The sequence below is a fragment of the Suncus etruscus genome, chromosome 5 (assembly GCF_024139225.1).
Source record: "Suncus etruscus isolate mSunEtr1 chromosome 5, mSunEtr1.pri.cur, whole genome shotgun sequence".
In the NCBI taxonomy this organism is placed as follows: Eukaryota; Metazoa; Chordata; class Mammalia; order Eulipotyphla; family Soricidae; genus Suncus; species Suncus etruscus.
This window is the reverse complement of record NC_064852.1, coordinates 21,532,203-21,591,569: the sequence shown is the minus strand read 5'-3', so window position 1 is coordinate 21,591,569 and position 59,367 is coordinate 21,532,203. Positions and strand designations below refer to the sequence as shown.

The 59,367-nt window shown below is 48.2% G+C and overlaps 1 protein-coding gene across 2 annotated transcripts; it reads left to right on the top strand.

Annotated features, from left to right (window-relative positions):
* The first annotated feature begins 21,339 nt into the window (after positions 1–21,339).
* On the top strand, positions 21,340–54,840 carry UBE2F (ubiquitin conjugating enzyme E2 F (putative)). Of its 2 annotated transcripts, none has more exons than XR_007495892.1 (10): positions 21,340–21,418; positions 25,575–25,708; positions 30,082–30,111; positions 34,011–34,076; positions 48,969–49,036; positions 50,762–50,832; positions 51,316–51,373; positions 52,533–52,565; positions 53,383–53,552; positions 54,301–54,840. XR_007495892.1 is itself a non-coding variant. In XM_049773724.1 (10 exons), exons 2-10 carry the CDS (start codon positions 25,591–25,593, stop codon positions 54,349–54,351), a joined length of 558 nt encoding a protein of 185 aa, XP_049629681.1. In that variant the 5' UTR covers positions 21,340–21,418; positions 25,575–25,590; the 3' UTR covers positions 54,352–54,840. The 2 variants fall into 2 exon arrangements, 1 of the variants encoding a protein (XP_049629681.1); XM_049773724.1 differs by having other exon boundaries at positions 53,490–53,552.
* The last annotated feature ends 4,527 nt before the right edge of the window (positions 54,841–59,367 follow it).

Here is a 59,367-nt window from a genome sequence, read left to right as displayed (position 1 = left end):
AGTAATCACTCCTAGCAGTGTTAGGGTCCTGTATCTGGAAGATCACAATACAAAAGCACTAAGCTCTGTATTAAAATATTTTATTATGTACAAATCAAAAGTCTAACAAGCATTGAGTCCTAAAGCTGACTGGTCATGGCTGCCCCCTTTAGGAGGAGAGTGACCCGGACCATGGGTAAAGGGCTTCTTTTTATACTCTAAAACTGCAACCCTACAATTTCCTTATGCTCTTTGCAATTAATTATTGGTTAGATCCACCTGGAGAGTACATTGTTCATATTCTTGGGAACTGTCAGAGCACCAGTTCCCTCCTGCCTTTTTGATTGATTGGCACTTTTTTCAGGATGTGGTTGGAAGCTCCAACACTTGGTTTGGACGTAACTGCTAGGTCATTTTACCCTGTCTACTTGCACAAAGAGGGAAGGGTTTCAGGACATGCTTGGGGGTGACTGAGAGATCAGTCAGTGTGTATAAAATGGCTGATATCTTAAGATGGAAGAACTTATGCTAAGTCTTAATTCAGGGTTGCCTGACAGCAGTGCTTGGGGGGGACCATAATAGGATGTCTGGGATTGAACCCAGGTTAGCCACGTGCAAAACAAATGCCTTCCTTCTCCACTAAACTATCACTCTAACTCCCGTCCAGAAGCTTTTTTAGGAAATTACCATGTAGGCCTGTGCTAAGTGACCATTGGGAGCATCCCAGACTAGGTCATGTGAAAGAGTACCCCAGCTCCCAAAGATGCCATATTCTGAGGCTGGAATCTGAGCAGAGAGGGCATTTGCCTTGCATGTGGCCAACCCAGGTTCAATTTCTGGCATCCCATATGGTTCTCCCAGCAATACCAGGAGTGATTCCTGAGCACAGCTTCAGAAGTAATTCCTGAGCATCACCAGGCATGGCTCTAAAACAAAACCCAAAAAAAAATATCAACACACCCTCAAAATAAAAACCCTCAAAGATGCCACATTCTTACTCGGTCTTGGATACTCTTATCACCAATTCGCTAGAAAAGTTTTGAGCATTCTCCAACCTCCCAAACAACCCTGTAAATCATCTCCCACTGAAAAAAATTTCAGAGGGTGGGAAAAGCTGCATCTCAATATATGCTGAAACTACTGTTTCCTCCCACAAAATTGCTTCTAACTATGAAAGTAAAATTTTTAAATGGAGGAAATTCTACAAAATATGTGGTCAGACTTTCTCAAAACTGTCAAAAATTATTAAGTTTGAAGTGGGGGTGGGGGTTCGAGGGTGCTCAGTGCTGGGACATGTGCTCAGCAAGGAAGGCCCAGAGTTGGATCTCAGCCACTGGTGTCTCCTAAGTAGTGAATTAAAATACTATAAATAGGGGCCAGAGCAGTGGTGCAGCAGTAAGGTGTTTGGCTTGCACGAGCTGACCTAAGACGGACCTCGGTTTGATCCCCGGTGTCCCATATGGTCCCCCAAGCCAGGAGTGATTTCTAAGTGCAGAGAATAACCACTGAGTGTCACTGGTTATGGCCAAAAAATAAATAAAATAAAATATTATAAATAAATGAGAGCAAGGCAAGTCTGAAGGGCATCCAGGCAAGCAGGGTCATGGTGCCTCAGCCCTGTTTGGTATATGTGGTATATGTAGTCAGGGGCCCAAAGATTCCAAAGACCTGCATCTCATTATGACTGACTCAAGAGAGCCATGAGGAATGGATCTAACTGTGCTTTAGTGTCAGAATCTCTGAGGGGCATTGGTGGGTCTTGGCTGAAGCAGGATTAGTGCCACACTCCACCCTCTTTCTGTTCAACTTCTGTTTGCTTGGGGTCACTTGGGTTTGGCTGGGCTTAGTTTATGTTGGTTTGGTTTGGTTTGGTTTGGTTTACTTTTGTTTGTTTTGGCTAGGTTTCATTTGGTTTAACTTGGATTGTTCTAGTTTGACTTAATCCTGTTTGGTTTGCTTTTATTCTATGTAGTTTAATTTGCTTTATTTTGGCTTGTTCCATTTGGTTTGGTACTGTTTGGTTTGGTTTGGTTTGGTTTATTTTGATTTGATATGGTTGGTTGGTTTGTTTTGGTTTGATCTGGTTGATTTTGTTTGGTTTCATTTGATTCATCCTACATTGCTTGAGGGTGGCTCCCAGCTGGCGTTGCTTGGGGATCACTCCCAGCAGTGCCCAGGGAACTAAGTGGTGTCAGTATAGAACCCAGATCTCCTGTGTACACAACCTGCTCTCAACTCATTAGCATCTCTCCAGTCCATGTGACCCACATGATGGTGGGAGAGAAGAGGGAGCTCCAGAGCCCCCAAATTCATGGCTAATGGGTGGCAAATAACTGTAATACAAAGACTGCTCTGGCATCCTTGGGGGCAGAGGAGAGCTATGCTCCCAGTGAAGTGCTCCCAGTCTGCCAGCACCTGATATCTGTGTATGGGGGTCTGTTTACAAGGGTTTATGTATGGGGCCTTTTTGGTGTGTGTATGTATTACAGTCTATATATAGGATCTGTGTTTGGGGTCAGTATTTGGAGGCTTGTGTTTTGGGGATCTACTTTGTCACAGTGCACTGGTTCCAGACACACCCAAGGCTTGGCTTCAACAATTGCTGCTTTTTTTTTTTTTTTTTTTTTTTTTGGTTTTTGGATTATACCCGGCTTTGCACAGGCAGGAGTTACTCCTGGCTCTATGCTCAGAAATCGCTCCCAGTGGGCTCAGGATGCCAGGATTCAAACCACCAACATTCTGCATGAAAGGCAAATGCCTTACCTCCATGCTATCTCTCTGGCCCCAACAATTGCTGCTTTTGAGTAAGAAAAAGGACTCTATAACCACTGCCTGCCACACAGCATATTTCTGTAAAAGTGGTTTATTCCAAAACTCAGGGTTTCTGGGGAATTGTGTGAAAGATTTGCAGACAAGCATAGAAGCTAAAGAAGTTAAAGCATTATTGTACAATTCAGGCCGGCGAGGTGGCGCTAGAGGTAAGGTGTCTGCCTTACAAGCCCTAGCCAAGGAAGGACTGAGGTTCGATCCCCCGGCGTCCCATATGGGACACCCCCCAAGCCAGGGGCAATTTCTGAGCACTTAGCCAGGAGTAACTCCTGAGCATGAAATGGGTGTGGCCAGAAAAACAAAAAAAATAATTATTGTACAATTCAAGTGGACGGTCTGGGTCCTTCCCTATGGCCATGCCTCTCTTTTTCTTTTTGTTTGTTTTAGTTTTTGGGTCACACACAGTGGAACTCAGCAGTTATTCCTGGCTCTGTGCTCAGAAATTACTCCTGGCAGGCACGGGGGACCATATGGGATGCCGGGATTTGAACCACCATTGGTCCTGGGTCAGCCACTTGCAAGGCAAATGCCCTACCACTGCACTATCTCTCCAGCCCCTGCCTCTCTATTTTTTTTTTTTTGGTTTTTTGGTTTTTTGGGCCACACCCAGCGGTGCTCAGGGGTTACTCCTGGCTGTCTGCTCAGAAATAGCTCCTGGCAGGCACGGGGGACCATATGGGACACCGGGATTCAAACCAACCACCTTTGGTCCTGGATCGGCTGCTTGCAAGGCAAACGCCACTGTGCTATCTCCCTGCCTCTCTTTTTATGCATGTGTCACATCACTGGTCATGCCCTTTGATGCCCATCCAGTTGTCCTGATCCTGTCCCTCATCATTGGATACCCCAGGGGACAGTGACCTGGTTCTTCTCTCGCCATCAGCTCTCCCCAGTGAACACTGACCTTGTTCCACACCTCTCAGAGACAGGGCAGGTGGTCAGGTGCTCACCTGGCAAATAGAGTAGCCCCTGAGCACCGCATCACAAGGTGAGACTCAAGCCCATCCCACACCCTCCCCACTAAAAATAAAAGGGACCAAGTTGTCAGAGTTCAAAAAAAAAACAGAAATTATTTTCTTTGACTCTGGTGCCAGGGATAGAATTCACAACTTCAGAAAGCCTGTCTAGAGTACAAATAGGGATGGGTTGGGGAGGAGGGAGTTTGGAACATTGGTGATGAGAATGTTGCACTGGTGAAAGAGGTTGTTTTTTAGATGACTGAAATCCAACTACAATCATATTTGTAATCAAGATGTTTAAATAAAGATATTAATAAAAGCAAGAAGAAAAAAAGGGAAAAAAAGAATTCACAACTTCACACATGCAAAGCTGCTGCTTTGTCAGTGAGCAAGCACATCCCTGACTTAGAAATCTTTGGTTTTAACCATCTGAAAATACAAACAATTCAAACAAAAAAGAGACTTAGAAATCACATTCATCCCTAGCAGTGTGTTCAATCCCCAAAAACCCTCACTCTCTTACAGTTTTAAGTGTCAGTTTTTCCATAAGTCCTGCAGTTTTATCTTTGGTTCCATGACAAATCTATACTCTGGAGTATTCGCCTAAGTATTTTTCTTTCCCACAGCTTTCTCTGAACACAGGCTTCAGAACAATTCTATAAATGGCAAAAGGTTTTCTACTGCACACAATTGAAGCTCTTATTATAACACAGTTGGCAAGGAAATTTGCTCAATTTTGTGACACAGTTTCCTAAGAAATCCAGAACATACCACTTAGGTCCAGCATTTCTTCTTGGGAGACAAATGCTTCTCATAAAGTTTCAACATACCACATTGGCTTTATTCTCTTTCCTTTGATTTCTTTTTTTCCCAAAGAATGATGATTTCTGGGGATTTATTTTGTCTCATGGGAATTAAGAGGTTTAAAATGCTGACACAGATGACAAGCAAAGATTTCAAAACACTAATTAAACTCAACGCTCTTAAAACCAAGACTAGATTTATTTAAAGACTTTAAGACAAAATTGGTAAGGGCGTATATAGTCATTTTAATGATATATTCTTCTTTATTTGGCAGACTAAATAATTCACAGCCTAAAAAAAAAGATGACCCTAGTCTTATAATATTTTGCCCTTTTAGCAAAGAAAAGTTAAAATCAGATATTTCTCAAATATATTGAAGATATTACAACAATCTTAAACCCTTATGACAGTTAATTAATTAATAGACAACAAATAAAGTTTCTTTTCTTAAAATTCCTCTTGCGTGGGGCTGGAAAGAGTTGGTAGGGCACTTGCCTTAAATGTCATCAACCCAGGGGGCCGGAGAGATAGCATGGAGGTAAGGCGTTTGCCTCTCATGCAGGAGGTCATCGGTTCGAATCCCGGCGTCCCATATATGGTCCTCCCGTGCCTGCCAGGAGCAATTTCTGAGCCTGGAGCCAGGAATAACCCCTGAGCACTGCCGGGTGTGACCCAAAAACCACAAAAAAAAAAAAAAAAAAAATGTCATCAACCCAGATTCAATCCCTCACACCCCATAGAGTCTCCAAGCACCACCACAGTGATCTCTGAACACAGAGCCAGGATTAAGCCCTCAGCACCGCCAGGAGTGATTTCTGAGTGCAGAGCCAGTAGTAACCCCTGAGCACCATCAGGTGTGACCTAAGAAAATAAAAAAGAAAGAAAAAAATATTCACGTTCTAGACTATAATTTATCTTTAATTCGTTTACAACCAATTTCAGCAAACTTCATTCCAGAGTCACCGAGCTGAACTATATACTTTTTCTTCTTTACTTTATGTGACTCTCTCACTATCTTTTTCTGCTCTTTCATATTTCCTAAATGAAGCAATTTTGCTTCTAAAAAATCACAACCCAAAAAATCACACCAGGGACCAGAGAGATAGCCCAATGGGTAAGGCACTTGACTTGCACATGATTGACCCAGGTTTGATCCCTGGCATCCCAAATGGTCCACTAATCACTATCGGGAGTATAAAGCCAGAAGTAAGCCCTGAGTATTGGGTGTGACCCAATCCCTCCCCCCACTCCTCAAAAAAAAGTAAAAATAATAACCAACTTCACTTTAAGGTAGCATTAAAAAACTCCACTCTGGGCCGGGCGGTGGCGCTAGAGGTAAGGTGCCTTCCTTGCCTGCGCTAGCCTAGGACGGACCGCGGTTCGATCCCCCGGCAACCCATATGGTCCCCCAAGTCAGGAGTGACTTCTGAGCGCATAGCCAGGAGTAACCCCTGAGCGTCACCGGGTGTGGCCCAAAAACCAAAAAAAAAAAAAAAAAAACTCCACTCTGGGGCCAGAGAGATAGCATGGAGGTAAGGTGTTTACCTTGCATGCAGAAGGACGGTGGTTCGAATCCCGGCATCCCATAATGGTTCCCTGAGCCTGCCGGGAGCGATTTCTGAGCATAGAGCCAGGAGTAACCCCTGAGCACTGCCAGGTGTGACCCAAAATAAAACAAAGAAAGAAAGAGGAAGGAAGGAAGGAAGGAAGGAAGGAAGGAAGGAAGGAAGGAAGGAAGGAAGGAAGGAAGGAAGGAAGGAAGGAAGGAAGGGAGGGAGGGAGGGAGGGAGGGAGGGAGGGAGGGAGGGAGGGAGGGAGGGAGGGAGGGAGGGAGGAAGAGAAAACTCCATCCATTATCTTTATGACTTAAAATACACATCTTTATAAATGTAATCTCCTAGTTTTAAAAGTAAATATAGAAGCCAGAGCAATAGTATAATGGTAGGGGTTTGCCTTGCCAACCCAAATCTCTGTCTCCCTGTCTCTGCATTCCTGAGTGCAGAGTCAGGAGTAAGCCCTGAAACTGTCCCTCCCCAAAAAGTAAATATATATTTCTGAAATTATGGATTTTGGACCACACCCAGCAGTGATTGTACCCAGGCCAGTCACATGCAAGCCAAACACCTTCCCCACTGTATTATATCTCCAGCCCTGAAATCATACCTTCATTTGTAAAACAAAACAACAACAACAACAACAACAACAACACAAAGTCTGGCAGAACGATAGCACTGCAAGTAGAGAATAGAGCATTTGCATTGCAGTGGCTCATCAGGGTTCAACCCCTACCATCCCATAAAGTCTCCCAAATCCCCCAAGCCTCCTGCCAGGAGTAATTTCTAAACACAGGATTAATCCCTGAGAGCTGCTGAGTGTGGCCCCAAAATAAAAACAAAACAAATTAACAGAATTTGACCATAACCTGTAAGATGAATCCTACAACTCTGAGTCATTTTTTTTTATTTTTATTGATTGATTGATTGATTGGATTTTGGGGGGTAGTATTTTTTTAGAAGCAAAATTGTTTCATTTAGGAAATATGAAAGAGCAGAGGGCTCGGAGAGATAGCACAGCGGTGTTTGCCTTGCAAACAGCCGATCCAGGACCAAAGGTGGTTGGTTCGAATCCCGGTGTCCCATATGGTCCCCCGTGCCTGCCAGGAGCTATTTCTTTTTTTTTTTTTTTTTTTTTTTGTGGTTTTTGGGTCACACCCGGCAGTGCTCAGGGATTATTCCTGGCTCCAGGCTCAGAAATTGTTCCTGGCAGGCACGGGGGACCATATGGGACACCGGGATTCGAACCGATGACCTCCTGCATGAAAGGCAAACGCCTTACCTCCCATTCTATCTCTCCGGCCCCCAGGAGCTATTTCTGAGCAGACAGCCAGGAGTAACCCCTGAGCAACGCCGGGTGTGGCCCAAAAACCAAAAAAAAAAAAAAAAAAAAGAGCAGAAAGAGATAGTGAGAAAGTCACATAAAGTAAAGAAGAAAAGTATATAGTTCAGCTCTCTGGAATGAAGTTTGCTGAAATTGGTTGTGAAATGAATTAAATATAAATTATAGTCTAGAATGTGAATATTCTTTTCCTTTCTTTTTTATTTTCTTAGGCCACACCTGGTGGTTTTTGGGCCACACCCAGCCGTGCTCAGGGGTTACTACTGGCTCTATCCAACTGGGTCCCTCCGTTTGCATGCAAGACAAATGCCCTACTGCTGTGCTATTTCTCCAGCCCCTGTGAGTCATTTATTTGATAAAAGATCAGCCCAGTTCTGGTCCACAAGAGATCTTAAAAAATCTTAATCCGGGGCCCGGAGAGATAGCACAGCGGCGTTTGCCTTGCAAACGGCCGATCCAGGACCAAAGGTGATTGGTTCGAATCCTGGTGTCCCATATGGTCCCCCGTGCCTGCCAGGAGCTATTTCTGAGCAGACAGCCAGGAGTAACCCCTGAGCAATGCCGGGTGTGACCCAAAAACCAAAAAAAAAAAAAAAAATCTTAATCCGGGCCCGGAGAGATAGCACAGCGGCGTTTGCCTTGCAAGCAGCTGACCCAGGACCAAAGGTGGTTGGTTTGGATCCCAGTGTCCTATATGGTCCCCCGTGCCTGCCAGGAGCTATTTCTGAGCAGACAGCCAGGAGTAACCTCTGAGCACCGCCGGGTGTGTCCCAAAAACCAAAAAAAAAAAAAAATCTTAATCCAATTTCATGTTTTTCCCCTCATGAATGTCACTAAAGATTGAACCCATCTCGGGGCTGGAGCAATAATAGCACAGCAGATAGGGGCATTTACCTTCCCCTCTATCCCAAGTGTCCCACATGCTCAGACCCCTGCTCCTGCCAGGGTCTGAGCGTAGAACCAGGAGTAATCCCTGAGTGCTGCCAGGTGTGACCCAGAAACAAACAAACAAACAAACAAAGAAGATTAACCCATCTCACTGTTTAATCAATTTATATCTTTTTCTTCAGTTCTGTGGCTTTGAGCATAGACTATTTTTTGAAATTCAAGAATTCCTAGTGATCTTCACCTATTGACATTTTTGCAGGTTTTTATGTTTTAAGACTTCTTCCTTAAAGCAACATAAAAAGAGTCTAGATGACGCAAAATATTTTTTAAAAAGAAGAAAAAAATTCTTTATTGGGCCTGGGCGATAGATAGCACAATGGGGAGGGCATCTGCCTTGCACAAAACTGACCCAGGACCCCATATGGTCCCCCAATCAACTACAGGAATTATCCCTAAGCACAGCCAGGTGTGGCCTAAAAACAAAATAATTATTTAGACCCTCAGATTCGCAGACAAACATAAACTTTTATTTTATCAAAGACAACACTAATGAAATACATAACTGAAATGCCCAGATGACCTTTCTTAAAGGCACTGGAGCCAGGAGGTACCTGGAGAAGTCACAGATTTTTCTGGCTCCTCCAAATTGATAGCTACTTCCCAGGCTCTGCTTTGCTCGAATCTTCAGCAATGATTCATCCTGTTGGTCTCTGCATTTCCTTGGATCAGAATGTCCCTTTCTCAGTGGACTTCTTTTCCTGGTAAAAAAAATAAACAAACAAAAACCCTAACTAAAACAGACACAGAGAGGCCACACCCAGGGAGACAAATCAATCAATCCACAGATCCAGTGGATAGTCCACACTCTGGTTAATAATCCCAGATTACAGGACTGAGGAGTCCTAGGAGAAAGGGTAGATGGTTCTCAGATGTGCCCTTCTAAGGCACATTCCCCATTTACAGATACAGAAACGGCCACACACCTGATCTATCTCTCTACCCATAGCTCTGTCAGGAGCCATGTGAGAGGCAGCTGGACCAGGACCGGGAAAGAGAAGGGAGAGTCCTTATGGAAGCAGGACCTGGACTGCTGACAGGCTTATCTGAAAGGTCCTTGATCCAAAGTCAAGTAATGGCAGCAGAACTCTGCTCCTGGCTGGCCATACTGTGACTGCAAAGTCCAGCAAATTCCCTACCTGCTATCTTATGTCTCTTCCCCCTTTACAAAACTACAAAAATAAAAACCTTGACCGACAATATCAAGATGAGGGGAGAAGATGATGGGAGGAGGTGATTCAACCAGACCCCAGACTGAATCCCTAGCTGGGCAGAAGGGAAGGGGGCAGGTTAGTAGTACCCCTGATTCTCCAATAGCCTATAGCAAGTGTGAAGTCACCAGAAGTGTGATGATGGATAAAGAGGAACCATTGGGACACTCTGGGATCCCCTTAACCAAATGCCCCTCAGATAGGGCTGAAATAGAAGAAGCCAGATCATCCAGGGATCAGCCTAACAGTGCCTGCATAGGGCAGAACTATTCTCCTTTCACTTCTCACTTGCAATTTTCTATTGAAATTCGGCTAGAAGTCACATTTATAGGTTTAAAACTTCCTCACTAAAGTGACTCAGGCTTTTAGTAAAGTATGGTGCTGGCCAGAAGTCACAGATAGCTGTGGTGACCTCAGTGTGCCTCAGCCCCCTGAACTTGCTGATCGAGGAAGTGACTGAGATGCACAGGGCAAGTTTCCAGATGACTATGCATTTGAGTAGGTGGGAAGACATGCAGAGGAAGCTCTTGGGACATTAAAAGGGAAGCATCCCCCACACCCCAACTCAGAGTGGATCAATCGATGCACAGAGATGCTCTGGGTGCTCCAAAACCCGCAGCTCTGAATCTCTGTGGAGAGCACAGGAAGGAGAAAAAGACAATGATAATTGGTTCCATGTGGGCTGCCATGGACATGTCCTCACCCAAAACACACAAGTCCCACCCAGCATGGGAGGATGTCGGTTATTGGTCAATTATGAAAAGGAGGATGGAATCTAGATTCTGAAATGGCATTGTCCCTCATACTCTGCCAGCCCTTGCTGAGATGTCTTTGAGGCCAAATGAAGGTCTGTGGTCAAGTCCTAGGCAGCAGGAAGGCCAGGAAGCTTGCAAAGGTCTTCCTGATGTGCACAGTGTGAGAGAGATAAGTGCCCTCCAGTTCTACTTCTCCTTCCTTTCTCTCAGGAAGAGCCTCACAGGTCAGAGAGGACTTGGAATCTCAAACTCAATTTACCTGGGGCCCGCAGAAGGCAAAGTCGGGGTGATCCTTGAGTGCAAAGTCAGTAGTAAGCCTTGAACATTGGGGGTGTGTGACCCAAACAACTAAAACAAAACAAAACAAAACAAAAAATGATTCCTCTAGGGCAGGGCCACAAAATGTTATAAGGAGGACTGTTTGCAGTCCACGGGCTGCGAGTTTGGGACCCCTGGTATGTTTTCTCAGGTTTAAGAACAAAACTCCAAGGAATGAAGGTTTCGAAATGAACAGAACCATGGCACATTCTCTGTGCATTTTCCTCCTAAAAGAATTTGTGGGGCTGGAGCAATAGTTCAACAGGGAGGGCATTTGCTTTGCACATGATTGAACTTGGTTAAATCCCTGGCATCCCATTTGGTCCCCTGAGCTCACCAAGAAAGATTCCTGAGTGCAGAGCCAGAAGTACCCTCTGAACACCAACAGTCATGACACACGCCCCACCCCTCAAAAAAGAATTTGTAATGTAATCTAAGATTCTTGGGATGTTTTTTGTTTTGTTTTGTTTTGTTTTTCAGGACACACCATTTGATGCTCAGGAGTTACTCCTGGCTAAGTGTTCAGAAATTCCCCCTGGCTTGGGGGGGACCATGTGGGACCATGTGGGACGCCAGGGGATCGAACCGCTGTCCTTCCATGGCTAGCACTTGTAAGGCAGACACCTTACCTCTAGCGCCACCTCGCCGGCTCCTCTTGGGATGTTTTGAAGACTTTTTTTTTTTTAAGGCAAGCAAAGGTTGGAGATAGCACAGCTGATAAGATGATGGCTTTTCACACAGCCAACCCAGCTGTGGCCCCAACAGTGTACATGAGACCCTCTAGGAGTGATCCCTGAGCACAGTCAGGAATAAGCTCTGAGCACAACTGGTGTGTCCCAAAATTGAATGTGTAAACAAATAAACTTGGGCAGGGTTATCATCTAGACCCATGTGGCGATTTGCACAATGTTGGAAATGTGTGGGCTCCCCCACCCCCCATGGCAGGACCACTTGGTGTAGGGTTCAGGCCTTAGGCTATCCACCTGTGCTCCACTAACCACATCAAATGTGACAGATTTCTAGAGAACAATGCCTGGCATCTACCAAAAAGAAGGCTATGTATGGTATTGGGTTAGAAATAGTTCCACAGAGTATTTTGGATTCAGTATGTAGTGTGCCCAATAATTGGGCTGAAGTCCCAGCGGTCATACACTCCGAGAGGGGCCTGTTTTCTCTCACAGGTGGAGTTGGGGGTTAAGGTCCTCCCAAGCTCTAAGCACTTCCAGCCTGGTCTCTGCCACCAAGGGAGTAATGCCTATATGTCCAGTTGACTATTGGAGGCAGTTGTGGGCACCTGTCACCTGTGGACTGGCTGGTGTGGGTTACGGTTACCCATGGGTTGACTCCTGTGGGCACCTGTCACCTATGATTAGCTCACAAGGCCATCGGGTCTTGGGTGCTGGTTGTCCTTTGGGAATTGCCGCCTCCCCTTGCTCATCCTCAAGTTCTTTGTGTTCCCCTGGGATTGGCCTTGTCACATCATCTAAATCATATCAAAAAGAAATTCTCCTTCTAGTGTCACCTAAGACACCAGCTTGGTGGTTTATGGGTGGGTTTTGGTGAGGTGCTGGGTACTTCATAGGGACAAATGGGTCAGGCTTGGGGGTCAGTCCACATTCCAGACACCTGTACTCTCATGAACAGAAGCCCATTCAGCTGTGCCTGTGTCTGACCTGTGCATCACATGCTGTGACCTGGACTCGCTCCTGTCTCTTGCTCTGCCCATGTCTTCAGGCCTGAGCTCCTGCAGGGACAGTCTGTGGTGAACAGGCGCCACCTGGTGTCCATCCTCCAAATCGCCATTCGTGTACACTGCAGACTCTTGGCATGGTCCCGGTGCCCCTTGATGGAGCAGTACTAGCCTGGCTCTGGACCTTGGCAGTGCCTGAGAGGCAACCTACATGGTGGATGGCTCAAACCCCTCACGATTGGGTGTATCCCACCCACTCTCTCTGTTCCCACTTGCACATGCAGTGCCTTCGAAGTAACCTGGAGACATGTCCTAAGCTGTATGACCTGAGGTCTCCCTTCTCCCAAAACTGCCCTGTCTCTGACCTTCAGCATCCAAAACATTCCAGAGATACCTCTAGATACTGGGGTGGCTCTATATCAGTCCCCAAACTTTCATGGACCCCATGTTCCCACATTCACAGCGCCTGGTCTCAATTGTGGTCAGGTCAATCCCCCATAGACTCCAGCTCCCAATAACCACAAGGACCCAGAAACCCCTTCCCGCCCAGCCAGCCAGTGCATCAACGCTGACAGATATGGCTATGCTGACAGGTGAATCTTCACCTCTAATGTTCAGTGCTAGGCACCAAGTCTCCAGGATCTCACAGTGGACCCCTATTTGGAGATGGGGTCTTTACAGAGGTGAACAAGTTAAACAAAGCCATCAGAGGCCCTGATCCCTATGATCAGTTCTAGAAAGGGTGTGTGGGGCTGGAGACAGCATGGTAGGGAGGGCACTTGCCTTGCACATGTCCCACCAGGGTTCCATCCCAGCACCCCATTCGGTCCCTGAGCACCATCAGGAGTGACCCCTGAGTGCAGAGCCAAGAGTCAGCCCTGAGCACTGCAGGTGTAGCCCAAAAAACTTTCCTGAGTCTCAATGGCTCCTCATTCCCCAACACTCTGTTTCTCAGGGAACCACAGAACTGCCTGCATGTTCTTGGTCCTTCACTTACCCAAGCCAAAAATAATTTCAGGAAAAAGATGAAGAGTAGGAGCTGAAGAAATAGAACCATATGGTGGGTGCTTGCCTTGCATATGGCTGACCCGAGTTCAACCTCTGGCACTGCCAGGTGTGATTCCTGAGTGCAGAGCCAGAAGTGACCCTTGAGCATTGCTGGATGTGGCTTTAAAGCCAGATACAGAATGAAGTAAGCAGGGGACTATGAAGGCTGGAGAGATAGCACGGAGGTAGGGCATTTGCCTTGCATGCAGAAGGACGGTGGTTCGAATCCTGGCATCCCAATATGGTCCCCCGAGCCTGCCAGGAGCGATTTCTGAGCATAGGGCCAGGAGTAACTCCTCCTGAGTGTTGCCGGGTGTGACCCAAAAACAAAACAAAAAAAAAAAGAGGGGGGGCTGTGTTTGGGGATCTCTCCTGGTGGTGTTCAGGAGTCCATGGGTGCCAAGTCTGATCCCAGCCACCTCATCAGTGGTGGCTCTACTTAGCCCTGTGATTCTTGTCGCTGTTGCTAATACAAATATCTCAGTCTTGGACATTTGAGGGGACGATCACCCATATTTTAGCCAAGATGCTCACCAAGGACTCACACAGTTTCCTGGGCTTATAGTTAGCTGAGGCACACGGTTATCACTATGGGGCTCTGCAGACCTCACAGTGATGCTTACTCACATGCTCACCTTAGGTCATACTTTGGGCCTGTGCTCCAAACATCCTGTGCTCCCACATGTTTTAGGCGTAGGTGCTTGCTTGCCACACCATTTTGCAGTGCTCAGAACACACCTAGCTATGGACCATGGGCCAGAGAAGAATTTTCAGAACACTAAGGACTTGAACTCAGGGCCCCACTCTTGCAAGACAGTGCTCTGAGCCTCTGTGCTGAGTTGTCTTAACCGGAGTCTCTGGCTTCACTGAAGTTGGGTTATCTCTTCACCAATCGCGGTTCTAACACTGGAACAGGCCAGGGGTAGCTTTATCAGGATGCTTTTTGTTTTTGTTTTTGAGGCCACACCCATTTGATGCTCAGGGGTTACTCCTGGCTAAGCACTCAGAAATTGCCCCTGGTTTGGGGGGACCATATGGCACGCCGGGGAAATGAACTGCAGTCCTTCCTTGGCTAGCGCTTGCAAGGCAGACACTTTACCTCTAGCGCCACCTCGCCGGCCCCTATCAGGATACTTTTAAGGCTTTCTGAAGCTCGTGGCCAAGAACCAGACTCCAGATGCAACTCACTAACTTTTCCTTACTAGTACATAAGACATGTGTAGACATTGAATCCAGAGCCCGCCATTCCCTCACTCTAGGGAAAGTAAGAAGAATCAGTAACAAATCCAGCTGGACTCAGAGTTTTCTCTCAATGCCAGGACCAGAGGGGAATCCTAGAGGGTATATGTGGAGATATCATAAGCTTACACCCCCTTCACAACTTCATGTAGTGCTCCCCAACTCCAACACATGCTGTGTAGGGTCATGTAGTGTTGTAGTGTTACAAAATCTGGCCAAGAAAAATGGCCTGGCATGTGAAAGAACAGAGGAAGAGCCTGCTTTATGAATGCAGTGAGAACCTTCTTTGCTTTATGGTGCAGGGAGAACTCTCTTTATAAGATTAGAATCCACTTTATAAGGAAAACCTGCTTTACCCTTCTGGGCTATCATCACAATTGGGTCGAGCCAGGATTGCTGTTCACAGAAACCATGTAAGCCAGCCAGGTGCAGGATACATCGATTCTTTTTTTTTTTTTTTTTTTTTGATTTTGGTTTTTGGGTTACACTCCGCGGCACTCAGTGGCTAATGGGACGCCGGGGGATCGAACCGTGGTCCTTCCTTGGCTAGCGTTTGCAAGGCAGACACCTTACCTCTAGCGCCATCTCACTGGCCCCATCTTGTTTTTGTTTTTGTTTTTTTCTGATTAAAAACACATTTTTTTGGGCCCGGAGAGATAGCACAGCGGCGTTTGCCTTGCAAGCAGCCGATCCAGGACCAAAGGTGGTTGGTTTGAATCCCGGTGTCCCATATAGTCCCCCGTGCCTGCCAGGAGCTATTTCTGAGCAGACAGCCAGGAGTAACCCCTGAGCACCGCCGGGTGTGGCCCAAAAACAAAACAAAACAAAAAAAAAACCAAAAAACCACATTTTTTTTCCATAATGGCTTACATATCTTCACAATAGTATTTTAGGTACATATTAACATTGAGTCAGGGGAATACCCATCACCAACTATGTCCTCCCCCCATTCCAGTTCCCTTTCTACAACCCATATACCCCACCATCACCCCCCGGGCTGCTAGAGTAGGTGGACCCCTCTTTGTCTGGCTTACTATTAGTGATTACATATCTGTTTGGTCTTGGAACCCTCCCTTGCTTCCCCCTCTATTTAAGAGGCAGAGCTAGAAAAATCGAGGTATGTGGTTTTGTTTGAAGGCAAGAAAAGCAATAGAATGGGGTACAAAATAAGAGGAAAAAAAAAGAAGTCAAAAGTCAAATATGCTGAAAATGGGCTGAGTCCCTCTAGAGGCTTCCAACCTCAGTTTGAGAGAGGATGTGAAAAAGGTAATTGAAATACCACAACAATACAGAAAAAAAATACTGAATTAAATAACCGGTGAGCACTACAGCAATAAAGACAGGCGCCACACAATAGTCTCGGTTCTGAAATCAAATCATGCTCAAGTGCAAAAAGAAAGAGAAAGACAAGACAAAATAAAATAATAGTCTCTACCTCCCTTTCTCCTTCCTTTCTCTCTCCTTTCCCTCTCTTCCTCTCCCTCTTTCTCTCCCTCTCTCCCCCTCCCTATCCTTTTCTTCCTCTCTCTTTCTCCCTCACTCTCTTCCACCTCCCTCTCTCCCTCCCCTTCTCCCTCCCTGTCCCTCTCCCTCTCCTCTTCCCCTTTCCTCTCTCTCCTCCCTCTCTCCCTCTCTCTGTCACTCTTTTCTCTCTCTCCCTCTCCCTACCTCTCCCTCCTTCTCCCTCTCCTCCTCCTCTCTCTTCTTTCCTCTTTCTCCTCCCTCTTCCTTCCATCTCTCCCTCTTCCTCCTTTCTTCTTCCCCTTCTCCCTCTCCCCCCTCTCCCTCTCACTTCCTCTGTCTCTGTCTCTCTCTGTCTCTGTCTCTCTCCACTCTCTCCCTCTCCTTCACGCTCTCTTTCTCGTCTCTCTCATCCCAGTGGCCCAAATTAAAAAAAAAAGAATAAAGAAAATAAAATATTGGAGACAACAACCGTAATCTCCACACCAAAATAAAGACGTCAAAAAAATCGATCAATCGATAAATAAACATGTGGAAAAATAATTGTTTTGTGCCTTTTTTTTTTTTTTTTTGGTTTTTGGGTCACACCCAGCAGTGCTCAGGGGTTATTCCTGGCTCCAGGCTCAGAAATTGCTCCTGGCAGGCATGGGGGACCATATGGGGCACCGGGATTCGAACCGATGACCTCCTGCATGAAAGGCAAACGCCTTACCTCCATGCTATCTCTCCGGCCCCTGTTTTGTGCCTTTTTTTTTCTCCTTTTCTTTATCCCCCTGCATAGGCATAGTAACTATTGGGGATATTGTAGAGGGTCCATCTTTTTTTTTTTTTATCTGTAGTCAGCCCCTCCAGTGGTCTGAGGAACAGTGAACTGGCCCTCTGTTGAAAAAGTTAGAGGACCCCTGGTATAAGGAGTAAGATGCTTGCCTTGCATGTGGTCAGACAAGGTTTAGTCCCAGGAATTCCTTATTACCCTCCGAATCCACCAGAGTGATCCCTGGGTGCAAAGCTAGGAGTAAACCCTGACCACTACTGGGTATGGTTAAAAAACAACAACAACAACAAAACCTGCAAAATGAGCCATATGCTAAGTTGCTCACCTGCTCTTTTTTTTTTTTAACTTTGATATTTTATTTACTTTTTAAAAAATCACCATGATGGGCCTGGAGAGATAGCATGGAGGTAGAGTGTTTGCCTTGCATGCAGGATGATGTTTCGAATCCCGACATCCCATATGGTCCCCCGAGCCTGCCAAGAGCGATTTCTGAGCGTAGAGCCAGGAGTAATCCCTAAATGCTGCCGGTTATGACCCAAAACAACAACAACAACAAAATCACCATGAGAATTGTTAATGGTTAAGTTTCATAATGTTCCAACATCCATCCCTTCACAGGTGTACTTTTTCTCCCACCAGCGCCCCCAATGTCCTTCCTCTCTCCCACCCCTTCCCCAGCCAGCCTTTTTAGTATTTCCCTCTCTCTCTCTCTCTCTCTCTCTCTCTCTCTCTCTCTCTCTCTCTCTCTCTCTGTGTGTCACAGTTGGTGAGCTCGGGAGTTATTCCTGTTTCTACACTCAGAAATTGGTGGTCCTTGGTGAACCATATGGATGCTGGGGAATCGAACCCAGGTCAACCATTTGCAAGGCAATCACCTTACTCGCTATCCCAGGGGTAGGCAACCTGCGGCTTGAGCCACATGAGACTCTTTTGAAGCTTTGCCTCGGCTTTGACAGTAGGGCCCATATGGGACATTGGGGGTTCGAACCATGGTCCATCCTAGGTTAGCCGCATACAAGGCAAATACCCTACCACTTGCACCACCACCCTGACCCTTGAAGAAATTTCTTTTTTTTTTTTTTTTTTTTGGTTTTTGGGCCACACCCGGCGGTGCTCAGGGGTTACTCCTGGCTGTCTGCTCAGAAATAGCTCCTGGCAGGCTCGGGGGACCATATGGGACACCGGGATTCGAACCAACCACCTTTGGTCCTGGATCGCTGCTTGCAAGGCAAACACCACTGTGCTATCTCTCTGGGCCCTGAAGAAATTTCTATTCATCTCTTCTCCCCATTTTTTGATAGGGGTGGATTACATTTTTTCTTGTTAATCTTTTCTACTGCCTTATATGTCTTGGATATTAATCCCTTACCAGATGGATGTTAAGGAGTAATCTCTCCCATTCTGTGGGAAGTCTGTATCCTGGTCATTTCCTTTGAGGTGAAAAATTTCTTAATGTCCCATTTGTTTGTTTTTGCTTCTACTTGTTTAATCAATTAACAATTGTTTTTATCCTTGAAGATGCCTTTAGCTTCAATGTCATGGGGAGTTCAGTCTAAGTTTTCCTCTATATATTCCGGGATGCTCTTGCTCCTGAGCCTCCTCTCCTAGGTCACCTTCAAGGCCTTAGAATTCTGGGGGTCTCGACTTTCAATCTTAAGAGGGCTCTTCTGCTGACCCATCCCTATTGCTCCTGTTCTAGACATTCAATGGGTCTGAGTCTGGGCTGATCCCTCTAGATTCTAGGGTTGGGGAGGGCAGAATCACTGCTATTCATTTTGCATTTGGGTTTTATGGTTCAGAAAATCATTGTGAAGGCGACCTGGCCACCTACTACATATTTGTGGTGGTGGTGGGGGGGTGTCACACCTGGCAGCGCTCAGGGGTTACACCTGGCTTTAAGCTCAGAAATCGCTCCTGACAGGCTTGGGGGACCATATGGGATACCAGGATTTGAACCACCGTCCTTCTGCATGCAAGGCAAACACCCTACCTTCATGCTATCTCTCCGGCCCTACATACACTTCTTTCAAAAGACTGAATGTGTCACCGCAGTATTTATGTATTTTGGTTTCTGAAGCACACTCGGCTGTGCTCAGAGGTCACTCCTGGCTCTGCAGGGTACAAGATAAGTGCTTTACCTGCTTTTTCTCTCTACTCCATCACCTTAGTATTTATTTAAAACCAAACCTGATTCATCACTTTAGTGTTTGATCCTTTCAAGGGGCCTTCTGGAAAGATACTTCTTTTTTTTTTTTTTTTTCAGGCCACACCTGTTTGATGCTCAAGGGTTACTCCTGGCTAAGCGCTCAGAAATTGCCCCTGGCTTGGGGGACCATATGGGACGCCGGGGGATCGAACCGCAGTCCTTCCTTGGCTAGCACTTGCAAGGCAGACACCTTACCTCTAGCGCCACCTCGCCAGCCCCATGGAAAGATACTTTTTTTTTTTTTTCGGTTTTTGGGCCACACCCAGCGGTGCTCAGGGGTTACTCCTGGCTGTCTGCTCAGAAATAGCTCCTGGCAGGCACAGGGACCATATGGGACACCAGGATTCGAACCAACCACCTTTGGTCCTGGATTGGCTGCTTGCAAGGCAAACGCCGCTGTGCTATCTCTCCGGGCACCAGGATGGATTTCTAAGCATAGTGTCAGGAGTAACACCTGAGTACTGCCGGGTGTGAGCCTAAAAAGATTTGAAACTTGAGAGTCCTTTACCAAGAAATAAGAGGCTGAAGGAGTTAAGTTCATAAAACCAGATCCAAGGTTCTCCATCCCTTGGCGGGTTCAGGAGGTTCTGGGTGGGCAGCTCGGGTGACCCGTCTCCAGGCATTAGGCGTCAAGCGGGGCCGCCGGGTCCCTTGCTACCTTTTTTGGGGGGCCACACCCGGCAGCGCTGAGGGGTTCCTCCTGGCAGGCTCAGGGGACCATACGGGATGCCGGGATTCGAACCACCGTCCTTCTGCATGCAAGGCAAATGCCCCACCTCCATGCTATCTCTCCGGCCCCCCTTTGCTCCCTTTTGCTCCTTTGCTTAAGCCCTTCACTGGCCACAGAGGGCGATCAGTCCCAACCTGGCTGCGCAGCACTCCAGGACCAGCTGCCAGTGTCTCCATAGCGACCCCGGAACAGACCCTCCAAGCGGGACCATCAAGAATCGCAAAGGACACCTCGCAGAGCCCCGAACCCCCCGACTTCCCACCAGCCAATCCGCGAGGGCCGCCGGCTTTAAGCCCGCCCCCAGGGCAGCAACTGCACCAATCAATGAGCGCGGCTTTCCGGAAACCGCCGTGGTGCAGAAAGCTACTGTATAAAGTTCTCCAGGTTTTGACATTGTTTTTAAGCGCCGAAGCCCCGCCCCTCCACTTCCGGTGTGGAGGTCGCGACCCCAGGCGCTGCACCAATCAATGAGCGGCTTCTGGGAAGCCGCTGTGGATCAGAAAGCTGCTGATAAAGTTCTCCGGATTTTACGCCGCTCAGCACCAGCCTGACTTCAATGTAGGATGTCCAGATTCCAGGATCTTCAGTACAGAAACAGGATACCAACAACAGAGACTGTGAAAAATATAACTGTATGGGCACTACAGACAATGACTGGTATTGGACAAACTAGTTTGCCTGGAGCCTAGAAATGGTCTTAAGTCAGGAAACTTCAGGGGTTGGGTCTCCTTGTACTTAGGCCAAAGTTTTTCCTTTCCATGACCCCCATACTTTGGTGGGCCCATGCAAACGATAATTGCCACTCTAACATTGTTTTTCTAGTGCTCCTTTGACTCTAAACCTGTAAGAAACCACTAGTAAAAATATCTGGAAATGCAAAAAGAAAATGGTTTGCATTAGTGTTAACATATATGCTTTCACTTACACTAGCATTCTGGGGGATAAAGGAGGGAGGTAAGGGATATATGCTTGGGAACTGGGATGAAGGGAGGACAACACTGCTGGTGGAAAGGCCCTCAGCTATTGTCACTGTGTAAGATTTGTGAAAAAATGTAAATTAAAAATGCCTCTAATAATGTAAGCCATTAAGATAAAAAACTGTGTTTTAATCAGAAATGTTCTTTGACTTACATGTATTATTATATTAATTATATGATATGTTATGTTACTATATTATGTTATGTTAGTTCACCTCAATATGTTAATCAATTTTGTCTCTTGGATAAATTCTTACAATAAAAAAAACTAAGTTCTCCGGATTTTTGAATTTTTTTTTAAAGCGCCGTCACCGAAGCCCCGCCCCTCCACTTCCGGTGCGGCCGGCGCGCCAATCAATGAGCGCGACTTTCCGGAAGCCGCTGTCGCGCAGAAAGCTACGAATAAAGTTGTCCGGGCTTTGAATCTTTTTTTAAAGCGCCGTGGCCGAAGCCCCGCCCTTCCACTTCCGGTGCGGCCGCCCCCGCGCCGGCGCGGCTGTGAGGGGGGCTGCGCGTCGCCGCCGCCGCCGCCGCCGGCTGGCGGGGCTCGAGGCAGAGGGCTGCGGGGCCCGGCGTGGTGGGGCTCGGCGCGCCCAAGGTGAGCGGCGCGCGGTCCCCCTCGCGGGCGGGCGGGCGGCCGCCGGCTTTTAGGGCTGTCGGGCCGGGAGGCGCTGGGGCAGCTTCAAGGCCGCGCGGCTGCTCGGAACCGGTGGGCCGGGCCGAGCTGGGTCGGGCCGGGCCGGGCGTGCGGGGCCCAGGTACCCGCTGGCCCGCTCGCAGCGGCCCCAAGGTCACCGGTTCCGCCTAGACTGGGCCGGGCCTGGGCCTGGGCGTGGCGGACACGGATACCGGGACCCACGATCGGTCCTCCCGGCCCGCTTGATAAACTCCCCGGGACGATCGTGACAGCCCAACCGGGCTTCTCTACCCGGTTTGGGGTTCGGCGGGCCGGGGTGTGGCTCCCTGAAGACGGGCAGCCCTGGTGGGGTCCTCGGCGGAACCAGAACCGTGTGCGGTGGGTCCCCTTCCCCGGTGGGTCCCCTTCCCCGGGACATTCCTGTCATTTCGGGATTGCAAAAGGCAGAGGTGGACGATCCCTCTCGGGGCCCCCCAGAGGAAGCTCTGTGCTCCTCGAACCCCGTACTACTAGCACGCCCCGCACCTCTTTTTCCCATTCCTGGACTGCATCAGCCTCCCTCCACTTGGGTCGGGCCTTGCCTGCCTGAGCCCACCCTGGACTGAGCATTTGATTGCGGCCTGCTCAGGTGAGCTGCCCCTAGCCTGCTAGGAAAGCAGAGTTTGGATTCCTCCTATGCGGGACTAGACCTGGACAGGGGCGAGCCAACCCCTTCCTTCCCGGCGCTGGACCCACTTGGTCACGCGCTGGAAAGGCCCAAGGCCCTGTCTTGATCTAAGGGGAAGTTGAGGGTGGAAGCAGGCCTAAGGGCTGGAGGAATCCGAAGGGCAGCCAACTGCAGTGGTTCTGCTTCCAGTCCCTATGCTCCAGAATTGTCCCCAAATTAACCTCCACTCACTCCCAAAGTCGTGTGCTGGATGGATGCGGCCCATGCTGCAAGGACCAGCAGCGCTGTGTGCTGAGCCTCAGACTGGGAGAGCAAGTGCATCTCCGCACTGTCTTATATTGAGAAACTGAGTGGGTCCCTAGAGCACTGTCTCACACCAGGAGAGTGAGTGTCAGGCTTCTCTCGAAGTCTATGTCAGGCCTTCATTTCAGAAAGGCCTGAGCTTTTTGTAGTGCCTGATGCTGTAGCATTGAGTTGGGGGCAACTATGTGAGCCAAGAGCTTTTGTTAGGGGGTCCCAGTACCCACTGTTCTCTGTGGCCATGGTGAGGTGCTCCTTCAGTGTATGTATGTGCTTCACACCCTGTATGAAATTAGTGTGAATCTTGAAGTGCTGAAGGCAGGTTTGTGCCACTCTGCATGGCTGAGTTCCACTGGAGGCTAGACGCCAAGTGGGTCCTGATGAACTCCTGTCTGGGTTCGAGTCTGCCTTACCTGTGGACTCGTGTAGGGACAGAGGATTCCTGACCAGTCCCACAGTGAGAGCTGCACAGGGCTGGTGCCTCTTGAAACTCTTGAAACTAAACCACCCCCCTTGGGTGTCGTTGACTATGTGCCCACCCAGCTGCCTTTTGAAGTACCATCAAGACGGTTGGGGCTCTCTGTGGTCCACTGTCGGAGGGCAGTAGGGTGAAGAAGCTAATGCTTGGTTTATGGCCGCATTCTGTTTCCTTTGCTGACCAAACAGGACTGGAAGCGCTTTGAGACTTTTGAGTGCCTGGACGTGCTGGCTGTTTTCTGTCGTCTCCGAAAGGGAAGTGAGTGTTCCTATGGTCACTGTTCTAGCAGCTGGCGACCTCATACATGTGAGGCCTTGGGGTCCCAGAATCCACATCTGGATTTGGAAGCTGCAAGGGCTCGTGCATGCAGCTTATATGAGGGCTCCTTTAGAAACATTTAGGTCAGTGATTGAGAAAGGAATTAGACAGGATTGTGTGTCTACATGAAGATGATTGCAGTTCAAAAAGTCATATTCATGATGTTTTCAGTATTGGGGCCACACCCTGTAGGGTTTTGTGACCACACCCAGTTTCATGCTGGGGCAGTACTGGGGATTAAATCCAGCTCTCCTACCTACAAAGCATCCCCAATAGTCCTTTGAGCTATCTCTCCAGCCCTTTGAGATATTATTTTTATTGAAATTATTATATTGAATTATGTAATAATTGAAAGTAAAGTCTGACTCTGGAGGGGGCACACATAAGATGGTATGAGGAGCTATTTAAAGGACCTGGGTAAGCTTAAAAATGAGTTGGGAGAGACACTTTCTCCCCAGATTTTTATTTAGGTACCGTGACTTACAATACTGCTAATAATAGAGTTTCAGGCATACAGTATTCTAACACCCTCATATCCTGGGTTTCAGCAACCTCCCTAGTACTGTGTCAAGGTCCTCAGGAGGGATACTCAGATAATCTTGACTTTAAAGATCTTAGCTTTGTACTTTATCTGGGATTTTAGATTCTTTTCTAAATCAGACCAGAGCCCTGATCTCTCCTTATCATTGTTCCACTCCCCCTCCCTCAAAATAAAACTGTTAGTTGTGCACCTCTGAGGAGGCCCCTGTTTAAAAACTAAAGCTCATCAGGAGGCTAAGAGGAAATGAGATCAAACAACAGGCAGTGGAAATCTTGGGCTGGAACCATTTTTGTCTTTGATGAGAACAAGGTCCAGAGTTACTGACCCGCTCTGGGAGGCCAGCAAGAGCTGGAGGAGGGGCAGGAAAGTGCTGGCATGTCATGCAGAATAGTCACCTGTAAAACTGGGACACCTTTCTGGAGCCCTTGTCCCAGGGAGTATCAGCACTATTTACTCTTGGTCATTCCCAGGTGGCCTTCACTGAGGACTTGGGAAAAGGGGCTTGGAAATGGCCAGTCTTACTTGGGGATCAGTGTTGACTATCATGACGTCTTATTTTACCCAAGAACAGAAGTAAAACCCACCATAAATAAGTGCAGGCTGCTCAGTCTGGTTTCTAGACACAGCTTCAAGAAAGGAAGAGGGCACATAAAGCACTGCTGAGCCCTCATCCCTCTGGCTGCAGTAACCAAGCCTGGCATGACATGCATGGCTCTACAGTGAGCCAGGGCAGACTTAACCATGGTCAGGACCTACCTTAGCCCCACCATGAGGCTCCCCAGACAGAGCTCTGAGGAGCCTTGTCATCTCTGCAGACCAAACCGCACTGCCTCCCCTCCCCACATTCAAATCACACTGAAAATCAACTTCATAGAGAGGAAGGCTGGAGAGGTGTGTGTGTGTGTGTGTGTGTGTGTGTGTGTGTGTGTGTGTGTGTGTTTCTAGAGGACAGGGACTTGTAGCCATATCTGCTTGCTGGTCAAGTACTGTGTGTGTGTGTGTGTGTGTGTGTGTGTGTGTGTGTGTGTGTGTGTTTCTAGAGGACTGGGACTTGTAGCCATATCTGCTTGCTGGTCAAGTACTGTGTGTGTGTGTGTGTGTGTTTCTAGAGGACTGGGACTTGTAGCCATATCTGCTTGCTGGTCAAGTACTGTGTGTGTGTGTGTGTGTGTGTGTGTGTGTGTGTGTGTGTGTGTGTGTGTGTGTGTGTGTGTTTTGGTTTTTGGGCCACACCCGTTTGATGCTCAGGGGTTACTCCCGGCTATATGCTCAGAAATTGCCCCTGGCTTGGGGGAACCATATAGGACGCCGGGGGATCGAACCGCAGTCCGTCCTATGCTAGCGCTTGCAAGGCAGACACCTTACCTCTAGCGCCACCTTCCCGGCCCGTGTGTGTGTGTGTGTGTGTGTGTGTGTGTGTGTGTGTGTGTGTGTGTGTGTGTGTGTGTGTTTTGGTTTTTGGGCCACACCCGGCGTTGCTCAGGGGTTACTCCTGGCTGTCTGCTCAGAAATAGTTCCTGGCAGGCACAGGGGACCATATGGGACACCGGGATTTGAACCAACCACCTTTGGTCCTGGATCGGCAGCTTGCAAGGCAAATGCCGCTGTGCTATCTCTCCGGGCCCGTGTGTGTGTTTTTCTAGAGGACTGGGTGTGTGTGTGTGTGTGTGTTTCTAGAGGACTGGGACTTGTAGCCATATCTGCTTGCTGGTCAAGTACTGGAGCATTTGATCTCTGACTAAATTGGCAGTTTCCATCAACCCTCACTGCCTGTCTATGCAGACAGACTCTGACCCACATTCCCATCTTCCAGGGTCTAGGTGGCAGTAATGCTGACGCTGGCGAGCAAGCTGAAGCGGGATGATGGTCTCAAAGGGTCCCGGACATCCACCTCAGCCTCCGACTCCACAAGGAGGGTGTCCGTGCGGGACCGGCTGCTTGTGAAAGGTAAGATCAGGGGTGAACTGTGGTCTGCCCTACGCCCTGGGGGCTAGAAATGGGAGTTTCTCACATGCCCAGGAGGAATCTCTAAGGCTTCCTGGAGGCCAATGGGGGCTGGACATTGGTTTCCATGTGGTCGGCCAGCTAGTGGAAGTGGGGGTTCACCCCTGCATGCATGGTCTTGGTGCCTTCCAGGTTTAGTTCACATCAAAGCCTGAATTCATTGTTTCCACGGAATCCATGGCATGTGCAGGTCCTGTGGAGCATTTGTTATCATTCACAAGCTGTGTGTGTGTGGGGGGGGGGGGGGCGCAGGAATCTGCGAAGCATTTGGCTGTCACTGAGATATGTATGTATGCATACAGACACATATGCATATATATGCATGTTGCAGGCATCTGGGGTGTTTGCTTCCTCGTGTGTATGTGTGATAAAGATATCTGGGGCATTTGCTGTCACAGGTGTGCTCTCATGCATATGAATGTGCATGTGTGGCGCAGGCATTTGTAGTGTTTGCTGTTACTGAGGAGTGTGCTCACATGTGCATATGTGTGATGAAGGTATCTGGAGCATTTACTGTCAGTGAGGTGTGTGTATGTGCTGCAGGTGTCTGGAACATTTGCTGTCACTGAGAGAGAGAGAGAGAGAGAGAGAGAGAGAGAGAGAGAGAGAGAGAGAGAGAGAGAGAGAGAGTGGTGCAGGTGCCTATGAAATAGTGTTTGCTGTCATTTGCTGAGCAAGTGACAGGTGCTGGGCAGGGGGAAGTATAATTCTTTAAACTAGGAATTTGTGGCGCTGGCAGCAGAGAGGAGTTGGGCAGTTAGCACAGACACTTGATGGACATTGTGGTGATCTATGTCCTGATGCACATTCATCCAGTGGTAGGATCGCTAGCAGCAGGTATGCAGGAGGCTGGGGGCCTTCTCAAAGGGAGAACAGAGCTCTGCTCATTTGGGACGAAGCAAAATCGAAGGTGTCAGCTGTTCAGGAGAGGAATCAAGGGGGCTTTACTGCCTGCATTTCTGCATCCTGAGGGTTGACAGAGTAAAGCTCCTGTATTGGTGTCTTGATGTGATGTGTGGGGCAACAGGAGATTGGGCCATTAGTTACAGCATGGGGTTTCTCCTGCAGGCACAGAGGGTAGGTCCTGACTGTAGATCATCCTTGGGTGGGCTTCGAGCCCCTTAGTGAGATTTGACTGTAGGACCAAGGGCTCCATGTGCAAAGAATGTCCTCAATAAGTGGGTCAGGGAAGGGGTTGTCATGTGTCTTGGCAGCCCTTGGAGGAAGCAGAGCAAGGGAAGTCCAGATGTTGACCCAGGAGGTGGGAAATGCTGTTTCTCTGCTGTGCCCTTGACATGCTAATAGTAGCCTTGAATGCGATTAGCTTCTATTTCTATTAACTTTCTATTTCTAGGGCAATTATTTTATTTGGTTTTGGGGCCATACCTGGTATAAGACGATGGGGGCTCATGGCTTAGTGCTTGGGGGACTGTGTAATGTTGGAAACCTGAGCCCTGGTCTCTTGTATGCAAGATGTTAGTGAGCCCCTTGAGCTGGATGGACAGTTTGTGTTTGACTTACCAAGTTTGGGGAGGGATAATTAAATTTCTCAGTAACCGAGACTAACACTCAAGTGAAGAAAAATGCTTAGACTGAGCCAGGCTTTGTTTGCATCTGGCCTGTATTCAATCCTCAGCACTACATGGTCCCCTGAGTACTGCTGTGTTTGGACCCCTCCAAGAAGGACAACCTGACTGGCATGTGGGCTGGAGTGAGTTCTGGGAGAACAGTCCCAGCCAGGAACCAGATGGCAGGATGGAACTACACATCCCTTGAAGAGCCTGGGAAGAATTACGCTTCATACCACGCACTACCTCCTGCCAGGGCACCCCACATCCCTGGGGAGACCTGTTCAGGGGCTGAGGAGGAGAGGCGTCCTGTTGGGGGCTGTGGAAGAGATGAGATCTATTTAGTTAGGGTCTGAGAGGGAGAGGGGAGACCTGTTTAGTGGTGATGAGGAGACCTAAATTAGAGAGGGGAGACTTGCTGAGCTGCTAAGGTGATTGATGGACCTGCGGAGGGCTGGAGTCCATATTTGAAGGCTTCAATACTAGAGAAGCTGCCCTTCCCCCAAGCCCCGACAACTTCATGGACTCCAATCTGTACCTTATCTCTGGGCCACAGGGGCTCTCGGGCTCCTGCTTATCTGTGTCCCAGGCTGCTGCTCTAGAGGATTTCAGCCTTGCTTCATGCTGGGGAACCCCCACAATCTGTTGCTGCCAGGGGCCCATAAACTGACCAAGGGGCCTGAGCCTGAAGGATCAGTATCTCCAATCAAGGCCCTTGCACATGGTGAGAAAGCCCTGCTGTGGCCTCATACCTGAATCTCAGTGTTGGCCTATTCACCTCAAGCTACGACACAACACAGGAATGAGAGAGGGGCAGGGGGCTGAGATGAGGAGCCTTTTCTATCTGTGGTAAAGGCTCACCCCATTCCCAGGTCCCCGGGCCTCTTGAGTCCTGGGGTGGAGCAGGTGGCGGACAGGAATTGAAGCTGTCAGGAGGACTAGAAGGTAGACACATTGCTTGACGACCCCAGATTCACTCGCATGCCCCCCTCGCCCACTTTTCAGTTATTGCCCTGCTATGGTCTGAAAAACCAACAGAATAGTGGCAGACTTTTTGTAGGCCCCCAATGCCCACAATGGGTGGATAGACAGAGTGCCAGCAACAAGAGTGGCCACCGCCTCCCTCCCCACCAGACTCTTGTATTACCAGCAAGAAGGCTCTTCTGGCTTCAGTGACCCTCCTTTCCTTTGCTCCCCTCCTCTGACCTGGATGCCCACTCCATGCTCCTGGGCCTTGTCTGTCTGCTTCAGGTCCCTACATGCATAGAAACAGCTGAGACCCAAGGTGGGAAGCTCAGCTTCAAATTAGAGCCCTACCAGGGTCCCTAACATCAACCCCAGACCTCTAGCTCTTTACCTGCCTTTATCCCTGTCAACTTCCGGAAGTATTGTCACTATAGCAATTGCCACGTGACCAGTTGCCTGAATTGACTAGAGTCCATGTCCTAAGTGCATGGCACTTCTGGCCCTTCCCAACTCCCGCTCTCTCTGGCTTTCCTGGGCCTCTTGGTGCTTGCTCTGCCCAGCTTCTCTCCTTAGCAATCAACCCTGTAGTCCTCTTCTGGCCTCCTGGAGTGGGGCATGCCCTCTGAGGGATTCCCTGACACCCCATTCTCCCTCCTGTGCCTCCTTAACAGGCTTTTGCAGTTTTTGCATACCCACCCTGCAGTCCTGGGCCTTACAGCTCTATTGCCTGCTCAGACATTCCTGCCTTGTCTTGACTCTGGCAGCCTCCTGTTTATACCCCATGCACTTTGGGTCTGGTTTTTGCCTGGGGAGGGGTTGCAGGGAGAATGACTGACCCCCAAGCAGTGCCTAGGAGCACTAGCTTTGGTCCCTACCTGTGATCTTGGCCCACCAGGATGCAGTGTTGCTGGGGCTTACCTGGGCCCATGCCTGTAGAGTTTGGAGGTTTACACATCTACATCTGATGATGCTTAAAGGACCATGTGGTGCTAGGGATCACCCCAGCCTCCTAACTAGCTCCCAGACTATGTTCTCTGCTTTTGCATATTGCTAACTCTACTCCATGGGACCCCTTTTCCCCGCTCCAAGAACTAAATTCTTCATTTTGCAAATTTTCCAGCTCAATCCCCCTCTCTCTGCTGTTCTAGTGCTCACTAGCAGAGGCCCATCCAGCACAGAAGGCCTGCCTGGAGTCACTTCTGGTGTCCTCGGGGCTCTTTAAGAGTGGTTGGAAGTGTTGTGAATCATTGATGATGGGGACCACAAAGGGAGGAACAAATAGGTGGAATGGAACTGTGAGGAGGCCTCAGTGTCATGAGTACAAATGGTAACACAGTGTGGGTAAACTGGAGGAAAGCGGGCCTGGAGAAGGGGCAAGAGATTGCAACCCATCCTCAGGGCCAGGTGTGATCCATCCTTCTTAAATGGTTTTCATTCCATGCTGAAGCACATTTCAGGGCCCTTTTGTTCTGGCATCTTTCAGGTCATGTTAGAATCTAAGGCTGGGGCCGGAGAGATAGCATGGAGGTAAGGCGTTTGCCTTGCATGCAGAAAGACAGTGGTTTGATTCCCGACATCCCATATGGTCCCCCGAGCCTGCCAGGACCGATTTCTGAGCGGAAAGCCAAGAGGAACTCCTGAGTGCTGCTAGGTGTGACCCCAAAAACAAAAACAAAAACACAAACAAACAAAAAGCATCTAAGGCTGACCCCGAGTCTCCTCAGGAAATTGGTTGTGTGGTTGCTTGGCTGACACTAACCCTTTTTCCCTCTCTTTCTACAGAGGTTGCAGAACTTGAAGCTAATTTACCTTGTAAGTATGGCATCCCCAAATGTTTAGTGTGATAAGACAGTTCATTTGCGTATTAAAAACTTTTCATGGGCAAAAAAGAATGTTTTCCATGTATTTCCAAAAAACTTTTAACTTGGTTCAAATAGACTACAAAATATCTCTTTCACAGCTCTGATGAGTGAGCTGTGGGTCACCTTTTTGAATGTGGCACATTGCAGTCTGGCTTTCTCAACCCAGCTTTGCCTCTTCCCTTAAAGCCACTCTGGGCCCTGTGTGGGAAGGGACACATGTTTGTGATGGGCCGTTGTCCTCCTAGTGACACCCCTACCTTTGGACCCAGGAAGTGTGTGTTCACAGCTCCCATCTATGGTCAGGTGGGAGCTGCACCTCCTTTCCTGGTCCTCCTGTGCCTTGCTGATCATTCCTGCTTGGACAGACAGGGCGCTGTACTCAGTCCATGAGTGGGAATGGCCTTTTTGCCCTCACACCGTGGCTGAGGTGCTACTTGAAAAGCCCACACACTTTGGACTTCTCTAGAGTAGTGACAATAGAGATCATAGATTCTCGACAGTGAGGCTTTCTAAATGTTATTCTGTGGAAGGAACAAGAAATCACCAGTGGGGCCGGGCGGTGGCGCTAAAGGTAAGGTGCCTGCCTTGCCTGCGCTAGCCTTGGACGGACCGCGGTTCGATCCCCCGGTGTCCCATATGGTCCCCCAAGCCAGGAGCAACTTCTGAGCACATAGCCAGGAGTAACCCCTGAGCGTTACCGGGTGTGGCCCAAAAACCAAAAAAAAAAAAAAAAAGGGGGGGCCGGGTAGGTGGCGCTGGAGGTAAGGTGTCTGCCTTGGAAGCGCTAGCCAAGGAAGGACCGCGGTTCGATCCCCCGGTGTCCCATATGGTCCCCCCAAGCCAGGGGCGATTTCTGAGCACATAGCCAGGAGTAACCCCTGAGCGTCAAACGGGTGTGGCCCAAAAAAAAACAAAAAAAAAAAAAAAAAAAGAAATCACCAGTGAACTATTTAGTAACTCTACTCTATAGATCAGAGATCTTCAAACTATGGCCCACGGGCCACAGTTGTTTATAGTTTATTTTTTAAACTATAGTCTGGCCCTCTAATGGTCTAAGGAACAGTGAACTAGCCCCCTGTTTAAAAAGTTTGAAGACCCAAAGACATTTATCCAGTCTGCCGGTGTTTTGAGTATTTTTTTTTATTATTGTTGTTGTTTGTTTGGTTTTGGTTTTGGTTTTGGTTTTTGTCTTTTGGACCATACCCGGCAACGCTCAGGAGTTATTTCCTGGCTCTGGCATCTCGGTGCTCAGGAATCACTCCTGATCATATTGGATGCCAGATATCGAACCCAGTTCAGTCATGTGCAAGGCAAGCCCCCTACCTGCTATACTATTGCTCCAGCGCTTGCCGGGTATTTTTGCCACACTGCCTGTCCTTAGCAACCTACTCGTCCCAAGCCCACAGTGCCCATGTGTGAAATGTGCGCTGCACTCTTCGACTCCCCTCCTCTCTGATCGATTCCTCATCTCAGTCTCGGGCACGGTTCCTCAAAGTACAGCCCATGGGCCACTATTGTTCATAGTTTTATTTTTTAAACCATAGTTTGTCTCTCCAACGGTCTGAGAGTGAACTAGCCCCCTGTTTAGAAAGTTTGAAGACCCCTTCTAGATAAAGACAAACAAAATAAATCGTCCAGCAGTGTTATTTAATGATCTTCAGAACTAGTTTGGCACTCTGCGTTCAAATTTCTTGGAAAAAAAATAAAAATAACCTCAGGTGGGAATATTATATGGGCATAGAGAGTTGTAGTCCATAGTGGAAATACTTAACTCTAGGGTTTTTTTTTTGTTTGTTTGTTTGTTTTGGGGTCACACCCGGCAGCGCTCTGGGGTTACTCCTGGCTTATGTTCAGAAATGGCCCCTGGCAGGCACAGGGGACCATATGGTATGCCGGGATTCGAACCACTGTCCCTCTGCGTGAAAGGCAAACGCCCTACCTCCACGCTATCTCTCCAGCCCCAACTCTAGGTTTATAATAAAGCCTAGCCATTGAGCTAAAATAAAAACCAGACAACCTTTTGTTATTAGAATGTTTTGCATCTAAAATATTTGGCTATTTTCAGTTTTATTATTTGATCATTTTTCTTGGTGGAACTAATCTAAAGGGATTAATTTTTATGTCTTTTTTTTTTTTTAAACAAATGAGAACACTAGGCATTAAAAACAGCTTTTATTGATCAATGGACTATTTCCCAAGCTGTGCGTACACGCTTGCCTTTTTCTCTGTTGTGTATGTGTGTGCATTCATGTATTATTGTTTTATTCACGTGTTTATGCACGTGTATCTATGTATGTCTGTTCTTTTGTGCCACACCCAGTGCTTAGGGGACCATATGGTGCTAAGGATTGAACCTGGGATTTCTACAGACAGAGCTTGTGTACCAGTACTTTGAGCCATTTCTCTGATCCTGTCATGTTTTTATTAACATACATCTCACTGGAAAGATAGCTTTTACCTTTTTTTAAGTTAATAAGGTGAATTATTCTGTACACAGTTGAGGTGTGTGAGGGGGGACATCTTTAACCCATTTCCCTTATGTTTTTTGTTTCCTAAAAATAAGGAATATAAGGGGCTAGAGTGATAGGATAGCAGGTAAGGCTTTGCACATGGCCAACCCAGGATCATTCCCCAACACCCCATCTGGTCCCCTGAGTCCAGCCAGGCATGATCCCTGGAGTAAGCCCTGAGCACTGCCAGGTGTGGTCCCAAAACTAAAAGAAAAAAACGGAAATATGGAGTATGACATTGCATTGGCTGAGACTCCTGCTCCCCTATATACTGGGCAACTATACACTCAGCAGTAATCTTTCCAAAGCATGGGGAGAAAACAAATTTCTACTTTTTTTTTTTTTCTGTGTGTTGTATCTGTTCTGGAGTAATTGAATGAGGCCTGGCATGCAATGAGAGAATGTCCAGAGTTAGTTGTAACTTTGGAGCCAGACTTGCCTCTTCGTGTAACTCCTGGGCCAAGCACTGAGCCTCCTGCGCCTCTATCTGCAGGACCCAAGTGCTAGACTAGGCGCTTTTCAGCGCACGCCCAGGTCTAAATTGAAAATGTCCTACTTGCAGATTTTTGCAGAACAAGTATATTCTTTCCGTGGGACTTGGAGGAAATAGTCAATGATCCAAGGAATTTGGCATACGTTCTGTGTTTCTGAAATCCAGTTGGTTGTTTAAATACGGTCCATTTAAATCCAGGGGTTGTTTATTCATGGATAATTCACATTCTCGCATCTCATCTATTTGAGCGTAGGCAGCTTCTCCTACACTAGTAGTTCTTCTTGTGGGAGTTCCCTGTTCTGATCACAGGTGGGCATAGAGCAGGGCTCTCATGGAGCTGGCTCAGGATCGTCTCAGTCCAGTCTTGAGTTTCCAGCTGTGACAGCTTTGAAGAAAACAGGCAACTCAGGCGTAACCTCCCTCAACTAGTGTGTTTTGGAAACTAGGTGACCAGGAGAACAGACTCGGAACTGAGCCTGCTTCTCCTCCTGACTCTTACCATGTTCTTAGTAGCTGAAGACATGCATGTACACATATATACATGTGTGCACGCACGCTCGCTCGCTCTCACATCTCTAAAGAAAAGCTGTTTCTTTCTTAGTATAGTTGCGCAATTAATTCTTGACATTAGCTGGAACGTCTGTTTAGTGCCCTCGTGAGTCTGAAAGCTAACATATTTGGAATTAACTAGTGAAGGACCACTGGGAAAAAAAACACCAGGCACTTTGTAGGGGTGGTGGGTGGAGTGGAAGGGGAGGCGGCACAGGGAAATAAATCTCTGGCCCTGGTTCTCCTTTGCATGAGGTTGCAGTATCAGACCTTCCTGATGTGTGGTTTCTTTTGCAGGTACTTGTAAAGTACATTTTCCTGATCCAAACAAGCTCCACTGCTTTCAGTTAACGGTAACCCCAGGTAATATTCTTACTGCATTCGGTATTATGGTGATTGTCCAATGGCCAGTTTTATTTATGTATTTAATTTATTTATTTATTTTGGTTTTTGGGTCACACCCGGCAGCACTCAGGGGTTGTTACTCCTGGCTCTACGCTCAGAAATTGTTCAGGCTTGGGGGACCATATGAGATGCCGGGATTCGAACCACCGTCCTTCAGCATGCAAGGCAAACACCCTACCTCCATGCTATCTCTCCGGCCCCCAGATCTATTTTAGTTTGCTTTGCTGGACCCCATCCAGCATGCAGTGCCCGCTATCAAACTCAGGCCTTGCACATACTAGGGATATGTCCCACCACTAGCACTGTTTCTCTGGTCAGCTTATTTGGGGCATTTTTGTTGGGCGTGGCGGGGAGGCTTTGGGACATCCAACAATGCTCAGGGTTCAATCCTGGGTCTGCTCTCAAGGATCAAGGGGCTTGTGAGACCATATGGGGTGCTGGAGATCGAACCCAGGTCGTTAGCTGCATGACAAGAGCACACCTGCCAGCCAGTTTATTTTAAAAGCTTACCTCATCTTCGACTTGTTCTGTTTTCTTTGGCTCTAAAGGCCACACATCAGTGCTCTTACGGATAGGGCAGGCTGTAGTCTTTGAGGGCCCATAGTGGTTGGAGACTCCTACCCTAGGTCTATGACCAAGCATGAGCCTTAGTCCATGCAACCTATACAGTGAGGACATGGGCTTTGAGGTCACAACTGAGTTCAGATCCTTTTAGTCACCTTTTTGCAGTGCTATAACCAGGATCAAAGTGCCCACTAGTGTTCAGCTGCTGCCCACATACCTACAGAGTAGGGTGGGCACAGGCGACGTGCTGTGATGGTGAAGTCAGGCCAGCAGATTACCAGCTGGCCTGGTTGGAACTGATAAAAAGCATCTGCTCCCCAGGTTCTGGAGGGGCCACTTTTCTCTGGGGCACTCTCTCCTCAAGTTACAGCTCAGTCCCCAGAATAGAAGGGTCCTGTCCTGCATGGGCAGGGTTTTGCCTGGAGCAGTGGGTGTCATGTTGCTGTGGGTTCTGGGTGGCAAGGAACATGAACATGAGGGGAAGAGATTTCTGTAGGGGTGCCTTGTTTACTTTGGGGGTGAGAAACTGTGAGTCATAAGGTCCTGGCTGATAAAAAGTGGAAGAACACAGAATTTCAGTCAGCGATAATGAGCCCACTAATAAGTGCTGACTTTGTCACAGCCACGGGCAAGACTTCTTCCTGTTATGGACAGTGTTTTCTGATTACAGGAGAGACACTTATTTTTGTTTCAGGGATCTCACTCTCATGCTCGAGGACCCTCTGTGACAGGACTTGGGTTCTGCCCATGGTGCATGTGCTCCAGATCACAGCTATCTCTCAACCCCGACCTGATTGCTCAGAGAACCCTGGGGTGGCCTAGAAGGGTTCTGACTTTGTCCTGCCAGAATGAGAGGAGCCCAGGGCAGCCTAAGTCCCTGACTGTGGATCTTGTAAGACACCAGAGTTGACAGAGCCGGGACTCTGGACTATAATATGTCTCTTGCCATCTTAGACCCCTTATCTGCTGGCAGTGGAGGTCTCTGCACAGTCCTAGAAACCTACAAACAAACCTTTCCCCGTGCCCTCGGGCAAGCACTATGGGGTATTGTGAAAGGCTGGAGAGAACCTAGATTGGCTATGCTGATTTAAACCTTGCAGCTAAATGGATTGTGTCTTCCTGGATATTGGTCCTGTGCTCTGTGGTATGGTATGGTATATGCCAGTCAGTTGGCTTCTTCCTGAATTAATGGATCTGCCATCCCTCGTTTCCTGTTGGAAGTTTGAATTGTGTGCTGTTATCAGTAAGATTGCTATTGCTTATCTGGGGACTTGAGGGACAAAATAATTGGTACATGGATTCTGTTTTATTTATCTTAATGTTCTTAATGTTCTTTGGCTGAAAGTTCAAAGTTAAGATATCAGCAAGGGGACTTCTTCTGAGAATTATGTTATGGGTGATTGTCCTTCCACTGTAACTTTACCTTGTCCTCTTTCTTTGCATCTTTGTTCTCATAATTAAAAAAAAAAAGATTGCTATTGCTTTTATTCCTACCGTCCTTTCCATACTCTCATTTTCCTTCAGTCCTAATCAAGTGAATTTCTGAATCATGTTAAATATGCATATTTACCCTTTTTTAATAATTTTTATTATAACACCATGATTTACCAAGTTTTCATAATACGGACATTTTATGCATTAAATGTCCAAACACCTTCCCTTCACTTTTGTTCCCCAGTCTCCTATCTGCCACCATAGTCTGCCTCGATGCAGACACAAATTTACTTCATATTGCTATAATAACACAAAGACAAATGGAATAATCAAAACTTAGATCAACACAAGTCAGTTTTAAATGATTGGGAGTTTTGTTTGTTTGTTTAGTTGGTTTGGGGGCCTTATCCCGTGACGCTCAGGGGTTATTCCTGACTCTACACTCTGAAGGCAAGCAGGCAGGGGGGCCATATGGAATGCCAGGAATCAAACCCGAGTCAGTCCTGGTCCGCCGATTATAAGGCAAATGCCTTACTACTGTGCTATCTCGGGCCCGGAGAGATAGCACAGCGGCCTTTGCCTTGCAAGCAGCCGATCCAGGACCAAAGGTGGTTGGTTCGAATCCCGGTATCCCATATGGTCCCCCCGTGCCTGCTAGGAGCTATTTCTGAGCAGACAGCCAGGAGTAACCCCTGAGCACCGCCGGGTGTGACCCAAAAACAAAAACAAAAACAAAAAAACTACTGTGCTATCTCTCCAGCCCTTACAAGAGTGTTATATCTTTCTCTGTGGTATTTCTAAAGTCAGTATCTGAGGATTTGCTTGGAGGTTGGTGCTAGTTGAACCTGCTGTTTTATTGTTTAGGCTCACTGAGCTGGGTAGATTTCTGTGGAACAGTCCCATTAGATCTCCTGTGATCCAGCTGGGAGCTGAGGCTGAATACTTGAAGGCAGGTGCAGGTAATAGGCTGGGAGATGACCCCTGGCCTTCAGTGATAGCAGGTGGAGGAAGGGGCATGGCAGCCTCTGGGAAATGGAAACAGACAGGATAGGCTTACCTCCAGCTTGCCAGCTCTGTTCTGCCCAGTGAGGGCCTGGCTAGGACTACGGGCCTGCGGGAGAACATACCTCTGTGTTAGACTGACAAACCACCCACCCAAGGCCGCTGAGTCAGAAAGCCAGTCAAATAGTTGTACTTTTTATGTCCTAAGAGATGAATATAATTTTTCCTGTTTTTCAAATTGACTTTATAGCTTCAACCTTTTACGTTCACATCTATGGAATGTTTTGGGTTTTGTTTTTTTTTTTGGTTTTTTTTTTTTGGTTTTGGGGCCACACCCAGCAGTGCTCAGGAGTTACACCTGGCTGTCTGCTCAGAAATAGCTCCTAGCAGGCACGGGGGGACCATATGGGACACCGGGATTCGAACCAACCACCTTTGGTCCTGGATCGGCTGCTTGCAAGGCAAATGCCGCTGTGCTATCTCTCCGGGCCCAGAATGTTTTGAGTTAAATTTTTCCTACAGTGAAAGAGAATATTTCCTCCTCCTCCTCCTGTTCTTCCGCTTTCAAAGCGAGTGGGAAGTGTGTCCTTTTGGCTCCGGGCAGAGTTTATAGAGAATGAGTTGGAATGTTCCGTAAGTGGCAGACTTCACAGTGAAGTCATTTAGGTCTAGAACTGTTCGGTCTCGTGGTAGGAGTTTTAAGTGTGAATACAATTTCGTCGATATAGAGCTCTTGTTCATCGTTTTTGGAGCTGTGGCTGCTTCTAGCATTATATTTGGGGATCACTGCCAGTGGTGCTTAAGGGGCCCCTGGCTCCACCCCTGTTATTCCTGTCTTAGCTGCAAGAATTTGTGTCCTTTGAAGGATTTTTTTACATCTTTCTTGACATTTCAGTTATATTGATGAAATATACAAAAGAAACCCACAATATTTCTTTTTGTATTTTTAAGATCTGTAGCTTTGGGGCCGGAGAGATAGCATGGAGATAAGGCATTTGCCTTGCATGCCGAAGGATGGTGGTTCAAATCCCGGAGCGTAGAGCCAGGAGTGACCCCTGAGCGCTGCCGGTGTGAGCCAAGAACAAAAACAAAAAAAAGATGTGTAGCTTTACTGCTTAACTCCTGATGTTGAAACTTTATTTTTTTCTTTCATTGATAAGGTTTGGTAGATTATTATCAGTTTTATTTGTATCAGTGATTGTTACCTAATTTTTTGGCCTCAGCAAAGAACTAACTTTGACTATTATTGCATTTTCTCTGATAATTTTCTGTTGATAACTTTATTATTCTGCTTCTTTTCACCTTAATTTATTCTTCTCCTGGTCATTACCAAGGTCCAACCTTGAATCTCAATGTATTTCCATGAGCTTGACTTCCAAGTTCCTGTGTACCTCCATATGTTTTAGCCAGAAAATATGTCAGTTATCTCCACTAGAAACCATCTGTTTTTTCTAAGTATGTGTGAACATACTTCTCAGAGATCTTTCTGAGTTTCCATCTGCCCAGTCTTTGGGTTTTCTGGGTCGCAGCCTTGTTGATGAGATTTATTGTCTGGCTGAGGCTGAATTCTTCACTTGACAACTGCAACTTTTCTTTTTTGATTGTTAGTTTGGGAACCACATCTGGCAGTGCTCAGAAGTTACTCCTGACTGCACTTAGCAATCACTCCTGATGGGTTTAGAGACCATATGGGGTGCTGAAGATTAAACCCGGTCAGCAGGATACAAGGCAAGTGCCCTCCCTGTTGTCCTATCACTCTGGCCTCAACAACTGCAGCATTTCAAAAACTACCTTCTCCTGAGTCCTCAACAGTTCTTCCACAAAGTTAGTCACCATTTTTGGTCCTTGGCTTTCATTTTCTCTGGCTGCATTGAGATTCCTCTACTGCAGCATTGTAAGCACTCTGAGGTCTTTTATTCTTTCTTTTTGTTTGTTTTTTTGTTTTGTTTTGGGATCACACCCTGCAGCACTCAGGGGTTGCTCCTGGCAGTCTCAGGGGACTAGATGGGATGCTCGGATTTGAACTTGAATCTGTCCAGGTGTGCCACATGCAAGGCAAATGCCCTACTCCTATGCTACTGTTCTGGCCCCAACCTTTTTCTTTCTGTTTCTCACATGAGGAAGGTGGGGCAGGGTGTAATTGAGTTTGCCCAAAATCCTATCTGCTGATTTCTAGTCATCCCCATCACTCTTCACTTTAAGAAGAGAAATGCGAGGGTTGGGGGAGAGAAGAGAAATGCTGGGGCTGGAGCAATAGTACAGTGGGTAGGCATTTGTCTTGGATGCAGCTGACCTGGGTTTGATCGCCAGCATTCCATATGGTACCTCAAACCCATCAGAATGGATTCTTGAGCACAGAGCCCCTGAGCTCTGGGTGTGGCCCAAAAATAACAACAAAGAAAAGGTAAATATTTGGAGCTGGAGAGATAGCACAGTGGTAGGTCTTTTGCCTTTCATACAGCAGATCCAGGACAGAGGATGGTTCAGTTCCTGGCATCCCAAATGGTCCCCCGTGCCTGCTAGGAGAGATTTCTGAGCACAGAACCAGGGGTAACCCCTGAACACCACCGGGTATGACCCAAAAACAAAAAAAGAAAAGTTAAATGCTTATCACACCCTTCAATAGAGTCCAAATCCAGCACTTACTTTTTAAGAAACTGCAATCTGGGGCTGGAGAGATAGCATGGAGGTAAGGCATTTGCCTTTCATGCAGAAGGTTATTGGTTTGAATCCTGGCATCCCATTTGGTTCTTCAAGCCTGCCAGAAGCAATTTCTGAGCGTGGAGCCAGGAGTAACCCCTGAGCGCTGCCAGGTGTGACTCCCCACCCCCCCCCAAAAAAAAGCTGCAATCTGAAAAATGTATTTGTATTCAACACAAGGATTGATGTCAAAGATATATAAAACACAAAGAGCAACAACAACAAAATCCAAGAATGCTACCAAGGCCCAGAACGATAGTGTTTGCCTTGTACTTGGCCAACCCTTGTTCAATCCCCAACACCCCTGGTACTCTGAGCAATGGTTGGTGTGGCCAAAAAAAAAAAAAGAGGCAAAACCTTATCAAAAATAGGAAGAAGAAATGAACTGGCCTTTCTCGAAGGAAATAGGCACACTGACATGAAAAAGTCCTCATCATCACTTAACATTAGGGAAATCTAAATGGAGATGACCAGAGATAACATCTCACAACAGTGAGAATGGCACATATCGAAAATAGTAGGAACAGTCTGCTGGCAGTATGTGATAAAAATGGAATTCTCATCCATTGCTGATGACAATTTTGTCTGTTTCAATCCCTGTGGGAACAGTATAGAGAGTCTTCAATAAATTTAGAATTGAGCTGCCATTTAACCTGGCAATTCCATTTTTGGGTATCCATCTTTAGGACCTAAAAATAATTCAAAAGGACATAGGCACAATATTTATTGCCGCACTGAGTACAGTAGCTAATCAACCTAGGGTCTAGCCACAGATGAATGGCTCATGAAATGTGACACATATACTCAGTGGAATACTATGCAGCTTCAAGGAACAATGAAATCAAACAGCTAGCTGAAACCTGGTTGGAACTGGAAGATCTCATGTTGTGTGAATAAGCCAGAAGAAGAAAGACAAATAGGGGATGATCTCACTTATCTGTGGTATATAGAATAACTGACTAGGAAATGTAGATTAGGAAATGTAAAGGGGGGATGCTTAGATCACTCTTGACCCCAGAAAGGAGGGGAACAGTGAAGAAAAATCAAGGCGGAAAGGAAGAATATGAGGAAGGGAAGTAATGGAGGAACAAGGAACTGAGCTTTGGTTATATTGGGGTTGTGGGAAAATAGTACACATCTGCATCATCCAAAGCATTGCAACATTGCAAACTTGAGATCTAAGTTGCAACCACTGAACTTCATGCCTGTCAGGGTGACAGGTAGGGGCTCTGGAGGGGGGTAGGAAGAAACCTGGAAACACTGGAAGTGAGAAAGCAACTATTAGTAATCTTGTAAATCATTTTTTTAATTAAAAACCATTTTCAGGGGCCGGAGAGGTAGCGCTAGAGGTAAGGTGTCTGCCTTGCAAGCCCTAGCCAAGGAAGGACCGTGGTTCAATTCCCCGGCGTCCCATATGGTCCCCCCAAGCCAGGGGCAATTTCTGAGTGCTTAGCCAGGAGTAACCCCTGAGCATCAAATGGATGTGGCCCAAAAAACCATTTTCAGCATAGCTCTCCCAACTCCTCAAATAAACACAAACACGGGCCCGGAGAGATAGCACAGCGGTGTTTGTCTTGCAAGCAGCCGATCAAGGACCGAAGGTGGTTGGTTCGAATCCCGGTGTCCCATATGGTCCCCCATGCCTTCCAGGAGCTATTTCTGAGCAGATAGCCAGGAGTAACCCCTGAGCAGTGCCGGGTGTGGCCCAAAAACCAAAAAAAAATAAAATAAAATAAACACAAACACACAACCAGTAAACTGCAGGTGTAGGTCATATAGCTATCATAATGCCCATTCCCAGGGAGGACCAGTCTCTGGCAGACCCTGAAGCAGAGGTGAAGGAGAAAGCAGACACCTAACTTCACCCCTCCGGAGTCAGGGCTAGAGACATAGCCTGGTGCCACTTGCTCCCCTCTTCCTGCGTCTCCATGCCTGGGGGTGTAGGTGCTACCTTATATGCTGTCAGATCACAGGCAGACTCGATGCTCTGCTCCTCATGCTTGGGATGGAGGGAACCTGGGAGATGGACACCCGGGTCTCTTCCTTTGGGATTTTTCATTGGATGGGTCCTGGTGAAAGGGAAGGTGAGGGCTTCCTACAAACGGACTCAAGTAGGGAAGGATTCTTCCTTGTGTGAGGGGACTTTCTCAAGGATTTTTGTCCTTGGCCCCAATGACCTCCACAGCCAGACCCTGGTAGTGGCTTCTGACCGCAGGAGGGACCCAAGCTCCATGACTTGAATATTCTTCCCCTAGTACCCAAGGGGTTGGTACTGGAACATTCCACATTGTGTCTCCCTGTCATATTTCAACCCCAAGTCTAGAAAACAGAATGTCTTCCACAACTGATTGTAAGGTAGCTGACCTGTCTCGGGCCACCTCCCCTGCCGCCCTGGCCACAGCACTTTAAGGGTGCCACCTCTGCCCACACCTTCCAGGCAAGCTGGAGAACTTTGAAGCCATTTCGTGCAGCCTCACAGGTGGATGGTGGTGGTTTTTGGACAGATCCAGCAGTAGACAGGATGCCTGAGTGAGCCAGGAGACGGAAAGGTGGAAGGAAGGAAGGAAGATGTGCACTGGCCCATGTGTGCACTTTGCCTGTAGGTCTCACCTTGGTTTGATCCCTGGTACTGCACAGTCCCCTGAGCACTGTCATGTGGCATGGCCCAACAACAGTTAACTTTAAAAAACAAACACAACTTTTTTAGGGGCCAGAGAGATAGCACAGCAGGTAGGGCATTTTTGCCTTGCATGCTGCCTACCCAGGTTTGATCTTTGGCATCCCATAGGGTCCCCCAAACCTGCAGGAGTAATTTCTGAGCATTGTTGGGTGGAGCCAAAATAAAGAATAACTTTAACTCAATCACTGAGATACAGTTACAAAGCTCCCCCGCCCCACCGTGGTTGTGTTTTATACAATGTCCACCCATCCCATCACCAGTGTTCCCAGTTTCCCTCCACCCCCCTCCTTCCTGCCTCTTTGGCAGACATATTTTCTCTGTCTCTCTCTCTCTCCCTCTCCTCCCTCCCTCCCTTATTTTTCCTTTTACACACGGGTTTATAATATGGTTACGGGGGGCAGCAGTAGGGCGCTAGCCTTGCACGCGGCTAACCCAGGACGGACCTCGGTTTGATCCCCGGCGTCCCATTTGGTCCCCCAAACCAAGAGCGATTTCTGAGTGCATAGCCAGGAGTAACCCCTAAGCATCACCAGTGTGACCCAAAAACCAAAAAAAAAGAAAAAAAAACTGCTCTTAGGGGGGTCAGAGTAACTTGTCTTGTACTCCGTCTACTCAAGTTTAGTCTCTATCATCACCTCATAAGTTTTCCTGAGCACAGCTGGGTGTGACCTAAAAATAAAATTAAAAAAAAATTTTTTTTTGAGGGGGCCCACACCCGGCTATGCTCAGGGGTTACTCCTGGCTGTCTGCTCAGAAATAGCTCCTGGCAGGCACAGGGGACCATATGGGACACCGGGATTCGAACCAACCACCTTTGGTCCTGGATTGGCTGTTTGCAAGGCAAATGCCGCTGTGCTATCTCTCCTAAAATTTTTTTTTTTTGTTTTTATTTTGCTTTTTGGGAGGAGTTTGGGCCACACCCAGTGACACTCAGGTTACTCCTGGCTATGCACTCAGAAATCACTTCTGGCTTGGGGGACCTATCGGATGCGGGGGGATTGAACCATGATCCATTTTAGGTTAGAGCATCCAAGGCAAATGCCCTACCGCTTGCGCCATCATTCTGGCCCCTGCTTTTATGTTTGGGCCACGCCAGTGGCGCTCAGGGTTTACTCCTGGCACTGTGCTCAAAAATTGCTCCTGGCAGATTCAGGTGACCATGTGGGATGCCAGGAATGGAGCCCGGGTTTGTCCCAAGTTGTCCACATGAAAAGCAAACACCCTACCGCAGTGCTATCTCTCCAGCCCCTAAAATATATTGTAAAAAGCTCTCTTTGAAATCAAAGTTCCCAAATTTACTTGGCCTACCACTCTTTAAAAAAATGTCCCTCCAGAAGTCTATCTTATTTAAACAGAAAGTAACCCTCGAATTGCACTCAAGACTAATAATATTCCCCTGTGCCATCCCAGTGCCCACCCCCAGGGGAATGTTTTTGCACACTTTGGGGGAACACCAATTTAGCTTTATTGTCCAGATTTAGTCTGTATTGGGGGAAATCCAGAGTCTTGCTTGTTACTTTCTTTTTTAAAAAAGTTTTATATAAAATTTTTATTTAAACACCATGATTACAACATGACTGTAGTTGGGTTTCAGTCATAAACAGAATACTCCCCTTCTTCACCAGTGCAACATTCCCACCACCAATGCTCCCCCACCTCTGCCTGCATTTGAGACAGGCATTCTACTTCTCTCATTCTTTAACATTGCAAGTTGTTAGAGTAGTTATTTTCCTAACAGCACTTACCACTTTTTGTGGTGAGCTTCAAATTGTCAGCCGGTCCTTCCGGCCCTTAACTCTATTGTCTCTGGGCCTTATTACAGTAAATGTCTTCAATTTTTCTTTTTTTTTTTTTTTTTTTTGGTTTTTGGGCCACACCCGTTTGACGCTCAGGGGTTACTCCTGGCTATGTGCTCAGAAATCGCCCCTGGCTTGGGTGGACCATATGGGACGCCGGGGGATCGAACCGAGGTCCTTCCTTGGCTAGCGCTTGCAAGGCAGACACCTTACCTCCAGCGCCACCTACCCGGCCCCTCAATTTTTCTTTAAAGCCCATAAATGAGTGAGATTATTCTGTGTCTATATCCCTCTGACTTATTTCACTCAGCATAATAGATTCCATATACATCCTAGTATAGGAAAATTTCTCGACTTCATATCTGCTTATGGCTGCATAATATTTCATCGTGTATATGTACCAGTTTCTTTAGCCATTCGTCTGTTGAAGGGCATCTTGGTTGTTTCCAGAGTCTGTCTATTGTAAATAGCACTGCAATGAATATAGGTGCGAGGGAGTGATTTTTGAATTATATTTTTGTATTTCATGGGCATATCCCTAGGAGTGGTATAGCTGGATCATATGGGAGCTCAATTTCCAGTTTTTTGAGGAATCTCCATATTGTTTTCCATAAAGGCTAGACTAGATGGCATTCCCACCAGCAGTAAATAAGAGTTCCTTTCTCTCCACATCCCGCCAGCACTTACTGTTTTCGTTCTTTGTGATGTGTACCAGTCTCTGTGGTGTGAGATGGTACCTCATTGTTGTTTTGATTTGCATCTTCCTGATTAGTGATGTGGAGCATTTTTTCATGTGTCTTTTGACCATTTGTATTTCTTCTTTGAAGAAGTGTCTGTTCATTTCTTCTCCCCTTTTTTTGTTTTTGTTTTTGTTTTTGGGCCACACCCAGCGATGCTCAGGGGTTACTCCTGGCTGTCTGCTCAGAAATAGCTCCTGGCAGGCACAGGGGACCATATTGGACACCGGAATTCAAACCAACCACCTTTGGTCCTGGATCAGCTGCTTGCAAGGCAAATGCCGCTGTGCTATCTCTCCGGGCCCTTTCTCCCCATTTTTTTATGGGGCTATATGTTCTTTTTCTTGTTAAGTTGTCAGTACCTTGTATATTTTCAATATTAACCCCTTGTCTGATGGGTATTGGGTGAATAGTTTCTCCCATTCCGTGGGTGGCTTTTGTATCCTAGGCACTATTCCTTTGAGCTGCAGAAGCTTCTCAGCTTAATATAGTCCCATCTGTTTATCTCTGCTTCCACTTGTTTGGAGAGTGCCGTTTCCTCCTTGAAGATACCTTTAGTCTCAATGTCACGTTTTACCTACATGTTGTTCTATATACCTTATGGTTTCAGGCCTGATATCAATGTCTTTAATCCATTTGGATTTGATCTTTGTGCATGGTGTTAGATGGGGCTCTGAGTTCACTTTTTTGCAAGTGGCTAACCAGCTATGCCAACACCATTTGTTGTTATTCTTTTCTTTTCTTTTTGTTTGTTTGGTTTTGTTTTTGGGCCACACTTGGCGGTGCCCAGGGGCTACTCCTGGCTATCTGCTCAGAAATAGCTCCTGGCATGCATGGGGGACCATATGGGACTCCAGGATTCGAACCATCCACCTAGGTTCTAGGTCGGCTGCTTCCGAGGCAAACACTGCTGTGCTATCTGTCCAGCCCCGCTTGTTGTTATTTTTAAGTTTAGAGATGATAAAGCAAATAGGGGCCAGAGAGATAGCACAGCAGTAGGGCATTTGCCTTGCAAGCAGCCGACTGATGGTGGTTCAAATCCCGACATCCCATACGGTCCCCCGTGTCTGAGCACAGAGCCAGGAGTAACCTTGAGTGCTGCCAGGTGTGAACCAAAAACAAAACAAAACAAAAAAAGATGATAAAGCAAATACTAAAAATTAAAAGAGAACTGAGAATATGGTCAAGAAATCAAAGCCACATCCGGGGCTGGGGTTATAGCACACTAGGTAGGGTGTTTGCCTTGCATGCAGCTGACTGGGTTTAAATTCCAGCTTTCTATATGGTCTCTTGAGCTTGCCAGGAATGACCCTTGCAAGCTACTAGGTGTGTTCCGCCCAACCCCCCAAATCAAAACTAAAACCCACATCTGGCCAGAGAGCAGTTTTTTTGAAGTAGGCGTGAGTTAAAACTCTCATCAGTGTGGGGCTGGAGAGATAGCACAGCAGTAGGGCATTTGTCTTGCATGCAACCATTCAGGATCCCAGCATCCCATTTGGTCCCCCATGCCTGCCAGGCGCGATTTCTGAGCTGAGAGCCAGGAGTAACCCCTGAGCGCTGCTGGGTGTGGCAAAAAAAATCAATGAGGCAGAGAGACAAGTCGAGAAACCCTTACAGTGCATGGGGCTGGCGGGTCCTGCTCACCCTGAAGCTAAGCAGAAGAGGGAGGTGGCCCCAGACCCCTCTGAAGGTTCTGTTCTGTCAAGCTGGCTGTGTACTGGCATATGTGCATCCCTTTTGTCTGCTGCTGAGGGCTGGATGGGTTTTTGTATCTGCAGTCAACCATCTTCCCAGAAAGATATTATTTATGGAGTAGATACAGTACATGGATTTACAGATTTATGAATGGGCCTTAGTAAGGGAAGGCTGGGCTAGTTTTTTTGTTTTTTTTTGGGGGGGGGGGGCCACACCCGGTGTTGCTCAGGGGTTACTCCTGGCTGTCTGCTCAGAAATAGCTCCTGGCAGGCACAGGGGACCATATGGGACACCGGGATTTGAACCAACCACCTTTGGTCCTGGATCGGCTGCTTGCAAGGCAAACACCGCTGTTCTATCTCTCCGGGCCCAGCAGCTCACCTTTTATATGCAGTGTGTGAAAACTGGGTGAATTGACAAGCTGCTGATCCCATCTCAAATTGCTACAGATCATTCAGTTCTTCAGAGTGAATATCAAAATGAAAAACTTCTAAAAATTCTAGGTTGGAGAGACCCTTTTACTTGTTTTTCTTTTTTTTTGGGGGGGGGGCCACACCCAGCGGTGCTCAGGGGTTACTCCTGGCTGTCTGCTCAGAAATAGCTCCTGGCAGGCACGGGGGACCATATGGGACACCGGGATTTGAACCAACCACCTGTGGTCCTGGATCGGCTGCTTGCAAGGCAAACACCGCTGTGCTATCTCTCCGGGCCCAAGAGGCCCTTTTAAAACCTAGTACTAACAGCAAACTCAAGGAAAAGGCTGAATCTTAGACATGAAAATGTGTCTAGAAAAAACATCCCAAATCGAACAGCAGATTAAAATACTTGACATGTATAAGGGCTCAGAGTAGCTGATTGCCTAAGTAATAAAGGAGTATTAAATAGAACCATCCCTGCAGCTCTTAAAAGAAGAAACCACATGAATCAGTGAAAGGAATCACAGCTTCACCACAAAGATGTGCACAGAACTGGCTTTGAAGAGTACGCAGGGCCCAGGAAATGCCAATTGGGGGCTGGGGGGTGGGGGGGAGAAGGGGGAGAGTTGCTTGTTGTCTGGCTCTGGAGATGGAACCAAGGCAAGTGAACTTTTGCTGAGTGACGGCCACCTCCTGGGCCAGTTATGCCGGTGCAGTCTAGAACCAAAAAGGATTATCTTTTTGGTTGGAACTCAGCACCTCTTCTTGAATTTTACTTTATCTAAAAAGCTGAGGATGGGGCCGGAGAGATAGCACAGCAGTAGGGCTTTTGCCTTGCAAGCAGTCGACCCAGGACCAATGGTGGTTCAAATCCCGGCATCCCAAATGGTCCCCCGTGCCTGCCAGGAGTGATTTCTGAGCAGAGAGTTACTCAGTAACTCCTGAGTACCACCAGGTGTGGCCCAAAACCAAAAAAATAAAAAGCTGAGGAGCATAGTAAGGGTTATAGTGCTTATTCATTGCTGGTGGTTAATCTTGAACCTTGCAAATGCTATTTTTTCCCAATATTTTGGAAATATATTTTGGAAATGTTCTTTTTATTGAATTACTGTGAGATACAGGTAGAGTTCATGATTGAGTTTCAGTCATACAATGTTCATCCCCCATTCTTTCTCCGGTGCACATTTCCTGTCACCAGTGTCCCCGTTTCCCCCTACCGTCTCCCCTTCCTGCCTCTATGGCAGACATTTTTCTTCTCTTTCTCCTTCTTTCCTTTTAGACACCGTGGTTTGCAAATTTGCAGTATTGTCGCTGAAGGGGTATCATGTATATCACTTTTTCTTTTAGTGGCCAGTTTTTGTCCAGAGTGATCTTTCCCAACTCATTATCTTGTCACTCCTGGCAGATGGCACCAAAGGGTCTGCAGTGATCTAAATGCCGTGCCTGTCTGCCTGCCTGCCCACACATGCTGACTAGCACCCACTTCGAAACAGGGATTGTACCCAGGCCTGGGGATATAGTCAGGACTGTGGTCAGCCTCCCCTTGGCACTCGTGGCTTCATGGGAAAGTTAGGAAAACTGTGAAGGCAGCAGGGCAGCCCAGGCAGAGCCAGCTCAGCAGGTCCTGTGTATGAGGAGCCCCATTCTAGAAGATCTATATTTTTCCAGGGGCTGCTCAGCCAGCTGTGGCACAGGTTCCCCAGTCATTGTGGGAGACCCCACAGTTTTTTCTCAACCCTGTTCCCTAGATTCACACATACTTAAGTACTTGTTTCTGTTTCTGTTTTTTTGTGTTTAGAGGATTGTTCTGTCTTGTTTCTCCACAGATGAGGGTTACTACCAGGGTGGAAAGTTTCAGTTTGAAACTGAAGTTCCCGACGCCTACAATATGGTGGTGAGTAGCTTGCACTGGAGCTTTGCCTTCTTATCACTGGGACTGGCAGGTATTCTTCACTCTTTCGCCAAGCTGGAGTCTTTAGGAAGCAATGATGAGACCCAGACACCCACACTTTTAGCCTTGCCCTGTGGAGGAAACGATCTCAGTGTTGCCTCCTCTGCAGTTCAGTGACAGTCTGTGTCACTTCCTCCATTCTGTGATAGGACTCAATGTTGCCTGCTCAGTGTGGAGGGTCTTCATATCGCTTCCTCTGCTGTTCTCTGACAGTCTCAATGTGATGGGTCTCAGTGTTGCCACCTCTGCAGTTCTATGACAGGCTAGGTCCAGGCTCTCAGGACATTTTTTATTTGATTGAGATGGTGTGTTTTTTAACTTTTTCCATATTATTGCAATACAATTTCATGTCCCCTTCAACAGACAAGCTCTCAGTACTGTTCTCCCTGTTCTCCCTGTTCTCCCACCAGGAAGCACAGAGATGCAATTCCCCTGGTTCCCTCCCAGCATAATGCTCTGCACTCACATTCTGTCCCAGCCCTACAGCCCAAAGAGAGTGAGCTTGTTCCTGGTAGAGTTGCTTCTCTGTCAGCTGCTCATCTGCACAGCCCAGAGTCCCTGCTTTCCCTTCATGTGTCTCTCCCTTGGACCTTTGGCTCTGGAGGGGAGACTCCAGGACATGCGCAGCCCCTGGTCAGTGTGTTCTCTGCACCCCTCAGGCTGCTGGCAAGAAAGGCAGCTGCAAAGAACAGATACAGAGGCGAGCAGCCAGTGTCTAGATGAGCCAAGTCTGGGACTCTGCATATTGCCGACACTCACAGTCACCTGAGAGCTACTTTCTTTGAACACCTGTTGGGTTCTTCCTCCTCATATGACAGTTGGCACCTTTCCTTCCAATTTCTTCCCTTTGTCCCGGAGTGTTTCACACTCTCAGTCCTACCACAGAAGATGACTTCTGTGGGTTCCAGATACTGCTGTGCCATGTGTGGAGGTGGAGGTCAGGCTTGCACAGAAGAAAGGGTGCTGGTTCCCCAGACCATGTTGTCCCGATGAAGCCATGTGGCTGTGACTGGCTCATAGCAGGACAGCGGACACTCCACTTATTTATTCCCTACTTTCCAGAAAGCTGATAAAAACAGTTTCTTCTAACTCAGACCCTTATCCCCAACTGCTGATTTGATGCACATTATAGCACAGGGGGCCATAAAGAGCGTGGAGTGCTTTGGGAGGCCCAAATTCTGCATGCTCCCTGAACACTGCCGGGGGGTGGCCTCCAAGCAGAATAGAAAGCATGTGCAAAAATGGGGCGTGCACCATGTTTGCTCCCCAGTTTGGAAGATATTAGGGTTTTTTTGTTTGGGGGCCACACCCAGTGACACTCGGGGGTTACTCCTGGCTATGCGCTCAGAAATTGCTCCTGGTTTGGGGGGACCAGATGGGATGCCGGTGGATCAAACTGCGGTTCTTCCTAGCTTAGTGTGTGCAAGGCAAATGCCCTACTGCTTGAGCCACCGCTCCAGCTCGTTAGGAAGTTTTTAACAGACATGGGTTCTCATCACAGTCTGAACCATTACACCAAGGCAGACGTCCCACCCATAGCGCCACCACAGTCATTCACCCCCTGGGCCCTGGTCCATACTCTTGCTTCTAAACAACCTTCTCCCTTGGCCTGTCTTTCCCTTTGGTGTCGAGTGGCTGAGAGAGCTGTGGTCCGTTTCTCTGTTGCAGCCTCCTAAAGTGAAGTGCTTGACCAAGATCTGGCACCCCAACATCACAGAGACAGGCGAGATCTGTCTAAGGTGAGGCATGCTGTCTCCTTGGGTGGGGCCAAGATTCATGGTGCTTGGGAAAGCATTGTCTCAGACCTTGGTTCTGTTCACGGATAACCTGGCAGATAGCCAAGGACATCACTTCTGACAGGGCTGGGCACTAGCTCAGAGAACTAGGGAGCCCTGTGAGGCTTTGCTTGTTCACCTCTCTATATTTGTCTGTTCCTTGGGACCCAGTTGTGTTCCAACCGTGGGCCTAGCTTGCCCACACCAGACGCCCCCCTCCACCTGGCAATCAGTGGTTGAGACTGGGAGTCTCTGAGCCCCAGAAGAGGCATGGGATACTGCTGCCACCCAGCTGTGATGGTTTCTATCAGCTGCTCCCTGGAAGGGATGATTGTAGGGTGCAACAGGGAGCCCTGGGGCAGGATGACTGAGAGCCAGGAGATCAAGGAGGCTACTGCTCACAGGCATTCAGGGCTTGACATGGTGTCTACCTATTCTGTCTTGCAGTTTGCTGAGAGAACATTCAATTGACGGCACTGGCTGGGCCCCCACAAGGACCTTGAAGGTAGGAGGTGACCCCTGGCCCCCTAGACCTCTCCCCATCCCCACCCTACCCCCTAATGGCCACACCCCTGCTCACTTCCTTACCTCTATGCAGGAATTTGGAGTTTGCCCATCTCTCCTCTTCAGTCTCTGTGCTTGAGGGACTGCATAATGAGGCCGGGGACAGGGAGTGAGGGCAAAGAGAGGGGTACCCCATAGGGTTGTGTATAGGATGGACTCAACAAGGATCTGTCTAGGGCAGGGGTCTCAAACTCAGTTTACCTGGGGGCCGCAGGAGGTAAAGTTGGGGTGATTCTTGAGTGCAAAGCCAGTAGTAAGCCTTGAACATTGGGGGGTGTGACAAAACAAAACAAAGATTCTTCAAGGGCAGGGCCACAAAATGTTGTACGGAGGGCCCGAGGGCTGCGAGTATGAAACCCCTGGTCTAGTGTGTTGGTACATGAGCAGACTGGACCCCTTCACCATCCCCTCCTTTTGGCTAGGCCTGGAAGATACTCCCACTTCCTGTGGTGCCTTATCCTTCTCTCAGAACTCTTAGGCCTGGCAACTGCCAGGGATGTGGCACCCCTTGAGCTGACCCCTGATGGGAAGGCATTGATCCCAGTGTTGTTGGAACACTGATAACTGGGCAGGGAAGCCGTGCCTTGGCCAGAGCTGCTGTCCCCCCTGTTGTCTCCCTCTCGCCGGAGAAAGGAAGGGTCAACGAGGGGCATCCAGGCCCTTTTCTCACAGGCTAAGGCCAGAACTTTACTCTATGTGCCAGGTGCAATCTGGCAGCACTGTCCTTTAGGGCCCCGGTGGTGCCTCATCTGATGCTGCAATAGGATGGGACTGAGCAGGACATTTGGAGCTGCAGCCAAATACTTTAATAAGTACTTCCATCTCTGAACAGTTGGGTGCTGCACCTAGCAGTACTGTGAGCCCCAGGCCTCCTGCCTGCAAGCTTTTGCTAAGCCCCAGGGGCGCAGAGTGGCCAGTGTGCAGGCTGGTTGGGTCAGCCCCACAGTATTTCGGCAGCTTTCCTGTCTCCTGGCTCTCAGACAGAAGCTGCTTCCCTCTCTGTCAGGAAGCATGAAGCAAGTGTGGGAAGGTTCTTTCTGGTCCTGCATACCCTGTTGCTAGCACAAGTGCCTGAGTCGTGTTTTCTGCTTGTGTTACAGGATGTGGTTTGGGGTCTGAACTCACTGTTCACGGTGAGTACATGGGTCACGTGGGCTGGGCTGCTGGGCACCTGGCTGCCAGTTTCACCGTACACAGGGCCTGGCCATGCCTGCTGTACTTTTGAGGCCAAGGCACCAGCTCCTCCACAGAGGAATCAGGGGCTTTGGGGTGGCCCTGTAGAAAATATCCCAAGGTGACCATTTCTCTTGAGTCCCAGGGTGACCGCCTGAACCTACAAACCCAGCGCCCCCACCCACCAGCCTCCTATTTAGCTTAGGTGGAGGACAGTCACTGGCCCTGAAGTCCAATGAACCAGGGTCCCAGTGCTGCACCCTGTGCTGTCCACCTTCAAGCAATGGTGCCAGGTAGATGGAAGGGTTGAGGGCAGGCACAGCTTAAAGCTGCTGCTTGGAATTTGTGTGGAGTAAATTTATTTGTCCTTACAAATTTTCCCCTCTTGATCATAAAAAAAGGCTTAGTAAGGGGCCAGAGTGGTGGCACAAGCGGTAAGGTGTCTGCCTTGCTAGCACTAGCCTAGGACGAACCTCGGTTTGATCCCCCAGCATCCCATATGGTCCCCCAAGCCAGGAGTGATTTCTGAGCATTACTGGGTGCGACCCAAAAACAAAAATTAAAAAATAAAATAAAATAAAGGCTTAGTGAGATAAGCCTCAGGATCACATTAAGACCAAAGATATAGCATGGGACCCTGGGACCTATACTCTGGGTTGTTTGTAGCCCTGCACAGCAAAAAGTACATGTCTGAGTTGGGGTGGTGCATCTTGTCCTCCTGAGTGCTCCCAGCTGGTGTCAGCTCTACACCCCTGCTCTGACCCTCACATCTCTAAGAGCTTCAGTGCCTGCAGAGTTGCTTCTGCACTGGCACCGGGGAGTGAAGACTCGCCTCAGCACAGACCTGGGGCGCCTTTCCGCTTCACCCACACTGTTTCTCTCAGGATCTTCTGAACTTCGACGACCCACTGAATATTGAAGCTGCAGAACATCATTTGCGGGACAAGGTGAGCCAGTGGTGGGCTTGTTCCAAGCCAGGGGAGTTTACAGAGTGGGTGACCACAGGGCATGGACCTGACCTGCAGGTGGCATGGCCATGGGCCCCTCTGTGTTTGTTCACAAAGGAGATTCATTCCAGGTAGGCGCTTGGGAGTAGTTTGAGGTTTTTTTGGGTTTGGGGGGTTGTTTTTGTTCTTTGGTTTTTTTTTTTTTTTTTGAAAAAGGGTGATTGGCCTTGACTCTAGGAAGCTCTCCCAGGTAAGGACTGAGTGAAGTGGGAAAGGTGAGTGCCTGTTCGGTGGGCCTCACAATTCCTGTCCTGTGGGGTTCCGGGTGACCTTGCACATTGGCACTTGGAACAGGTGGCCCTGGCCTCCCGTTATGCCTGTGCTCCCAGCTCTGTGCCTCTCAGATGGCACACTGGGGGGCAGCAGACAGCATCCTGGACCTTCCCTTATTCATCTGATCTGCCATGCCCACAGTGGGGAGTTACTGTCTGGGAGAGTGGGTGCCAACCTGCTACTCTGTACCTTTCTTCATTGTTTCCTCACAGAGCAGGGAGTGGCCGGGGCCAGTTACTGGGTGGTGGGATGGGCAGAGCCAGGTGGAAAGAGCGCACAGCTGCCACCAGGCTGTGTGGGCAGATAGCGCTGCTGCCTCCACGGTGCCACAGATGCTTCTTGGGGTGTGTGAAGCTGCTTTCTCTGTTCCCTGGGAAGCCTGTTCCCTCACTCACCACTCTCCTACCCTCCTCAGGATGACTTCCGGAGTAAAGTGGAGGATTACATTAAACGTTATGCCAGATGATGAGCCTGCAGCCCGTGGACTTTGCACCCCAAGTGTGTCCACCTCGAGCCGGGGAGCCCCCCTGTCCTCACGCCCCCTCAGTCCCACCAGGTCATCCGAATCCTGTGACCATGTTGTCCAAGGAAGCGTCTCTGGTGACCGCCTGATAGGTGGTGTGTCCACGTAGACACAGCGGAGTATGTGGTGCTCAGGGCAGTCACTCCCGACTCTGCCACAGTAGCCATGGATGGGCCTGGAGAAGGACGAACAAAGACGAGGCTCGAGCTTGCTTCTCCCCCTGCCCCGCACAACCCCGCTCCCGCACGAGCGATGCTCAGGCTGGGCCCAGCCCCACAGGCACACTGGGGTACCCCAACCACCCCCCTGCTGGGATGGGCCCGTGAGTTCTCGGCCCCTGCACTGGGGCCCGCCACCACCCAGAGCAGCCCCCGCTGTAGCCCCTGTACTGAGATGCGCATTGTATGGAATGTAAGTATATTTTGGAACAGATTTGTAATTTGTACAATTTAATGCTTTAATTATTTTTTCTATTCTCATTTAGTTTGTATTTTCATTGTCCAAAGCAGGCAGAAAAAAAAGTTGCATCCAGCAACTACGATAGAAAAATACAAAGAAAATGTGAAAGACACATTCATTCTGTCCCAGTGCACTGAGAATTGGGCTTTCAAAATTAACTCACAGGGATGGAGAGAACCCAGCACCCTATGGTTCCCCAAATGGAGGTCTGGAAATAGCCTGTGAGCACCCCCAAAAGTCAAGAACATTAATGAATCAGAGCTCTTGGGCCTGAGATGTGGTTCATCGCTATAGCACTAATTTTGTATGTGTAAGGCCCCAGGTTCAGTCCCCAGCATCACATATACATACACTCACATGCATAACACACAGTCTACTTACTCTCTCAGCTGTTGCTTTCAGGGGTGTTGGTGGCAACAATTCCACTTCCAGCCACATAGATTTACAAAACGAGGCTGGGAAGGCTGGGGAGCACTAGAGCACTGGGCCTACTCAGGGCTGCTGGAGTCCAGTGAGCCAAATTAGCGGCTATCAACTCAGCGTGTCCCATCCTTGGCTCTCGCTGCTGCTGTGAACTGCTCTGCCACCTCAGTTGCTTCTGAGACTTGCTGGGGGTGAGTCCCCAAGGACTGGGATCAGAACCCCAATCAGTGACTGAAATCACCATCTCTCACATCTGTCCACTGAAATTCTCCGAAACCACTCTCTGCCATCTGTCTGGATGTTGGGCAGGGGGCACAGCCACGCTTCCTGTGTGTGGGACCCCATGACTTGCTGAGTGGTGCCTGTGTGGGGGTTCAGATCACCCTTCCAGACCTAGAAGGCCCCTACATCTTGTCACTGGCACCCACCCTGGACACAAAGACCCATGAGTTGGACAGGGGCTAAGCACTGTGGAGGCCTGCAGTTCTGATCTACAAGCTCAGCAGCTTGCAGGAGGGAGTGTGGACACAACAAAATGCAGCTGTGCCTCAAAATCAAAACATGCTGAGAGACAGAGGAGCACATGGGCAGCTACAAGTGACTCCACAACAGAAGTGGGGATGCATGAGTTTGCTATATGGGGACAAGCTTCATAATGCAGATGTAGCAATGGTCCAAAGTACCTGAGATCAGGAAGGAAGAACAGAGCTTTGTTGTCCCCTGGGGGTGATGCAAGCTACAGAGCCAAATTCCTGGTTCCAACTGGAAAAGGAAAACTAGTGTTTTCCATCATATACAGTTGTATGATGGATGCATAGTGGGACTGGGCAGGTGCTGGAAGATGAGCCCCAAAGACTGCATTGGTCTCTGGGGCTGGAGAGAGCACAGTAGAGAGGACTTGCTTTGCATGCAGCTGACCTGAATTCAATCCTGGCACCCCATAGGGTCCCCCCAAGACCACCAGGAGTGATTCCTGAGCACAGAACCAGGAGTAAATTCTGAGCACCGCTGAGTGCTCAAAATACATCTTAAGAGTAAGCCTTAAAAGGATCACAAGGTGGGGCCAAAGCGATAGCATAGCTATAGGGCATTTGCCTTGCACGCTGCTGACCCAGGGTTCAATCCCCGGAATTCAATATGGTCCCCCAAGCCAGGAGCAATTTCTGAGCCCATAGCCAGGAGTAACCCCAAAGCATCACCAGCGTGGCAAAAAAACAAACAAACGATCTCTCTGGGGACAAGAGAGATAGTATGGAGATAGGGTTTTTGCCTTGCATGCTGAAGGATGGTGGTTCGAATTTCGGCATCCCTTATGGTCCCCTGAGCCTGTAGGAGCGATTTCTGAGTGTAAAGCCAGGAGTAACCCCTGAGCGCTGCCGGGTGTGACCCCAAAACAAAAAGATCTCTCTGGGGCCAGATAGCGCAGCAATAACGCAGCAGTAGGGCGCTGACCCAGGACAGGCCTGGATTCAATCCCCAGTGTCCCATATGGTCCCCCAAGCCTGGAGCAATTTCTTAGCTCATAGCCAGGAGAAACCCCTGAGTGCCACCAGGTGTGGCCCAAAGAAACAAACAAAATAAAAGGATCACAAGGTTTCCAAATTTGCCCAGGAGACAAGAGAGAATTTTAAAAACAGAGACCATGGGGGCCGGGCGGTGGCGCTGGAGGTAAGGTGCCTGCCTTACCTGCGCTAGCCTAGGAGACGGACCGAGGTTCGATCCCCCGGCGTCCCATATGGTCCCCAAAGCCAGGAGCGACTTCTGAGCGCATAGCCAGGAGTAACCCCTGAGCGTTACCGGGTGTGGCCCAAAAACCAAAAAAAAAAAAAAAAAAAAAACAGAGACCATGGCACCAGAGAGGAACCCACCACCACAAGCGTCCATTAAGGGAAGTTTCTGCCCCTGAGGGTAGGATTTGCTTCCCCTTTCCCCACCCCCCAAAGAGGGGTCAGAGCAATAGCACAGCAGATAGGAAGCTCTCCTTGCCTGTAGCCAACCTGAGCTCAACCCCAGGCATCCCATAACCCTGAGCATCACTGAGTGTGGCTCTAAAACAAAAAGTCTCAAGTGTTTTAGTTCCTCTGGTGTGTCCCATCTACTCACCACGAGTAGGGTTCAGTGTCCCCCCCACCCCCCAGCCTTGGAAATTCAGAACAAAAGGCCGCAAAGGCTCTGGTACTCTGATCCTATTTAAGCCTGAATGAAAGACTGAGGCTCACACTACTCTCCTGTCACAGAATGTTAAGGACATGAGAGGCGATCAGTCATGATATACAAAACCAGGTAAAGAGCATCCTGGCATTGAGACACCAATTGGCATCAGTAATCACATGTGGGGACTTAGAATGATCTTATAAACATCTTAAAGCACCTACTATAAAATGCTTCAGAACCTAAATACAAATTAACTGCAGTCTCAATTTGAGGGAGCTAAGGAGATGGTACACTCTACTGCTTCCTTGTGTGTGGCTGATCCAGGTTTGATACTCCATACAGTACTCCGATCACCATCAAGAGAAGTTCCTGTACAGATTGAGGAGTAAGGGGGCAGGAGAGATAGCTTGGAGGTAAGGCATTTGTCTTGCATGCGGGACAGCAGTTCGAATCCCGGCATTCTATATGGTCCCCCGAGCCTTCGAGGAGCGATTTCTGAACGTAGAGCCAGGAGTAACCCCTGAGCACTGCCGGGTGTGACCCCCCCCCAAAAAAAAAAAACAGATTGAGGAGTAAGACTTGGAGGAACTTGGAGAACCATATAGGGTGCTAGGGATTGAACCCGGGGAGGGGGGGGGGCTGAATGCAAGGCCTTACTACCTGTGCCATTAATTCGGCTCCAAATGATTTATATTTTATCATTTTATTTATTTTGGCTGGCACGCTGCAGTGCTCAGGTTGTCCCAGGTTCTGCACTCAGGAATCTCTCCTGGCACACTCATGGACCATATAAGATCAAACTCAAGTTGGCTATGTACAAAAACAGGCACCCTCCTCACTACTATCATTGCAACCCCTAAGATAGATATAGATATAAAGAAATACTGTGAACAGTGTTTGGTTCACAGCCAAATTGGAAATGTCATTCTTCACTCTGCCCCTGCAAGCATGACCTCCATTCCCTTCCTCCCATAGTATGCCCCCATAAAACATTTGCTTCAGCTAGAGACCCAGTGTTGACACAATTATCATCCCAAGTGACAGAGCTTCAGGCTGGCCGGGTACATAGGAATTGTCATTAGGATTACACCAGTGTGTAAAGACACTGATGGAGGGACTGGAGAAATAGACTAGCAAGGAGAGCATTGGCCTTGCACACAGATGACCCAGGTTCTATCCCAGCATGCAATATGGTCCCCCTAAGCACCATCAGGAGTAATTTCTGAATGCAGACCCAGGAGTAACCATTGAGCATTGCCAGAGGTACTACCCCCCCCCCAGTAGAGATACTGACTGAGTATAAATACCCTCACTGCCTCCAACCTCACTCTGCAGCCTGGATTCCCCTTCTCATGTTTCCTAGGGAATGTGCTTATTTGGTATTGGGATCACTACCAGCAGGTCTCCAAGGAATTGTGGGGTGCCAGAGATCAAACCCATGTGAGCCTTGTCAAGACAAGTGGCTCTGCTCTCTTCAGCCCTCGGATGAGATTTTAAACCTTTAACTTTTCTATTTAAAAAATAAAACAGCTCCCGGGCCCAGAGAGATAGCACAGCGGCGTTTGCCTTGCAAGCAGCAGATCCAGGACCAAAGGTGGTTGGTTTGAATCCCGGTGTCCCATATGGTCCCCCGTGCCTGCCAGGAGCTATTTCTGAGCAGACAGCCAGGAGTAACCCCTGAGCACCGCCGGGTGTGACCCGAAAAGCAAAAATAAATAAATAAATAAAACAGCTCCCTATAGGCAATTTCTCTATTGCTGACCAGTCAGCCTGGCCACCTTTCTCCCTCTTGGGAACTATGTTTACTTTGTTTCCAGTGAGGGAGACCATTTTGGTGCTTGCTTTATCCCTCTTTGTCTTGTTGGGTTTTTTTTCTGTTTGTTTAGGGGCCACACCCAGCGGTGCTTAGGGGTTACTTCTGGC

Excerpts from the sequence above, each read along its gene's own strand:
- UBE2F (XM_049773724.1), top strand. The coding sequence starts at position 25,591 with ATGCTGACGCTGGCGAGCAAGCTGAAGCGGGATGATGGTCTCAAAGGG. Across the intron at positions 30,112-34,010 it reads ACTTGAAGCTAATTTACCTT|GTACTTGTAAAGTACATTTT; the intron begins GTAAGTATGGCA and ends TTTCTTTTGCAG. Across the intron at positions 51,374-52,532 it reads CCCCCACAAGGACCTTGAAG|GATGTGGTTTGGGGTCTGAA; the intron begins GTAGGAGGTGAC and ends CTTGTGTTACAG.